The sequence below is a fragment of the Juglans regia genome, chromosome 6 (assembly GCF_001411555.2).
Source record: "Juglans regia cultivar Chandler chromosome 6, Walnut 2.0, whole genome shotgun sequence".
Taxonomy (NCBI): Eukaryota; Viridiplantae; Streptophyta; class Magnoliopsida; order Fagales; family Juglandaceae; genus Juglans; species Juglans regia.
The window spans coordinates 29,013,936-29,076,088 of record NC_049906.1 but is presented as its reverse complement, the minus strand read 5'-3'; the positions used below and the strand labels follow the sequence as shown (position 1 = coordinate 29,076,088).

The 62,153-nt window shown below is 37.0% G+C and overlaps 3 protein-coding genes and 1 non-coding gene across 6 annotated transcripts in view; 3 read left to right on the top strand and 1 right to left on the bottom strand.

Moving 5' to 3' along the window:
* Nucleotides 1-9,147, top strand: part of LOC109010742 (protein CASP) — a 12,791-nt gene extending 3,644 nt beyond the window's left edge. The window contains exons 4-19 of one of the 2 annotated variants that reach the window (XM_035691119.1): nucleotides 340-489; nucleotides 690-778; nucleotides 914-1,023; nucleotides 1,186-1,280; nucleotides 2,327-2,382; nucleotides 3,052-3,217; nucleotides 3,479-3,571; nucleotides 4,871-4,999; nucleotides 5,252-5,371; nucleotides 5,778-5,858; nucleotides 6,133-6,240; nucleotides 6,350-6,493; nucleotides 6,594-6,695; nucleotides 7,160-7,239; nucleotides 8,647-8,739; nucleotides 8,820-9,147. In XM_035691119.1, coding sequence (XP_035547012.1) covers nucleotides 340-489; nucleotides 690-778; nucleotides 914-1,023; nucleotides 1,186-1,280; nucleotides 2,327-2,382; nucleotides 3,052-3,217; nucleotides 3,479-3,571; nucleotides 4,871-4,999; nucleotides 5,252-5,371; nucleotides 5,778-5,858; nucleotides 6,133-6,240; nucleotides 6,350-6,493; nucleotides 6,594-6,695; nucleotides 7,160-7,239; nucleotides 8,647-8,739; nucleotides 8,820-8,880 — 1,677 coding nt within the window. In that variant the 3' untranslated portion in view covers nucleotides 8,881-9,147. Of the gene's footprint in view, nucleotides 1-339; nucleotides 490-689; nucleotides 779-913; nucleotides 1,024-1,185; nucleotides 1,281-2,326; nucleotides 2,383-3,051; nucleotides 3,218-3,478; nucleotides 3,572-4,870; nucleotides 5,000-5,251; nucleotides 5,372-5,777; nucleotides 5,859-6,132; nucleotides 6,241-6,349; nucleotides 6,494-6,593; nucleotides 6,696-7,157; nucleotides 7,240-8,646; nucleotides 8,740-8,819 lie in introns of those variants that run through there. The other variant, XM_035691120.1, reaches the window with a different exon arrangement.
* Nucleotides 9,148-19,860: 10,713 nt separating this feature from the next.
* On the top strand, nucleotides 19,861-25,606 carry LOC109010743 (peptidyl-tRNA hydrolase, mitochondrial-like). Of its 2 annotated transcripts, none has more exons than XR_001999244.2 (9): nucleotides 19,861-20,373; nucleotides 21,049-21,133; nucleotides 21,666-21,733; nucleotides 21,832-21,882; nucleotides 22,670-22,743; nucleotides 24,711-24,769; nucleotides 24,847-24,923; nucleotides 25,024-25,193; nucleotides 25,300-25,606. XR_001999244.2 is itself a non-coding variant. In XM_018991654.2 (9 exons), the coding sequence occupies exons 1-8, from the start codon at nucleotides 20,107-20,109 to the stop codon at nucleotides 25,135-25,137; spliced, it is 795 nt and encodes a 264-aa protein (XP_018847199.1). In that variant the 5' UTR covers nucleotides 19,861-20,106; the 3' UTR covers nucleotides 25,138-25,176; nucleotides 25,300-25,606. The 2 variants fall into 2 exon arrangements, 1 of the variants encoding a protein (XP_018847199.1); XM_018991654.2 differs by having other exon boundaries at nucleotides 25,024-25,176.
* Nucleotides 25,607-26,871: 1,265 nt separating this feature from the next.
* Nucleotides 26,872-26,943, top strand: TRNAP-UGG. Its single transcript has one exon. It is a non-coding gene; the product is annotated as a tRNA-Pro (tRNA).
* A 14,343-nt stretch (nucleotides 26,944-41,286) lies between these two features.
* LOC109005620 (protein ASPARTIC PROTEASE IN GUARD CELL 1-like) lies at nucleotides 41,287-43,053 on the bottom strand. The gene has a single exon (XM_018984632.2). The coding sequence runs from the start codon at nucleotides 42,990-42,992 to the stop codon at nucleotides 41,499-41,501; it is 1,494 nt and encodes a 497-aa protein (XP_018840177.1). The 5' UTR covers nucleotides 42,993-43,053; the 3' UTR covers nucleotides 41,287-41,498.
* Nucleotides 43,054-62,153: the final 19,100 nt, after the last annotated feature.

Genomic DNA, 62,153 nt, shown 5'->3' with positions numbered 1-62,153 from the left:
GATCCGTGTGATGCGGACATGTTATACGGGTCCAGGTTTGATTGGATAAAAGGCATGCCACGTCTGCATGGTCTTTGGGTTTCCTCATCATTAGAAAAAAAAAAAACAGAGAGTTTTTGCTGGGTAATGGTGGATGTGAATTGGTTTGAAAAGCAGTACAAAACCTAGGCCTCTGGGCTCTGATATAAAAGCTTAGCACCTGGTCTAGCTGTTTCCTTTCAAGCCATGGCTCTCTTTGTTGTCTCTATATGTGATACAAGCTTCTTGTGTGCATTATACTTACACTTTGTGTATGCATGCCAGTTGTTTTTTTCTAAATTCATATTTCTTTCCATACAGGAGCAAGATCTAAAATTGTCTGATCTAGAATCTGAGAATCGGAAAATGAAACTCGAGCTTGAGGAATTTCGGACAGAAGCCACCCACTTAAAGAATCAGCAGGCAACAATACGAAGACTTGAAGAGCGCACACGCCAGTTAGAGCAACAGGTGGGTAATGTTTACAATACTATAGTTATGCCAGTAACACTCAAAAAGAAAAACAAAAACAAAATGTCAAGTAAGCTTTAATTGTCAAGTAAACAAAATGTTGCAAGAATGATATAATTCCCATTTAGTAGATAGTTTCGTGTACTTCAGTCCATGATGGTTTCTCCTCTTAATGTGTGAGGTTTCTAATATGTGTTCAGATGGAAGAAAAGGTGAAAGAAGTTGTGGAGATGAAGCAACGCAGTTTGGCAGAAGAGAACCAAAAAACGCTTGAAGTTTTAAAAGAAAGGTACAGTCCTATCTAGTGGCACTTAGCGTTAGGATATGTATCTGAGTCCATTTGGCATATATATTATTTATTCCTGGACAGTTCTGTGTTTGTATATATCCAACGTCCTGATTTATAATTCCTTCTTTCATACAGGGAGCAATTGCTGCAGGATCAATTACGTCAAGCTCAAGAAAGTGTTTCGAATATGCAGAAAATACACGAACTTGCACAAAGCCAGTTGTTTGAACTACGCGCGCAATCTGGTGATATGCTGATTTTAGAATTTGATTTATGTCATGTCTCATTGCTTAAGTCAATGGGCATGTTCTATTCTTATTATTGATGCTAGACACGCATGATGTCAACATTTATGCATCTTCTATCTGCCCAGCAAAGTGTCTTATCTGTTGTTATAACACTTTCAGATGAAGATAGGGCTGCAAAGCAGTCAGAGGTCAATCTTCTGATGGATGAAGTAGAACGGGCCCAAACACGGCTTCTTAGTCTTGAGAGGGAGAAGGTGCATTTTACAAATTCTTCAGGCCATAATTTGAAAAGGATCGAACTTGTCTTTGATCCCATCCAATGACAAATCTTTGTGTACAATGTTCTTTACTTAGCTGTTGGGTGCCTGTTCTTTTTTCATTATTAATCGTAATACAACTGGAATCTTCTACTTCACCTTCAGTTTATTTCTTTACTCTTGCAATTTTGACTTGGTGGTCTATCAGCATAGTGCATAAAGTCCCCTCTCAGAAATTCCATATTTTGTCTTCATTGCTTTCTGTTATTATTTATTTTTTTCCAAATTGAAAGGTTTCCCGTACATTAGAGTTGTATTCTTTTATAATGAATCACTAACCTATCAAAACATCCGGTCAGAGTTCTACAAAATGATGGGATGTAGAAAGATCAATGCTCTCACATCCAAATACAAATGCTTTATTTTTTTTAACATCAACTAACTTTTATTTAATAAAGCTAACCCATCAGAACTCAAAAAATCTATATTTTCTTGGGACAGTTCTTTCTTTTCTCCTTTTTATTTTCGTTTCATGAAGCAGCCAGGTTTTTGTTTGAAATTCTAGGGCTTTAATTTAGAGGCATACCTGTTTTAAGATCTATGACAAGCATTTGATATTTGGATTCTGGAGCTATCAACCATTCTTTCTTGTTTTCTGGCCATTGTTTTTCTACCTGCAAGCATGGGTGTTAGGATTTTAGGATGTAACTTAAAGAAGTTCAGTATGTCAAGTCTGTGGTTAGTGGTTGACCATTGCATGTCATTTATTTATACATATTTTTTTACAATCAATTGTGAACTTATATAAACATGCATGAATCTGTTTAGCTACTTGATGATATATATTTTTTTATAAGTTGATAGATATATATATCATGCTTTTTCCATCTACTAATCCAGAAGGGTATTTGGTTTCGAGCCTCTTTTATACATTATGTTATATGGTGGCGCATTTATTTTTATAATGGTCATGCTGCTGATATATTTGCATATCTTTTTACTGTTGTTTCGTGACATGATGAACTGCGTATTTTGAATTACAGGGACTTCTACGCTCTCAATTGCAAACGGCAAATGAAGACACTCGAAATAAGACTAGGTGAGCTACTTCAGTACCATATCTGTGTTCCTATCATCTTAAACCATGGCTTTGAGTTCAATAGCTCAGTGGATGGCATAGCTATAAAAATAGGGTCATTTAATGACATAAACTGTCTTCTTATGGGTAAATAGTCATGTTATTAATAAAGGCAAGGCATATCCCTAGTACATGGGTTGTATACAAGAGAAATGCCTAGCTAGAGTTATAAACTCATACATGGAAGTCATGGACATAGCCACCCCATGAACCTCTGTCCTCTGAAGGAAACCTGGGAGAATTTTTTGTAACTCAGTGTATTGTGCTCTTTTCTTTTCTTTTCTTTCTTTTTTTTTTTTTTAAATTTTTATATTTATCATTAAATAATAAGAATGCAGTTGCAACTTGCACCCTTCTCCCTACCTTGTTCCACCATTGGTCTCTAGATTCGATTCAATTTGAATTTGTTCAAACCTTTGAGAGCATAGCCACGCCATGAAATTTTGTGGCCATTATTTTTGCTCTCTACCATAAGGTTTTACCTGGCTTTCTGCCCAACACTATGGGCTAGTATAAGAATTTGTGTTGGATGTGCTTATTTGTCACTCGGACATTTCTGTGATTAAATACTCATCTTTGAGTTTTCCAATTTTCTAATTTTGGAATACGCTTTTAAACTATTGGTTGCAGTGATACTTTAGATTCAAATAGCATCCTTGAGAATTCATTAAGTTCGAAGGAGAAAATAATCTCTGAACTGAACCTGGAACTTCACAATGTTGAAACAACCTTATCGAATGAGCGAGAAGAGCACGTTAATGAGATTAAGAGATTGAATGCACTACTGAATGAAAAGGTATGCAACTCTTTTTTTCTTGCTTCTTCAATTTTAAGAGTTAATTATGTTTCAAAATAACAATTAATTTGATCTGGTTTTCACTTCATGGGAAATTCTGTTCCTAGGACTGAAAGATGCTGAAAGGGGCAATACTATCCGATCATCTGATGTTATGCACATTTCTTTAATTCTCTCTGCATCACTGTTAGTAATATTGTTTCGTTCCAGGCTTCTGCTGTAATATGACTTTTTCCTTTTACATTATCTTCATCAATTTAGGAAGTTGCTTTTGAAGAGATGAAGAAAGAGCTTCATGCAAGGCCAACAGAGAAATTGGTTGATGATTTGCGTAAAAAAGTGAAAATCTTGCAGGTAGTTTGATCCCTTCTCTGTTATCAAACACTATCTCACTCTAATTGGTTTCAGATTTCATGAAATGTTACACAAATCTTGAAAAAATGGGTTCAACTTCCTTGAAGTTTTATTGGCAATGCTGCATGGAAAAGTCCAAGTTCCAATAGCTTAGGGCATGTTTGGTTGGACAAACTTTTGAGGAGTTTTTAGAAACATAGAATAATATTTATGGTTTATCATAAATAATATTTGTGTAGAAACATAAAATAATATTTATGGTTTGTCATTAATAATATTTGTGTAGAAACTTATAATAATATTTATGGTTTATCATTAATAAAAAGAAAAATCCTTACAAATCGATATATGGCATTAACAGATATTATAATGTTAGAATTGCCAATCATTACCCCACCTAACCGATATCAACCATGTATGCTCCAATTTATTGATATAATAGTGTTGTCAATTTCTTTTTATTAAATAAATCAAATATAAAAAAACTATTAGATAACAGTATTGAGAGAGGTGTCTAAAATTTGATCTAAAAAATGACATAGCGCTTCAAGCGTTCTTTATTTTTTCCAATTTTTCCTTGTACTCTGCCCCACCCCCACATCAAATAAAAAAAGAGGACAGAGTAGCATGTTGGGGAGTAAAGAACAAATAAAGAGAGCTCTATGCAGACGTTAGGGGAGAGGAGGAGAAAAAACATGAGATAAGAGTTTGGTGTGAGAAGAACCGTGATCCTAGAGTTTTTTTTTCATGTAAAATCCAATGCATGTTGCGCCAGAAATATTAGGAACAGATACCAAGGGGCTTAAAAAAATTACCAACTTTTTTCTGCCTACAGTAGAAAATTTTGTATGTTTGATAAAAGATTTCCCAATTCACAAAACAGTTCTTGAGAATTTCATAAGCCAAAATGCCCTTAGTTTTCAGTTAAAGATATTATTTATTATTCAAGTGGCGTTATGTTGTTACAGCTCTAAAGGAGTTGTCTATACCAACTTCAATGGGGCGGGAGACGAAGGATCTCACCAACAAGATGCTTTTTAGATCCTACAAACATATTTCACTGTTACTTCTGCAATGAAAAAACTATCTCAATGACCCATTCCTGTGAGACAATATAATAATTCGGCCTCACTAGATGTAGCAAAAGACTAGTTGTTTATCAACAGCATGCTCTCTTGTTGAATATTTTTATGTGATTCATTTAAACCTGAGACTTCATATATTTTGCATCTTCCTATGGTACTTGTCATATATACGTTTCATTCTCGTGATCTGCCTTACACACTTTCATCTGTATAGGCAGTGGGTTATAATTCAATAGAGGCCGAAGATTGGGAAGTAGCTACCAGTGGGGAGGAGATGAGCAAAATGGAGTCTCTTCTTCTCGACAAGAACCGAAAAATGGAACACGAACTCACACAACTGAAGGTATGAATTGTCCTTGCTAGTTCTTTTGTTGGTAGAGTGGAGAAGAATATCTCAGACACATTCACCAGCATACCAAGGGAAAAGAAATCCACATGCTTGAGTGTATTATGAACTAGATATTGTGCAGAAGGAATAACGAGTAAACATCTAGACATAATTTCCATGTCTTGTCACATATTTTATCAATGGGCCTCTTATTGTTTTTACACCTTTCTACATATAAACAAAATGACACCTTTCTATCATTTTCAGGTCAAAATTAATGAGAAAACGTCTTTGCTGGATACAGCTGAAGGAAAGATAGCAGAACTGACAGCAAAGGTTAATGAACAGCAAAAACTGATACAGAAGTTGGAAGATGACATATTGAAGGTTCGGATCGATGGCTTGAGAAAGTGTCTGGATTTGACTCTAGTGATATCCAATGTTATTGATTACTGAGTGACAAAATATTTGCAGCACGTAGTTCAGTTAATATTCTGGATTGTGATGTTTAGTGTCCTGACATTATTAATTAGATTACATGAACATGCAAATAATTAAAAGTCTTTCTGTTCACTCCCAAGAATGATAATAGATTTAGATGGATGGCTTTACATGTACCTGCATACCTATGAAGTTATATTATTCATGCTTATGTTTGCAACTTATTTTCTTTATTCACTTAGCATATTGTACTTTAAAAAAAAAAAAAAAAACAAAGAAACCCTTACAGGTTTACTTTGCTGACATTTCTGTGTATCATCTTCTTGTGCTGATTTTTTCCCTTCTAATCCAGGGCTATAGTTCCAAAGATAGAAAAGCCAATCTATTTAATGACTGGGACCTTTCGGAAGCTGGGGGATCTGAGATATCTGAGGTAGCTCTCACCCTTTTGTTTCTACTCTGCAATTGAGAAGTTTGCTCCAAATAGATACCAACAACCCAGTCAGTATTTTCTTTGATTACGTGTGGACATTGAAATGTACAATAAGTCCTAGAAAGTTACAAGAAAAAGCTTAAAAGATGAAGAAAAACTGAATACAAGGATCACAACCTCTACTTTGCCATTAACATGATCCAGCCCCAATACTTCCTTCTAAATAATTGCTTTGAGATGCTGCTCTGTTTCATATTCACCTTTTCTGGATCAGAATATGGATCAAAAGCAAGTTTTCGCCGATCAAGATCAGAGTTCAATGCTTAAGGTGATTTGTAATCAGCGAGATCGATTTAGGGCACGCTTGAGAGAGACGGAAGAGGTATTCTGTCTTTTGAAAACTTTCACTATTAGTTTCCTATCTCTATATAATATTTTTATAAGGAGATGGTTAGATTATGTGTTGGAATTTGCTTTTCCAATTGTACTAGGAAATAAGACAACTGAAGGAGAAGATTGGGTTGCTGTCAGTGGAGCTGGAAAAGACAAAAGCTGATAATGTCAAACTATACGGAAAGATTCGTTATGTCCAGGATTACAATCATGAAAAAGTAGTCTCTAGAGGATCAAAGAAGGTGCTTCATTGTGATTCCCTCTCTTTTTTTAACCTTTTTCTAATTAGCATACCTTTAGTTTGTTATGGTTCATGTTTTTGCATTATATTGTCAATTTCAGCAAGCAGAGGATCTTGAAAGTGGTTTTACCTCAGATGTGGAATCTAAGTACAAGAAGATATATGAGGATGACATAAATCCTTTTGCGGCATTCTCAAAAAAGGTTGTTAACTTGTTATTCTTGAGCTTCTTTGATGAATATGTAAATTTTGATAATATTCCTATGCAGATTATTTAATTGAGGATTATATCAAATGTTTGCACTGCCATTCTTGCTTTTCTTTCCATGTTAAAGTTGAAATTATTGTAGTGAAGGTTTCTGCTACTCGACCCATGTGCTTTTTTACTTCTTTTAGTTGAATGTTATTTATGGTCTCCTGTTCTAAAATTCTGCAGCTTCTGAAGTCTTGAAAGATGATGATGATTTGAGATATTACATTCTCCGGTGAATGAAACTGAAATTGATAATCTGTAATTTTATATGGATTGCATTACAGTTAATAACGTGCATTCCCTGATTTCTTGTCTACATCGTATCAGTTGTTGTCCTCTTGTAAGCAGTAAATGTTTGTAACGCATTATTGGTTATAAATCACTTTCTAATTGAATTTGTTGACTTGTAATCAGGAAAGAGATCAAAGGTACAAAGAGTTGGGTTTCAGGGATAGAATCACACTTAGCAGTGGACGTTTTCTTCTTGGCAATAAGTATGTTTCTGTTCTGTATTCTGAGTTTCTGGAATCTATCCATTCTCTCCTTCTGAATTGTTTTTTTTTTTTTTTTTATCTCTCAATTTTTTCTCTCAACATGCGATGGGAATGAAATGACAAAATCCCCGTTGTACATCATTAAAAGAGTGTCCTGATTCTTTATTTTTATGGCTTGTTGGTGTCATCGGTGACCTAATTCTTCTCATTGAGGTTTGGCACCTCAAACTGTCCCTCCAGTCCAGCTTACCAACTGTTTATCTGTATAGATGATGCTTATGATATATGTCTAACATTTCCTAATCTTCTAGTTAGGTCTACCAGTTTATATTCTCTGCTCAAAGTATTGTTCAATCATGACTTTGAACCAAGCTGTCAAAAACTTCTTTCTCTGGGCACCACTTGTCTTATGAACATATTGCCTCTTGGTTCCTCAGCATCGGGCTCATTCTTGGATCATATATTTCTCTAGACAAAGTGCATGATGCTGCATTACAAAATACATTAAATATATGGCCCGGTTTGATAAACTTTCTAAATTTTCTGATTTGAGAAGTCCCTTTCAAGCATGCCCTTGTGTTTTGTTTTATTTTGCATGTTCTATTGTGTCTACAATTTGGTTTTGCTTTTACAAAACTAAGCAACTTTAACTTGTCAGACAAGAGTCGTGCTACTGCTCCCCATGCTATGCATTTCCAACTCATCTTTTACCTTTCAAACATGACGAAAAAGTGCACTCTTGTCATACTAGCTGTTTGTGTCTGTGATTTTTTTATTCCATGACTTTACATGCTGCTATTTTTGGTTACGCATTATCTATTTCGACCAATCTCTCTCCCCATTAGTGGGTGGGCATGCATTCATGAGGGCTAGTTTTTGTGCATATGTATCTAGTAGAGCACAGATATTTCCTCCACCCTTTTTTTTTTTTATTTGTAATAAGTGATGAGATATCATTAAAAGTCGCAAAAGGGCAATCCAAGAGAGAAATAAACAATGAAATCATGAAAGTTAAGCCGATTAAGGTCTATCGAGGCTGTCCAAAGGAAGAGACTGTTGAAGAAGATGGTTTTGAGTTCCTCTAGCATCCATTCATCATCCTAAAAGGTTCTGTCATTCCTTCCCCTCAATACACCATATAAGTGGAAGGTCCAATAGTTGTGCTCATGTTCAAGATCATTGGCTTATGACCTCTTCCTTTTACAATCTGAATCTTGCATGTTATAACTCTTACAAATGGGGACTAAAATCTATCTTTGTTGTTTCTTAACGTTTTCTCTGCCACCATGTGATCTTTGCCCTAGTATCTTATTTCCACCTTAAAATTGCACTCATGTTTCTTCCCATTCATGTGCTTCGAATATATTCCTCTGGAGTCGTCAATATAATAAAGAATTACTTCTGCAGATATGCTCGAACTTTTGCATTTTTCTACACCATCGGGCTGCATATCTTGGTGTTCACTTGTCTCTACCGGATGTCGGCTCTAAGCTATCTGAGGTAATTATCTGTCAAATGACTTGATTATAACTCGTATTATGTTTTAATTAATCTTCAACCAACTCATTCTGTTTCTACAGCAATGGCCCTGAGGAATATCTTGTTGGAGAGAAAACTTTGAACCTTCCACATGCGCTTTAGTCCCTCCAATACTCGTTTTCATTGGATTTTGCTAACGTCTGAACAGAACAAAGGATAATTGACATTATAAAGGAGATGTCCTATACTATGTATGTACAGCAAAGAAAAAATGATGCTATTTTCTAGTTTTTTACCAATTTGATTGTGCAATTAATATTTGTAAATTCCTTTCTCCGTTTCGAAATTGTGCCCAAAAAAAGATGCAAATGAATTTGTGCAATTCAAAAATTTGAGAGGTACCAGATGCATGATGCTGGTTAAGGCCTACATATATTCCTGAATTCCTGGTTGCCTTCTGAAAATATGATGTTAGTAGCCGGTCACAGTCCTCCAAACGAACCCTTAATATTAGCTGATTAGCTAGCTTACTCATGTAATGTGACAATTTCATTAACTTTTTCTTTAAGGGTATTTTACTAAATACAGTTATAGAATGTGCAATTCTCGCGTATTCTTTTTGAAAAAGATGTTTTCTCATGTGTCTTTAGATTTATAAACTTTTTTTTAAAGAAAATGTGAGACTTGCACACCACCCTAGTACTAAAGACGTCATTTATCTTCCGGCTGTATTTTTTTTTTTTTTTTGAAATCAAATTCTCATCTTCATTTCATTAAACCAAGGAAGAAATACATATTGGGATCTCCTCCGATGTTACAATATAGTCAGAAAATGAAAGAGAGTTTTTTGCTAACAAGTGAGCGATAGAATTACCATTTCTCCTAACATGAGAAACCTCCCACTTAGCAAACTTTTGAAGTAACACTTTAGTGTCATTCATGATCATACTAGCACTACTCCAGCCTTCCTTCTCATTCTTAAGAGCCCTTACAACTTGGAGAGAGTCCCCTTCGATTATGACCTGTGTAAAGCCAAGCTCGAGTCCAAAATTCATTGCTTGCAGCGCCCCAAAAGCCTCAGCCAGTAGAGGATCAGGAAAGAGGTGTTTGCTAGTTCTCAATGTAGAGATAATATGGCCAGCACTGTCCCTGGCCACCACGCCTACACCAATGAGACCTTGTGCCTTATCTGTTGCCCCATCCCAGTTCAGCTTGATCCAGTTCAAAGGGGGAGCCTGCCATGAGTTTGTAGAGGTGTATCCATGACAGGTTCTGAGATCTTTTCTTGGAGTTTCCTCATTTAGTAGCTCGAGAGTATGTCTAGTCTCCTTAATTATGGTCGAGGGATGTGTAAATGTTTCCTTGAAAATGAAGGAGTTTCTCCTCCACCATATTTGTCTTGCCACCCCTACAAATTCTTGAATCACTTGTGGCGGCATGCTTTTTGTAATGACCTCCAAAAGTTGTAGCATTGATTCCTGAGGTAAATAACATTTTTGTAACCTTTTTGAGCAAGCACTCCATACATCCTTAGCAGATTCACACCTCCAGACTGCATGCACTGTGTTTTCCACTTCTTGCTTGCAAATGGGACATAATGGATGCTGCACAATCTTTCTCTTGAAAAGGTTAAGTTGTGTGGGGAGGGATTCTAGACATGCTCTCCATAGAAAGACCTTATCTCCAGGTGAGACTTTAAGCTGCCACAATAGTATATTGTGTGGCTTCCTGCTGTATTTGAATGATGAGATGAGTTGACTTATGAATAGTAGTATATTATGAGTTCTATTGAGATGGGTTTAAATTTTTTAGATTGAGATGAATTTAACTTTTTATAGAAAATTGAAAAGTAGTGAGCCTCATCAATAATTGGTTTGATATAAGTTTTTTTTTTCTTTTTTTTTTTAAAATAAAAAGTTTAGGTCATCTGTCCAATAGTGACCACTTCTCAATTTTATTAAAAAATCATTACTTATGGTGGAGGAATGTCGTAATAACAATATAAAGGACTTGAGCTATTGCACAAAAAAGCAACACCCAAGTGCCAACAAGTCCCAGAAGAAGAAACACAACCACCATCACCTAATGTATGGAATGCCAAGCTTGTCCATGCGGATGAGCTCTCGAAAATTGATATGAGTTGAGTTGGATTCATCTTCCAAACACAGTTGAAAGAAACCCCACGAAATACATGCATGTATACATACATACATATGGATTAGAGTTATACATACATGTACATTAACTTCCCTCTGCTGCGAACAAAACAAAGAGAGTTTAATACTTCAATTGGATTGGACCACCTTGGTAACCCAGGAGTGAGTTGGGGTGGCGGGATAATTAGGGATGAAGGTTGAGGAGCTTCGGGCTTGCTTTGTTTCGATAAAACCATGTCTACCGAGAGGAATGTGTTTTTGCTTGGGAGCACCCAACAAGACCTATCTCTACAAGACCCATTTGTAGTATCGAATATAAAATAAAGAGGTACAAGCTTCAAATTTATAAATTTTGCAAAAGTCTTTTATAAAAATGTTGGTCTTGTTAAGAAAAAATGAGTTTTTTTTTTACACTTTTTTAAAATAGAGTCTAACTTTTTATAAAGGACTTGCACAAGACTTGTGTATTTAAAATTATATATATCATTTCTCTAAAATAAAAGACATAACATAGTCCGTTGAGCGAGATAAAAAAATTTTTTTAAAAAATGGAGGGCCTCCTGGACAACATTAAAGATTGAAAACAAGCACAAGATTTCACTAGTACGATTAGTTGAGCATGTTGGCCATGGGGTACGTTTGTTCTAGTCATTTGCCGATGAAAATTAGACTAACGCCCACTTTGGATAGCAAGAGTCTCCCATGGGCAGAACTGTATACAAGGTAGGGGCTACCACCCCCAATTTTTTTAAAAAAATTAGTGAAGTATATAAACAATTATAATTTTTCTTTATATAATTGAAATTGTCCTCCCGATACTCAGGCCTCCAAAACTTTTACTAAAATTGTCCCTCCCAATGCTCACGTAACCCTCATTCTAACTTTTCACTTCACCTGACACCCTTAAGTTTATAATACTCAAACACGGAAACACTCTCACTCTAACTCTAGACTTTAGCGATCTGACATGCTACTAAGTATTAACTGAACACAATTTTAATTTGAATAATTCTAACAATAAAAATTACACAGGCTATACAGCCTTTGGCATGAGATTATTCCAACAATTAAAATTTATAACGTTACTCAATCCATTACCGATACCTCTCTCTTTCTCTACTACACAACGTCTCTTTAAGTTTTCTTTTCATTCTTTACAACACTAACGCTAGAGCCAATGCACAGATGCACAGACCATAATTTTCAGTTGATTTTCTCCTAAAGCAGTCTCCACCAATAACACTAGATTTACAGTTTCAAGTATGTTAATCTAAGCATGTATAGTATACTGATGTACATTATTATTATTTGTTTGCAAGAACAACTCTATTTTATTTCCTTTCATCTTTGTTGTTAATGTTCTAATTCTATAGATCTAGAAGTTTATGAATCATGATGATTAGAATTTATCTTGAGCCTGATTTCCTGAGCCATTGATGAGCCACATTTTTTTTTATTATTTGTGATGACCCATTGATTATAATTTATATGTGAGAGACTCACATAGTCACATTTGTTTTTTGTTCACTTACTTTTGTGAAATTTATTTGTTATTCACATGTTTTTTTGTTCACTTAGTAATAAATACAAACCATACAAAAAAAATCTAACAACTTTATATCATTACTTCTTAGATACTTCTTAGATTTATTCTTGATCTATAAATTTTTCTAAGATTGTCATCAAGCTTAATTTGTAGAGAAAATTCTAAGTTGATATTTCATTTTCTTTTCTTTTTGTAATGGCCTCTAGCAAACTACGGATATCGAATTATCTTATAAGATGATTTATAAACATGTATTCTTTGTATACAATCTTATAACGTATGATTATTATTTTTTATATAGTCAAGTGCAAAAATCACATGTTACTTATACTCACATATACCGCACACTTTGTCAATCGCCCCCCCCCCCCTCCAAAACACCAAATCTAGTTCCACCCCTGTCTCCCATCCCATTCTATTTAATTTTATTTCATCTCATCTCATCTCACCTTAATATCCAAACAACACTAACACATTTTTCAATTTCAAATTTTTAACTTTTTCATCAAATCATTACAACTTTTCCAAACATCCAAACAAAACATAAAAAACAATTCAATTTTTCAAATCCTAAAATAAAAATAGGGTTAAGCTACACTCGACATCTCACACCACATATCATACATATTTTAAATTTTTTTATTTTTTTATTTTTTTCTGCTAAACTAATTGAGTTGATTTACTCATCACCCATACACCACATATTTGTTATGAAAAAAAGAAAAAAAAAATAAAAGAGGTGCAGTGTGTAGTGTGTGGGATGCTAAGTAGAATTATTCATAAAAATAATATTAAAAAACTTTATTATAACAATATTTTAATTTTATAATATTTCTATTTAACTTTTTCTCTCTTATTCTTCAAAACTCCATAAAATATCTTAAATCAAACCATTTCAATACTATCCACGAACCATTTTACTATTATTTATAGATCATCTCATCACATCTCACTATCCAAACGAGACCTAAAAATATATTTGATATGCAAAATGGATAGACACTCTATAGCGAAATAGATATTTTATGAGTAATTATACACCTACAATTTTTTTACAATTGCTTTAAAACCCATTTTATAATCAACTAATGCAATCAAGCCACTTTATTCAAAAAAAAAATCTCAATTTTATAAAACTACACTTAATTTTATGTAGAATTGTAAACTAAATGAAGGACAGTTGTAAGGAAAACATTTTCCAAATATTCCCTTAAGAATAGAAATGCCATTTCTTATCTTTTTCTTATTTATTGACAACACATTATGTTTAGTGTAGAAATAGACCAAAACTTCTAAAAATGTCAACCACTATGTTAATGTCGAAAAATCACACAACAGACCGGAAGGGAGAGAAATAATCATTTCAGGTCTGCTATGACGATTCGAGCCTTGATCAGTGTGGTTTGGAGCCCCCGACGACGGCCCAATACGACTGTGTGGTGTCCGTACGTACATATATGACAGTGAACAAGAAATAAATGCAAGAAAGATAAAAGAGACTGAGATATACTCAAAGTCTCTCATGGGGTGTCCGTACGTCCACGGGGGTTTGGGGAGGAGAGAATCCACTATAATATAATTTTTTTTATAGTCTCTCATGGTTTCTCATTCTCGTTGTACAATGAAGATCAAAGATCTATTTTTTTATAGAGATCTTATCTCTAGAGCTCTCGTTGCCAGGTTGAAAGGTGGTCAAGATGTTGTTACTGTCTGGGTGAGAGGTGCTCGCCACTCAATGGCCGAGATACTGGTTGCCGGGTAACCAGTGGCTGAGATTCTTATGGCCGAGAAGAGTGGCAGCTAAGCCAGGGGGATGGCTAAGGAAGGTCCATGGCCGAGGAACTCACTAGGTGGCCGAATTTGTCATCTTTAACCATGTGGTCATGGGGGGAAGGTTTCACTGGTGTTTTATGTCGCTGAGGACAACCAGCCGACGATAGAAAACGTCAGCGTGGTGGTGGCTATTGGGGCCTTTCAAGCACATTCATAGCTGGTGAGTTGTAATCCGCCAACCTCTAAGTGCTCGACAGCAAGGAACCTGCTGTGCACCGCTACCCGTGGCTTCATTTGGGCATTCGGCACAACGGTCGGGAGTGCGTCATGTGCTGTGCATGGCATTATGCATGCAATGCATAGCATGTGTGCACTGTGCACTTCCATAATTCTCAATTTGTCGTGTCCTTCGTGAACAGTGGGTGCCCATCCCGTATGCACATTGTAAGTGCACAGTGTGATTGGGCAGGCAATGAACCTGAATGCAAGGGCGAGATACAATTCCTTTCCCATTTTTTTGCAACAATATTGTTCATAAAAATAAAAGTTAGAGGGTCGAGAATACTTATTTGAGAAACTTTTGTCTATTCCTTCTGAGATTATTTAGCGAGTGAAAATTGTTATTCTTCCACTTCTGATGTAAAAAGTAACTCGGATCTCACAGACGATACCAACTATTAATGCCAAAAAATGGCTTAATAGGCCGAAATGGGAAAAAAAAAGTCATTCCCAGCCCACTATAATAATTTGGGTCTCAATCGATGTGGTTTGAAGCCCCCAACGATGGTATGATGCAGCATTCTAGTGTCCTTACATACATTCATGGTAGTAGACAATAAATAAATGCAAGGAAGATAAAAGAGATGGAGATACACAAATTTACATGGTTCGGAGGAGAGTTTGGGGAGGGGAGAATCACTATAATATGATTATTTTACAATCTCTCATCCTTGTTGTACAATTGAGATCATATATCTATTTTTTGGTGGAGATCTTCTCTCAGGAGCTCTCGTTGTCAAGTTAAAGAAGCTGAAGGAGAAGTCAAAGTTGCAGTCTAGAATAAGTCTCGAGGGAAAAGCCCCGCTGAAGTTGTGGTCCTTTTTTTTTTTTTTGAAAGGAAAACAATTTCATTGATGATAAACTTAAACCATACAAGCTAAATCGTCCATAACAAAATTTAAAACCTTAAGGGTACCATCCTCTAACCAGACTTTTTCACCAACACCACTCATTGCCAACTTAGCTGCTATGTGAGCAACTTTATTAGCAAACCTGTGAGCAAAAGATAATCGTCATGCTGGATTGTGGTTCATCAGTTGCTGAAAATCCTCTATCACTTGACCAAGCCAAGATTTATCTTTATTTCTAGAATTGACAGCATCTACAACAACCTTGGCATCCCCTTCGAAAAGAGTAGAGCTTTCTGCTTGAAAACCTGAGGACACATGCTCTTTAAATGCTGTCAAACAAGCTTGCAAACCACCTTCAAAGTCCCTGATGATAATTCTCATTCCCATTCTGCCACTAACTTTGTCAAAAGCTAAATCAAAATTCACTTTAAAATAAGGCCAATCAGGTGGCATCCATTTCTAAATAGATCCTCTCCCATGACACCATTCTGCATTATTGATGCTTTTCTGATTGACTTCTTTGAATAAAGAGAGATCAACTTGAGCCATTGCAACAACTGTAGCAGGTTTCTTAAAATGGTTTTGAAAGACAAAAGCATTCCTCCTACCCCATAAGCGATAAAAAAAATAAAAAATAAATAACTGAAAACAATTCAAGGCTTTCCTGATTCAATTTCATAATCATTTCTAACCATAACAATTGAAAATCAAGTAAAGGTCTTTTCCATTTACTGAAAATGCATGTCTCTCCACCCCAAACATCAACTGCTCCAGCACAATTCCATAACACATGCACTGATGTCTCCATCTCTCTTTCACATATTGGACAAACGTTGCTTTCTATAATATTCTTTCTGAAAAGATTATCTTTAGCAGGAAGGATATTATTGAGACATTTCCAGATTAGCTGTTTTACCTTTCCTGGGACTTCTACATGTCATAAGTCTTTCCACATTGCTTTTTTACCCCCACTTGTTGAAGCTTCACCTGAATTCCTTCTTAACATAATAAATTCCAAGAAATAAGCACTTTTGACAGTGAAGTTACCTCTTTCAGAGCCTGCCCAAATCAGTTTATTAGATGATCCTCTACTACTTATTGGTATAGAACATATGAGTTTTGCTTCTTCCTCATTGAAGATTGTTGCCACCAAGTCTTTTTTCCAAGATCTACCGCCTTCCTCAATCAAAGCATCCACTATGGTATCAAGATCTAAAGTATTGATAGGAGTTTGAATCTAGTAAGTCACTGGACTGGGTAACCCTTCCAGATTTTTATACTTTTTCCATTGCCAACCCTCCAAACAATCCCCTCATTTACCAGTCCCAAGCTAGACCATAAACTCCTCCAAATAAATGAAGAAGAACCTCTCAATTTAGCATCCATTAAATCATTGTTTTCAAAATACTTTTGTTTAAAAACTCGAGAAACCAGTGAATTAGGATCCCTTATCATTCTCCCACACTTGCTTGGCAAGAAGAGCTCTGCTGGAGCTACTAAGATCCCTAAAGCCTAAGCCACCTTGATTTTTAACCACACCCAATGACCTCCAAGATTTCCAATGAATACATTTTCCATCTCCTTTATGAATCCACCAAACTCTAGCCAAGAGTGTTTCAATTTCTCTAAGAAGCAGCACATGTAGTTTAAAAACACTCATCATGTAAGCTGGGATTACCTGCAAAACACTCTTTATAAGAATTTCCTTTTCCTGCTGAGGATAAGAGCTTTGTCTTCCAACTGTTGATCCTTTTCCAAATATTCTCCTTCAAACTTCTGAAAGTATTATACTTTGACCTCCCTACCACTGTTGGGAATTATGGCCTCACCTAGTACCTTATTAATGATAACAGATTAAGAAGTCCATTTCTTACCAAAACCAAGCTTGAGCATTAAGGCCTCTAAAAAGTCTCATTTTATCCTATCATAAGCTTTTGACATGTCTAACTTAATAGCTATAGAGTCTTCCCTTCCTTTCTGTTTTGATTGCATAGTATGAAGTAACTCATAGGCCACCATGATGTTAGTTATCAATCTGTTAGGGATAAAAGCACTTTGGTTTCAAGAAATCACCTTATCCAACACACCCTTCATTCTATTTGCCAAAACTTTAGAGATAACTTTGTAAACAACGTTACAAAGAGAGATAGGTCTATTTTCATGTACTGAATTAGGGGAATTTACCTTGGGAATTAAAGCGAGATGAGTATGGTTTAAGTCCCTTAGCAACTTCCCTTTTCTGAGAAAATCCAGTACAGCTCGGGATACATCTTGACCCACTATCTCCCAATGTTCTTGATAAAATCCTACAATAAAACCATCAGGTCCTAGAAACTTGAATGGAGACATTTGCTTAAGGGCCACTTCCACATCTTTCTCATTCACTATCAAGCAAAGATTTTGAATTGTTTGGGGGTTCCCAAGCCCCTTACAATTCCAACTTAAAATCTTCATAATGTCTGGAGGGGCTGACTGGCAGCCGCCGCCAATTCCAAAAGATGATCATTGTCATTCAACTTATCATCAGCATGAGTTTTCCTCAGTTTTTTTAAAGGAACAGAACTAACATTGTTTACCTCTGCAGTACACTTGTCACCAGGAAAAAGAGGAGACAGAAGGGGCGAAAGGTATCCCCTGAGCACGAGCACGACGTTTCCATCTATGACCTTCCCCCTGCCTCAAAAGAATTTGAGTAGAAATCGAATTCTCCACTACAGGTTCTAGTTTAGTAGCCTTTAGAGTATTAGAAACCAGGCCTTCAAAACCGATATGTTTAGAACACGGCCCTAGTAAACATTTGGGCCCATATCCTTCCCTAGCCCATCAGAATTAGGTGGCTCAACAGCATCTTCCCACCCATTAAAAGCAACCCTATCCCTCGTAACGGCCATATCACTTTGCTGATTGTTCTACAATAACTTCTCCCTTGAAACAGAATGAGGATTAGTATCAAACACAACCTCTCTTCCCTCTGAATCTACTAATATCTGCTCCATGAATCCAGCACCTGAATTGCCTCCCCTTTTTTTGCCCATCGGATTTTGTATATGAGAAAAAATAGGCCTAGACTGTCCCTTAACCGAATCCTTCTCCAACCACCCTTTTGCCATACTGCTTGCAGATGCCTCCACCTCCACCATACTCCTGTCATTCCCAAAATTCTTTCCCCACTCTCCTCTTCCATTGCTAGATGAGTAAAACCAACGCCTTGGAAGTACTTCAGCACAAAGCCAAGGCCCGAACTGTAACCTTGAGGCAACTCCACCTCCTTTACCAACTTGGATAGACTGACATCCCTATTCTCCATGAAGAATTCGACCACATTCGAAACAAATATTAGATAATTTTTCATAACAAAAATGAACACAATACTTCGATCCCTGAAAGTTGATGAATCGGCCCCTAGCAACGGCCTTACACAGTGATAACTCAACCTTTACGCGTAAGCACCTACCCCACCCAATTCCATCATCTTCAACATCCACTTCAATGACACGTCCCACAAAACCTCCATTTTGGTTGCCCCATTCCATCGTCATGCAGCCCATAGGTAGGTTATGGATTTGCATCTAAAAAACTTCACGATCAAATGGTATTCTTCTTGGTCGCATAACTCCGTCATAAGGCAAAAGCATAAACAAAGCGTTATAAAAAAACCATGGTTTGCCTTCAAGTATTCTGTGCATATCAGCATGAGTTTCAAAAGTAATAACAAAGCTGTTTTTGTTGACTTCTTATGAAGCGTTATCTTTTGCCCCTCATTCCTTTATATCACATTTCTTTTACTTTATGTCACATCTCATTTTTTTTCTCCTAACACCATTTTCCTTCTTCAGTATTTTATCCCCTCCTTCCTTCTCTCTTTTTTCCCTCCCGATGATACCCCCCCACCTTAGGTTGCACTTGAAAAATCACTTTGTGCTTATGATATTTTATCTTCTTCACATTAATTTTTTAAAAAAATTTAAAAGAAAAAAAGAACTTTCCAATCAATTTTTTTAAAAGATATATATAAAATAATTAAAAAAAAAATGACCAATCAAACAGCCATAGATGGTGGGTGTGCCACCTCCTATGGAAGTAATGACGACTGCCCAATGGTGGTGGTGTGGTCGGTACTCTCCAAAATCCAGACCATCTGCTAAGTGTTTATTTAGAGAAATGATACTTGCAGTCATGAGTATGCAAGTATCGTACAGTCACTTTGAAAAAAGTGAATAAATATGGGATCTACGTAAAAATAAATTAATTTTTTAATAATGGATTCCACTATTTTTCAAAGCAATTGCACGACGTTTGCACATTCTATAATTGTATGTAGTATTACTTTTTTATTTATTTGTTTTTTTAAGTAAAATCGCTTTTAAAAATAAAATATTATTGCTCATTTTTCTTTCAAATATCCTAGAAATATAATTATTCTTGATTTTGTTTTTAGAAAAATGGGAAATGTAGGGAGTCCGTTTTGTCAAGGCCATTAACGGGCTACCTAGCATTTCCAAAATAAATATATAATCCTAGCTGAACGTGATCGACGTCTAAACAAAACCGTTTTTTCTCGGCTACCAAACAAGCCCCTTGTTTTTTTTCTGGGCAAGATAGACCCATTTACAAAAGTAAAAACCCTTACCTCTCCATCCTCTTCCAAATTATAATCACTCTTTAGGGTTTCTATCTATCTCCATAAAGTATAAACCTTGAACCTTACCCAAATCGGTTTCTTCCATTGAGTCATTGAAGTCTTACAATTCTTAAGAGATAATAATAGCAATCAGAAAGAAGTATGAGTGTTGGTGCTTCTATCTCATCAATCGGAACCGCGCGTGTTGCTAATTGCCACCGTTGGAGGACCCTAATTCCGCTTCCTTCTTTGCCTTCCTCCAATTGGAGATTGATGTCGCCTCTGGCTTCAGCTCCATCAGCGTTCATGTCCATGAGCTCAGCTTCGACGACGGAACCGGTGGTCGTGGAGGCCCCGAAGCCCAAGCACCCCTGGCTCATTGTCGGCCTCGGTAACCCCGGCAAGAAGTACCAAGCCACCCGCCACAATGTTAGTACGACCCTTTCTGTTTTGGTAAAATTTTGAGTTCTAGACTGGAGTCTCGCTAAAGGCAAATATAATAACGTTTGATATGCATGCAATTGGATTTCAGAGTTCAACTTGGAACTAAAGTAATGTTTTATATATATAAATATTTTTATCAAAACATCTTATTTTGGTTATCTTAATAAACAATAATAAAAAAAGAAATTTCACAAAATTAAAGAAATATCTCACATATTTTCTATTGACATATTCATTTTAAATGTAAACAATCACTTTCTCAAATTGTAATAAAACATCTCTTAAAAACTTCTAACATCCAACATATCCAATGTTTTCACAAAATCTTGTAAAAATCCATCTTTATAGTTTTTTTTTTTTTAATTTAAAAAATTCTCAAGCAAATGTTACTTGCAAACATCCGGCCAAGATATTGGCCCTTGAATTTTTTATGCCATAAATTTTAAAATTAGGTAACGCTGCTTTCGGTCACTTGTAGGAATTTTGGACAGTGTCCAATGTGCTATTCGGAAGTTTTTATTATTATTTATTAACAGCATCATTATCAATATGATAACTTCATATTTGGTATCGAGCTTGTTTAATGAGTGTTAAGTGCGCTAGAGTTATGTGGGTTGGCCTTTGAACTTTGAAGTTATAATATGAGGGAATTCTATTCAGGTGGGCTTTGAGATGGTGGATGCTATAGCCGAAGCTGAAGGGATTTCTACTAGCAGCGTTTCCTTCAAAGCTCTGTTAGGAAAAGGTTTGCCCTTCATTGTGAAGTGTTCTCTCTTTTTTGGGATTGAGTAATTGCACATTTAAAATGCATTCAACAACCCAATGGTGAATTCGACTTTTTTTATTGGACCGGTTAATAGTCTGGGAATTATGCTTATGATGATAGTGGTTAAGTTGTCACTGTATCTCACCAGCTAGCCTAATAATAAAGTATCTGCGTGGTTACTTAAATCAAAACGTTAATTGCTCCTTAGTTTATATTGCTTTCTTCCTTGACAAGAAATTCATTATGTCATGTTACTACACCACAACCCAGCCTGAAATACCATGATATTCATTATGCTTGTGATGATATATGTAATAGCATTCTAACATCTACCGCTCAGGGGTATTACTGTATAACTTATGCTAACTGTCCATGTCCTGCAATGCTGCCCTAATCCTTACCAAATGATACGCTTGAAGTATATGCTTGTGATGTTTGATAAGGGAAATTAGTGGATCAAAACTAGTTATTTTCTTTATCTAGTCTTGGAATCATTTGAGCCAACTTGCAGGTTTTATTGGAGACGTTCCAGTTATGTTTGCTAAACCCCAAACTTTCATGAATGCAAGTGGTCAGTCTGTAAGTAAGCTATCTGGACAATTTCTCCTATTTATTAATTGATAGGTTTTCTCGTCTTGTTATTTTCCTATGGTTTTAATGAGGATTGGTTTGTGTAGGTTGGGGCTATCGTATCGTATTACAAGATTCCGCTAAAGCAAGTACTCGTGGTAAGATATCATTTTCTTTCTCATGTACTTTATTAGGGATGGCAATTTTTGCCTGCTGAGTGGGGATCATGCCCAGTCCTCCCTGTTAATGGGACAGGGCAGGGATGGGGTTTGCTATTGAACCCAAGGCAGGATCAGGGATTTCCCTGCCACTGCTATACACACTTAAATCCTAGAGTTTTTCCCCTCTTCAGTATTTCCTTCTCACTTGGCCAGCTGCCGTATTCTGCACAGAAGCTATTCTTGTCAGCCATATCTATCTCGCTCTCAGTAAAATTCCCTCCCTCAACATTCGTTTGCATCCTCCTTGAACCCCAATCTCCATAGCGAGCCTTGAAAGTACACCGCCCTTCCTCTCTCATTGACTTTAGATCCAATCACAACCTCCATGGAAAGGAGATGACATATCTGAGTAGGGTGAACACTAGGAACAATGAGTTGTTCAAGGGCACAACAAGGTGGTCCTCACAGTGGTTTTGCTCCATCCCTTTGTGTTCCACCCCTGGCTTCATCATCAACAAGTGCCACTGGGAATCAGCAATTTGAGTGGTTGTTTGGAGCCTTGATTTTTCCCCTTGATAATTGGTTGTTGTGGCTGTGATCATTGGTGTCTGTGTTTGCATTTTCAACAATGGGTGGGGTGGGGGCTACAGTAGGGATACCATATCTCTATACCATCCCAAACCTGCCCATCCCTACATTTGTTAACTTTGCATTCTTTTAGTGGGATCTTTTTTATTTCAGAGTCATTAGTTGTCAAATCTGAGCTTGTGGTTCTCTTCCACAGATTTTTGATGACTTAGATTTGCCATTTGCAAAGTTGCGGCTTTTGCCTAAAGGTGGCCATGGAGGACACAATGGGTAATTATTAGGCTTAATGCCCAATTTCTGTTAATATTTTAGCAGCTCTCATGGATTTAATTCAGGATCTTATGTAAAAGACAAGATAATGTTCCTGAATATATTTTTCAAATTTATATACTCATTTTATGCAGTTTTCTATTGCACCATATCCCTGGCTTTTAGTTAAAACTTAAAAGATGACTTTATGTATCCTTTAAAACCCAAGTTATATGCGCCTAATTACAAGGTTCTATGTCTCCTGTCACAACCATGATCCTCTCCTATGCAAGAAATCAATTTGTGGCAGACAATGAATGATGAGTGAGATTTCTGCTGCATCTAATTTTTTCAAATGGAAAAGAACTCATGGTGGAGAGAGGCAGGGGGTTCGAATTTCCTTGCATGGATCAACATATCTTAGAAAGTTTTACATGGGACCCAATTCCAGGAAGGCCAGTAGGCATTACTTAAATGGTTTTTGAAATACATGCACATAAAGAGGTTTTGGGTCCAAAAAATGAACGTCTGCTAGTGTTAAGATATCTTTACTACAAGTAATTTGCAATTATTATGTCATGTGTGAGATGTTTTTGTTGAACTGCTATGTGACTGTTAGGATTCCTAGAAAATAAGGCTCTTGTCACTCAAGTAAGTCAACATTGAAAAAATTCTCCTATTCCATACTTTGAAGTCACTAACAAAAGGAATGTGGATTGGGTCAGACACAAGGGTGTCGAAAACAACAATTCCTAGTTTTTGGGGCTCAGAGACAGTTGTAAATGTGTCTAAGAATTTGGATAATAAAACTGGTCTATTTTATCTGTGTTCCAAGTGTTTGTTTCGTTAATGATGATATATATATATATATATGAAAACAAAAATCGTGAAAATTTTGATGTTTATCTGCTTCTTGACAAAACTCAATCCTCCACCATTATAATTCTGCACACTTTGAGGTAAATAATGGTGGATTCCTTGTCTCTCTGAATGTCTGTCAAAACGAGTGTACATTAGGGTCATGTTCCAGATTTTCCAAGGTGTCATTCAATAGGAGAAATCTCCGACAGATAACGGTTTTTAATTCATGAATAGCTTCTTCAAAGGATTGTTTCGCAATCCAGTACAACCACCCTTTTCTCTCTTATCCTTTCCATGGCCCAAGAAAAGTGACTTTTAGAATAATTGTTGGGGGAGGGGGTTGTGAGAGCCATGCACATGGGATTGTGGGAAGATATTTGGAATGGTTGGAGGGGTTTTGCATGCCAGTTCAGATTTTTGGTTGGATAGGGATCCAGGGTCAGGTTTTGGCATGGCATTTGGTGTGGTGATCCAGGGTCAGAACCACATTTCTTTTCCTTGGAAATGTGTATGGAGGAGCAAGGTGCCTTTCGAGGTTGCTTTCTTTGTTTGGACTGCTTATCTTGGGAAAATCCTGACCATGGACAACTTGAGAAAGTGTGGGCTTATTGTTATGGATTTGTGCTACATGTGTAAAAAAAAGTGGTGAATCAATTATCACTTATTACTTTATTGAGGTTGCCAGGGTCATATGGGATGAGAATTTTAGCAGGACTGGATTTGCATGGGTAATGTCCTAAAGGTCGGTGGATTTTCTTGCTAGTTGGAGAGGCCTCCAGAGTAGCCTTCAAATTGCTGCAGTGTGGAATACGAGTCTTTATCTTATGTGGTGTATTTGGTCCGACAGGAATGGCCAGAGCTTTGAGGATAGGGAACACTTATTGGATGATCTTATATGCTTCTTTTTCCGTACTTCATTCTTGTGCACTGCTGTTATTGTTCTCAATGGAGCTAGTTTCATGATTTTCTTGGATCCATTCTACCTCCCAAGTTGTAGTTAGGTGTTCCCTTTGTATACTTCTTGTGTGCTCAATCTTCGCCTATGTACTTGATTCAATAAAATTTTATTTTACCCCTAAAAAAGGTGACTTTTAGGCATAATTCTTATTACTTGTTTTCCCTTGCAGAATGAGGAGCATCATCGATCACTTCAAAGGGAACCGTGATTTTCCTCGTTTAAGAATTGGTACTTTCCTAGAAGCACTAAACTTATTGCTATCATACTCCATTATTTATTTGTCTTAAGTTGGTAAAATTTACTAGGCATTGGAAGGCCTCCTGGGAAAATGGATCCAGTCAACTTTGTTCTTCGCCCATTCAATAAACAAGAACGTGAAGAGGTATGAAATTTCTTTTCATCAATCTATGGTGGAGCAAGTCATTGGTAGATAGATTCGATAACTAAAATAATGTCATTGTGCAATAATATTATTTTTGCAGTTGAACTTCACATTTCAACATGGCATTGAAGCAGTACGGATTCTTTTGCTGGAGGGGTTTAATAACAGTGCCACATTTGCTAACAGTGCCAAAACCCTGGAACAACTTGGTTAACTTCGGGCGCAAATTATAATTACTGGCGATCACGGACAGGTGGATATATTATTCATGTATGAGATTAGTGCATCACAGTTAATGATCATTGCTTTTATTAACTTTTGGCTGAATTTATTTCCAAGCTGATCATGGTGAACTTATTGTCTCTATGCTTTATAGGCAATTTGAAGTTGTGATTGTGAAAGCTATTAGTGGCTGGCCTTGAATGCATGCTTTGACGCCAGATGATTCATTGTGTGCTTTGCCCTTTTGCTCTTTTTTTATTATTCCTTTGGAAAAGGCCATATTGGTCTTCCCCGACGGTGCTTTCTTTCTGGAGCCCAACTATTTCTTCCTACAGGTATAGAATTTTGAGACTGTAAAATTGTAGACTTAAGGACTCATTTGGTTATTGAGTATGAGATGAAATGAGATGTTTTGTTGAAAGTTGAATAAAATATTGTTATAATATACTTTTTTAATATTATTTTTGCTTTGTAATTTGAAAAGTTGAAATTGTTTATTATATTTTTTATGAGAGTTTGGAAAAGTTGTAATGATTATATAAGAAGAGATTAATATTCAAAAAAAGATTATATAAGATGAGATGAGATTAGATAGTTTGGTTTTGTATAACCAAATCAGCGCATACCTTTGCAAGGGTCACCCGAATGTCTTGCTACACCAATATGTGTGTGTGTACACACGTTCAACATTGATCCCACTATGCCAGATGGTAGTTCTTATCAACCATTAGATCAATTCTTGTTTTCAAAATGATTCAAGGGTTGATATATACATCATCATGATAACAGTGGGATGAGGCTAAGTATTAGAACTTTTCTATACATTATATTCTAAAGACGCTTGTGGTGGTATATGATTGAGAGAAAATAACATGTTTTTGGTCACTTCTATCACTTATCTGAGTTCCCCACCATCTGGTCTGGTGACAGGCATTTCCGCTGTTAACTAGGCTATGCATCAGGACTCGAGAAGGCAACCAACCTTCCCGAGCCATTTCTGTCAAAATAGACAACACAGTGTGTTGTAAAAATATGTTGAGGGTAAAAGGATTATTACTACTCATTTACTACTCATAGTTTATTTCAAATTTTTTATTTTTTTATTATTTTCTTTTAAGTATTTTTTTAACATCTTTAACCATTAAGAAAAAAATAAAAATATATATATAATTTTACTAATAGTCACCTCCTTAACCATTAAGTAAAATTAAAAATTAAAAAAATAAATAAATATAAAATGAGTAGTAAATGAGTAGTAGGAGAGTAGTAATCCTATCAATGTTTTTGGGTCTTGGGAACGGATAATGATATCTCTACACATCTTTTACTACTATTTTACTATCCAGTTTTTTTTCTTTCTCTTTTTGCTATTTGAATCTGAATTAAAAATCCTACAACATGACCTTTTTGCATAATTTAGAATAAAATAAATTCAATCAATCAACGCAATCATGTAATTTAATTAAAAATAAATTTAGTTTTATAAAAATTGACTCAAAAGGTAAAAGAATGTCGAATTTTATAAAATTAAATTTATATTTAATTAAATTACATTATTACGTTGGTAGATTGAATTTATTTTTTTCTAAATTATGCAAGAGAGTCATGTTCAAAGATTTTTAATTCAAATTCAAAGAGTAAAAAGGAAAAAAATAGTTGAGTAGTAAAACAGGACTTGAAGTTGTTTGTTCAGTTATCAACTTTATTGAATCCTATGTTGCCAAGTGGGCATTTGGTCTAGTGGTATGATTCTCGCTTTGGGTGCGAGAGGTCCCGAGTTCGATTCTCGGAATGCCCCAATCTTTTTATTTTGGAAGTTGACCTTTTTCCTTGCGGCTTCTACTAAATGAGATCGGTAGAAACTGAAGTTCAAATTTTCCATTTAGGTGGAAAAGGACATTCATAAAGATAACAAAAGTCCCAAAGTCATAATGTTGATGGTTATCTCTGTAGACCGATCGGTATAATGGAAAATAGCATGGAACTTTAGACTAACTATTTGTTTGAACCTTGTACTTGACTTTGAGGCTATACCATATTGAAGTGATGGAAGGATCGATAAACTTTAAACAATCCCAATCAAGATATTCATAATCGGGTCATTAATATAGTAAGAATTGCGTTATATATTATATTTATATCTCATTATCTTGATGTCGGATTGCCCATTAGTCTCTAAGAATCATTTTCCAATATACAGCTCTTGACCATTGTGTGTTTTATGAAAATTGATAGCTATCACTATGATTATAAGCAGGTAAAGAAAGAAAGAGAGAGAAAATAGACCCAAGATTTCTGCCATGATTAGAGGCGTGACATGCGAAATTGTGGTCTATTTGGATTAAAGTTTAGTTTGGGCACAGAGAATACCATTCTCAAAATACCTCAAGTATCAGGTATTCTCATAATACCTCACTACTATTAATTATTTTATTATTACTTTTTATCTATTTTTCATTACTATTCACTATTATTCAATATTCTATCATTACTTTTTCATTATTATTCACAGAATACCTGAGAATATCTTACTGCTCAAACGCAACCTAATATTCTTTGGCAGTAATTTATTGAGGTTGACTTGTATTTTCAAGCCCAAACAAACATGCAAGAAAGTGCTTCTTTTTGCCAAAATCTCCTTCAATATATGTGTCCAAAGACAAGTCCAACCCCACTTGGGTTTCCTGCACATGAAAGGGATTGTTGTCATGCAAAAAACTTGATTTTTCTTTTAAAGATTCTGTTAGAAAAATTAGATCAGAATGCACAGCAGAAGCGATATTACCTCACAGGAAATATCTCAAATCTAGTGCGGTTGTTCCACGAATTCTCTAGCGTCGTTCTTTATCCATGATCTTCACATCGATGGTGGAGTGTGCTACGTGGTAATACCAGAGCAACACTCACACGTTCTACAGCCTAGATGTCGTGACTAAAGAGAACCATTTGAGAGAGAAAGCTTATTTATCCAAGTGTATCATCCAAAGAGAGGGAGAGACTATGTAAATAGCCTCTCTAGTGTAACCCCCTGGTTAGCCATTAAGGGCCAGCCATCAAGCCTCATGAAGTGCCTAAAGAGCCACTTCATAACCCCCAAGAGAAGGTGAAGGGGTGCCCACCATGGGTGCCCCTTTCTTACATCTCCCACTCACACATAGTGGGCAAGACCCCAGGTCTGCATCTCTCAATATGTTCTCAATCTTGCTCATCCTAGCAAATAGGTCGTGCGACCATCAAGCACAGCTGTAAAAGAAAAATGGGAGCATTATACCAAATCTCTTCGAGAGAAGACCAGCATAGCAACATTCTTAAAATTGTCTTGTTTTGCCTCGACTCATTTGGTCACATCAAACTAAGCATCCCTAATCTCTCTCGAGTCCAAATGACTCAGAGCAATGCTCAATCTCTATAAAACATGATGTACTCACAGCTATATTGCAACTCCCAAGAAGCAACATAACTTGCCGGCAATGAGTACTCATCATTATCTTTGTGTTATCAAATAGTCTTCCCTTTGCATTCATACCATTTAGGGCAGGTTTGGGGGGTGAGATGAGAATTTTGTGTTTTATTTTTAAGTTTAAAATATTATGTTTTAATATTATTATTGTTTTGAGATTTGAAAAATGTGTATTGAGATTTGAAAAAATTGAATTGTTTATTATATTTTGTATGGAGATTTGAAAAACGTGTAATGATGAGATGAAATGAGAATTTTGTGTTTTGTTTTGGTTATCAAACCTGCCCATAGTTTCAGTCCAGTTGATTTCCCAGGAATGCATCTTTAGACCACATCATGCATGGCCATAGATAACATGCCAAAGTAGTAGATACTAAAACATCAACCTCGTGACATAGTCAAAGGTCTTCTAAGGGCATAAATAAATTAAGGTCATCAATTATAACCTACAGGACTCACACGATGAGAAAGCAGGGAACCATTCACTCACCTCTATTGTTGGTTGCAAAAGCACATGTAGTATGAAATACATGCTACGGTGGAGTTCTCTTTCCAAAGAAAGAGTGTATATCTATTCTCAATTCACCGTACAGATCTTAGTCTAGTCGCTATCTCAGCGCCTAACCTGAGTCCCTCCATTTGCTCGCTATCCAAAGCGCCAAAGAGGGTGGTCTCGCATCTGGCTTAAACCACAGGCTACATTGGTTGTGGGTAACCATGCATGGTCCTTAGACCTCATCTTAGCTCCCACTAAGGTGACATATCTTTTGTGTCTTCCAACTTATCCCTCTCCGAACAAGTACCAAGTGACACATTGTCTCATCTTTGCTCGCTACCTCTTTGTAGCGCCAAAAGCGATCGCTCGTGTGAGTGCGCCGATCTAAGCCTATCAATATACATTTTTCACCATAACTCCCAAATTTATGGTGACTGTGTGTTTTTACCAAAAAATGCTTACAGCCATGCCACATTATCATAGAATACATCAGTGTCATGTGCACAACGAGCAAAACCATGACGGAGAGAAATTACATGGTCAACAACAAATTATTAAACCACAACTCTTAAGTGGTGTTTGATGACCATTTCTCTCCATGCGCATTCTAATGTGTAGTAACTTTCCAAAACATGCTCCTATCAAGAGACTCTACTTTTACATATAAAAGTCTTTTGCACAGACATGAAGTCAGTGACGACTCATCGCGAATCTTATTTAGGTCAAACTCACAATATAAACTTTAGATTCTAGTCAGCAAGTCCAACTGCGATTTTTAAAAATCTACAAGATGACCACAAATATCATTTAGCAAACTTAATTTGCGACTTCAAGGTTTCATATAAATCTCTTGTACTCAACAAAAGCATGTGAGATAACCATAATTTATTTTTCATTAAGGGTAAAGTGATTAGGATATTTGCCCCCAAAGACAATCATAATAGTCTAGTTATTACTTTTAATGACAATCGCATCACAAACTCACTTAGTCAAGTAAGTCATATTTACCCTCTAACAAAATCTTAATCTCTAACTCCCATGAGCAAACCATAATGGAAACACCAAATAGTATAGACAAATCTAGATTCTTTAGTATTGTTCATCTCATTAATTGTCTATGAATTTTAAACAAGAGCTCCTAGAAACTATTTTTCGTAAACACAGTCTTAAAAGATGTGAAGTCTTAGCTACTTTTCATAAACTCATGTTCATCACCTCGTAAAATGGAAAACCTCTTATTAGACGACAATTAATTATCTAAGACAACCAGTTCGCAATATCTCTTAGGATAACACTTTTCTAAGACTGTTAATAGCATTCAAAGAACCTCATTTTATTCAATAGGTCGTTAATAAAAAAAAAAGACCAAGTACATTGGATATCTTTGAATAGATAGTTTGTTTAGGCCGCATGTAAACAGCACCAGAAGCATTCATTTGCTTTTTGTACCAAAATAGTACTAGCAATAATCATGCGCTCAAAGCACTTCATGCCTAAACATCATAAAAGCTAACCATCTAATTCTCCTATGAGAATCAGCTATTTAACTCTCTCAAGAAAAGTTCCAATAAATATGCGATCAATGGTTATCTAAATGCAACTCAATTTGTGCCAAGAGATATAGATCTATACCTCTATCAACTCCACTTTTTCTCTGTCAATTAGATCAACAACCCGAAGTTGGATCATATAAGTGAAGCAAATCTAAGATTATACATTGGGATTCCTACTATGTGAATCGAACTCGATTAAACTTGAATCGAACTCGATTCGTGAAAGAAAAACTCATCCATGAAAGTAAATACCCGCTCGATTAGTAAATGACACATACCCGACAAAACTAGACTAGACTTAGCTAAGACTCGTTAAGGCCCGCTCATTTATACTCTAGTCGACTCGTTAGCTCGACTCGATTAAAACTCATTCATATATTGATAAATATATGAGAAATGCTAGGGAGCCCATTTTGGGCTCCCATATTTTTTTCCCATTTGCTTTTTTTTTTTTTTTTAGTTTTGTTTTTTACTTAGTGATTAAGAAAATATTGTTTAATAATATTGTGAATTTTTTTCTTTTTTTAAAAATATTTAAAAGTGTTAAGAAAATGATGTAAAGACTTTTTTTTTACATCATTTTCTTAACACTTTTAAATATTTTTTAAAAAAGAAAAAAATTCACAATATTATTAAACAATATTTTCTTAATCACTAAGTAAAAAAAAAAAGAATCGGGAAAAAAAAGTGGAGCCCAAAACGGGCTCCCTAACATTTTCCTAAATATATACATACACTTATATGTATATACATATATATATGTATTAGCTAATAATAAAAGTATAACACTTTTATAATTAAATATATAATATGTAACCTAATTACTTATATCTATATATTGAATATATTGCATAGTTATATTTTATAATTTGTACAAAGTCAATAAGATTTAATAATTTTATATACTAGTATGAAAGAACCATATATGAAATAAATATATGCTATCATATTATGTGTATCTATTAATAATATATGTAGGCACATAATATATTGTTATATAAATAAATATCAACTAGTTAGATAGTAATTATTTATAAATTTTTAAAATCTTATAATTCAATAGAAGTTCTACTTGTTAGTTGTACAAATTTAATATTAGATTTTTTATTTACATAATTTATTAATTATTAAATTTTATTCAAAATATAAAAAAATAAATAATTCAAACTTATTTGTAAGACCAGTTCGAGTTGAAAATTTAATTTACTAAGCCGAATTTAAGAAAAAATAATAAAATTTTCAAATTCAGACTCAAACTTAGGGGTGTAAACTCAAACCGGAAAACCGGTCCAGACCGGACCGGTTTTATCGGTTTTGAACCGGTCCGGTCCAGAACCGATTTTTAAAATATAAAAACCGGCCGGTTCCGGTCCGGTTCCGGTTCCGGGATTTTTTGGACCGAACCGGACAGGACCAGACCGGTTGATTAAAAAAAATAAAAAATAATATTTTTATATATAAGTTTTATATAAAATATTTTTTATATATATTAAATATTAATATATATAAGTTTATATATAATGTATAATTATAAATTTTTATGTGAAATTTTTATATATAATATATATAATTATATATATTCATATATGAAATAATTTCTTAATATAATTTATAAATTATTACATAAAATGTTAATACTAAATCACTAAAAGTTTATAACTAATACTAATATATAACTTATAATTATACCAATAGTCTAATATTAATACTATTATATAGTCTAATATATTAATAAAAGTATAAAACAGTTTTTTTTTTATAAATAAATTTTTAATGACAAATTGTAAAACTTACATTTTAAAAAAATCGAAAAATCGGACTGTTTCGGACTGGACCAGAAACCAGTAAAACTAGAAGTACTGGTTTAGAAGGGTAACCAGTGCGTGATCGATTTTGAAAAATATAAAATTAGTACATATTAGTTTGATCTTAGATTTTATTTAAAATCAAATCGAACCAGATCGATTACATCCCTACTTAAACTCGAATATTTTGAATGGAGTCGAACTCAACGAGCCAAAAACTCGCTCGACTCAGTAAATCCCTACCGTGAATGAAACGCGAACGCATAAAATAATGAAGCTAAACCCCAATCGTTGTCATTGTCAAGAAAAAAACAGTTGTAAATGGGAATAGTAGGAATACAGCTCAGTATGGGTCCCGGCAGCTCAAAGGCCACGTGTCGAGTAATGAAAGGAAAGTAGAAAAATATCAAGCAATCCCCATTAAGCACAACGACAATCACGAAATCAATTCAGTTCGATTTTGTAGATAATCAAAGGTTGTCTTCCAATCACAATTCCAAAAATTGGGCACCACAATTCACGTGATCTCTTCTTCATCCCTAAAAGCGACCCAACAAAATTCACACCACAATTTTTTTTTTTGTTTTTTTAATAAAGATAACTTGGATTATTGCATTGTGTTTGTCTTTTCTTGACTCATTCTTATACATATAAAATGAGATAAGATTAAATAAAATGAAAATTTTATAAATAATAATTAAATAATTTATAAATAATAATAAAATAGTTTAATTTAAGATATTTTATGAGATTTTAAAAATATGAGAGAAAAATTAAATAAAAATATTATAAACTTAAAATATAACTTTTTAATATTATTTAAAATTTGAAAAAATTGAATTTTTTTTTTTAAATTATAAAAATTAGATGAAAAAGTTGAAAAAATAGAAAAAGCAGTTGGGAATGGGAATTGTAGGGATACAGCTCAGTATGGGTCCCAGCAGCTCAAAGGCCACGTGTCGAGTAATGAAAGGAAAGTAGAAAAATATCAAGCAATCCATTAAGCACAACGACAATCACGGAATCAATTCAGTCCCACTATGTGTAACAGTTCGTTTTTGTAGATAATCAAAGCTTGTCTTCCAATCCCAATTCCAAAAACTGGCCACCACAATTCACTTGATCTCTCTTCATCATCCCTGAAAGCCAAAACCCACCACAATTTTTTTTTAATTATTTTTTATATAAAGAAAACTTGGATGATTGTATTGTGTTTGATCTTTTATGAAGTCTCGATTAGTAATACAAATGAGATGAGAAGATAAATTTATAAATAATATTAAAATAATTTATGAATAGTAGTAAAATAATTTGATTTAAGATATTTTATGAAATTTTAGAAAATATGAGAAAAAAATTAAATTAAAATATTATTAAAATATAACTTTTTAATATTATTTGAGATTAGAAAAAATTGATTTTTTTTTTTAAGTTTAGAAAAATTGTAATGATTAGATAAAAATTTTAAAATTGAAAAGTGTTTATGTTCAAATATTGTTTGAATGTTGATATAATAAGATAAGATGGGTTGAGACCATTTTTTAAACTAAACGGGGTTAGAGTTTTTAACAAATCTTCAGGTGAGAAAAAGTGATATATGCAATGAAACTTTATAATATTTATTATTATTGGAATAAATCTCTTTGGTGGCATTAAAGTTTTAAAAGAAATGATATTTGCAGTCATAGAATGAGTAAGCACCGCACACTCCTTTAAAAAAATGAGTAAGTATAGGGTTAACGTAAAAAATATTTTTTTTTTAATGGTGAACCCACTCTTTTTCAAAGTAAGTGTGCGACGCGTGTACAATTCATGATTGTATCTAACATTACTCAATTTTTAAATATATATGATATTTTATATTCGTATTTTATTCTTATATATGAGGAAAATATTTTTATTCTTATTTTATCTAGCATTCGTATTTTATATATTTATTCTTATTTTATATATATGGTATAATTCTTATTTTGGTATGGTCTCGAAGTGTAGTTTCTTTTGACCGGACTATACCAAAATCGACCAAATCACTTAATATAAAATTTTTAAACATATAATATATTATTTTATATAGTAGTATTACCATTGATCATATAAAATGTAAAATAATATATATTATCAATTAACTAATATATTATACGATAAATCATATGATAATATATGTTATTATATGTAGATACATCGTACATACTCTACTAAAGTATTAAGTTAATAACTATTAACATCATAAATATAATTATAATTAATTATTTTTTAGTGGGTTAGTTACATAATCTACATTAAAGAGCACATTTAAATTTGATTTTATTAATTTAATTAATTTTTATATTAATTTATCAACCAAAAGAAGAAAAGAGTAAAAAAAATATTCCTAGCTCATATACACGGACCACGGTATTAGACCAATAGTAGTGAATAATAGTGATATCAATCCAAACCGGCTAATTTATAAAAAGTAATGCTAGAGTGCAATCTATATACATCCCTTTAAAAATAAATAGAATTTACTATTAAAAAAATAATTTTTTTCTATATAAATCTCTTGCAAGTCCTACACACTTTTTTAAATATATAAATATAAAATTCACCTAAAAAAATATCAAGCAATCCCCATTATTTTTTAAAAATTATTTTCTAAGAAAATGCATTAAACTTACACATTTTAAAACTTAAATCTAACAGTACTCTCTCTCTCCGAACACACAGTACACGAAACTTGAACTCACAGTCACTCTAACTTAATGGCCCCTAACACTCGACTAAATTTCTTCACTGCCACTAAACCAACCAGATCATGACAATAATAATATTACATTTATGAGAATAATAATTATGAGTCACACCAAGCCAAAGCCAACCTCTCTTTGGAATTTATTTAGAGCTTGTTTAAAAAAAAATTTTAAAGAAAATTTTGACATGTTTGCTAAATTTATAAAAAGTACAGGTTTAGAGAGTGTGGTGAGATACAAAATTCTTATTTCATCTAATTTTATCATTATATATTTTTTAAATCCTTATATTTTCTTAGAAGATTTGAGAAAAAACTCTTTTTCTCTCTCCTAAATATTTTCTCTCCTTACAATCTCTTTTTTTTCTACTTTCTGTTTGCTCTTTCGATTTTTTCCTGATGTTGGTGGTGATTTGTCAATGGTTTTTGCTCCTTTATGAAGATTAACGTATCATTGTAGCATTGGGTTATAGTTGTGGGTTGCTATAGATAGGGCGATACAATGAGTTATGTATTGACCAGAAGTTGTTTGAGTTCAGGAAGGAGAATGATAGGTGGTGGAAAATCATAGAAAGTAGTCATCGTTTTGTGAAATACATAGCTTTAGATAATGAAGCTATGGGGTGGCTGGGTTCTATGGTGAGGGAATGTGCAGTGTCTAGGGGTGTTCATGAGTTCTTGAGAACTCGTAGAAAAGGAGATTCGGTACTGATGGTGAGAAAGGGTCATAATTACAATGGAAACTTCATTTCTCTATCTGAGTTTGGTCGTGATAAGAGGAGAGGGTTGATTGTTGTGCCGGAAGGGAGGAAGGGGGAGGGATGGAAATATTTTGGTGATACTTTAATGGAACTCCATGCATCCTCTGCATCGGGTAAAAAAACCAGAGTAATTTCTGTTGTTCAAGCAGGTTATGGTGGTGTTGTTCCATCGTTGAAGGCAGGAAGTGGAAGAACGTACAGTGAGGTGCTGAAGGCAGTGCCTCGTGCCGTTAGTGCTTGGGTGTCAGACGCGTATATCGCAGAGGAATTACAGAGATATGAGGAAGTTGGCAGTGGGCTGGTGGGGTTGAATGAGGAAACCATTCTGAGGATGTTGGTTGGTCTAGAGGAAAAGGTGGGTGCAGTGTTAGAAGAAATCAGTTATTTGAAACACTGCGTCAAAGGAAAGGGAGAGATGAAGTCTGAATTGGGTCGGGTAACGGGTCACAAGCATGGGCCGAATGTATCGGGTTCAGGGGGCCCAAGTCTGGGTAGGGCCAAGGGTCTCAACAAGGCCTGGAGGAAGGTATCTCGGTCCACCGAGATATCGGGCCAGGATCCGAAACAGGCTCCGGGGGACCCGATACACAGTGTGTCGGCGTCATCGCTGGCACAGAAAAGTTCGCCGGCCACCGTCGACCACTTTGGTGTGCCGGTTGAGATATTTCAAGGGGCGGGGTTGGAGGATGGAGAGATCACGATTGACGCGGTTCCTCATCCGTGCGAGGTCGTTTCCTCGCTGGCTCTTGAAGCGGGGTGGGGGAGTGTACAGACGGTGCCGTGTGTGGAGGTAGTAGCTCCAGTTGCTGTGCAGGTGCAGGTTGTCTCGTCTGTTCTTGGTTGTGCGAATATGGAGAATCCGGTAGTGGTGGGGAGCTCGGAACACTCACTGTCTCTTGATGTGGGGCTAGGGAGTGTACAAATTGAGCCTTGTGTGGAGGTAGTAGATCAAGATGCTGTGTCGGTGCAGGTTGTTTCGTAGGTTTTGGGTCTTCGAGTATGGAGGATCCGGTAGAGGCGGGGGAAGACTTTTTCTCTGGAAATGAGGGGGGTTCGGAACTGTCTTTGCTTCCTAAGGACAATGTAGGTGAGGAGGGGGCAGCTACTCCACTTTGTACTCTTCCTCCTAGTAATCATGGGACTTGCTCGTCTAATTGGATTTTTAAGAAGGTAGAGGAGCTTCAAGATATTTTTGGGGTTTCTTTTGGAGGCTTTGAAGAGCAATTTATGGCGCTGGTTGTGGCTATTGAAGCTAGCCGTTCGAAATCCGCCACAAAACAGGATAGGGAACTCAAACGTTTAACGTGTTCCATCAATTATAACGTGAAGGAAGGAAGTAGTGGAAGGGACAGAACGAAAGGGAGGGGCAACTTAAGTTTCTTATGAAACCCAAGATTTTATCTTGGAATATACGGGGACTTAATGATAGTAATAAACGTCTTCGTATCAAAACTTTGTTGAGAATGTGGAAGGGTGATGTGGTATGCCTACAAGAAACAAAGCTGAGTTTAATAGATAGAAATATGGTGCGTAGTTTATGGGGATGTTCGCACGTGGGTTGGTCTTATTTGGCATCACTGGGAGCCTCAGGTGGTGTTCTATTAATGTGGGATAAAAGAGTGGTTGAGGCGATTGAGGAGTGTGTTGGCGAGTTCTCTGTTTCGACTTTATTCAAAAATGTGTGCGATGGATGGGAATGGGCTTTTGTAGGGTGTTATGGTCCAAACAGGGACTGTGATAGGCGAAGATTGTGGGAGGAATTGGCGGGAATATACTCATTATGGGATGTGCCGTGGTGTATGGGAGGTGATTTCAACATTACCCGTTTTCCTAGTGAATGTTCAGGGCATCGTCGGCATTCCAGGGCCATGGAGGAATTTTCTGAGTTCATTTTTTATCTGGATCTTATGGACCTGCCTTTGGTGGGGGGGAATACACATGGTCTAACGGTAGGGTTTGGTCGAAGTTGGATAGATTCCTTGTCTCTCCGGCATGGGAAGCTCATTATCCAGAAGTAAGTCAAAAAAGATTAGCCCGAGTCAGTTCAGACCATTTTCCCATTATTCTTGATTGTGGGGGCATACATAGGGGTCGACGGTATTTCAAGTTTGAGAACATGTGGCTAACATCGAATGGGTTTGTAGACACGGTGCGTGCTTGGTGGATATCGTATCAGTTTAGTGGCACGCCAAGTTTCATTTTAGCAGCCAAGCTTAAGGCTCTAAAACAAGATCTGAAAAAATGGAATTTGGAAGTTTTTGGGCACACAGACAATCAGAAGTCTTCTTTGTTGGAGGAATTGCAGGAGTTAGAGGGTAGAGAATTATCGGGAGATGCATCGGAGGAGGTATTAGTGAGGAAGGGCATGGTGGTGGTAGAGTTGGAGAGAGTTTTATTGTCATAAGAGATATCATGGCGTCAAAAATCTAGGGCTCTTTGGTTGAAAGAAGGTGATAGGTGTACAAAGTTCTTTCACAAAGTGGCTAATTCACATCGCCGAAACAATAACATTGAGGCGTTTACTTCTGGTACTCAGGTGTTATCCTCTTCCCCAGAATTAGAAATTCATATTGTACAGTATTATGAGAATTTACTTACCGAAACGGCAAATTGGAGGCCGAAGCTCGATGCTTTGCATTTTGAGACTTTTGATCCGCAATATGTGAGTGTTATGGAGAGATCGTTTGTTGAGGAAGAGATCTTCAAAGTCATCACTGGTATGGCTAAGGATAAAGCACCAGGACCGGATGGTTTCTCAATGGGTTTCTTCCAAACTTGTTGGGATGTTGTGAAAGGGGATGTTATGCAGGTATTCAGTGAATTCCATACTTACCAGAAGTTTGAAAAATCTCTTAATGCGACCTTTATTGCCCTCATTCCTAAGAAACACGGGGCTTCTCTCATTGAGGACTTTCGTCCAATAAGTTTGGTTAGCAGTGTTTACAAGATTATTTCAAAGGTGCTTGCTAACCGGCTTAGTCCAGTGCTGGAAAATATTATATCCAAGCCACAGAATGCTTTTATTCGTGGTAGACATATTCTTGATTCGGTGCTCATAGCAAATGAGAGCCTAGATGCTAGATTGCAAGAGGGAAGTCCAGGTATTCTATGCAAGCTGGATATGGAGAAGGCTTATGATCATGTGAATTGGGATTTTCTCTTATACCTGCTTGAGAGGTGTGGATTTGGAAATAGGTGGATTTCATGGATGAGGTACTGTATTTCAACTGCCCGATTCTCAGTTTTAGTTAATGGCACTCCCGCTGGTTTTTTTGATAGCTCGAGGGGTTTGAGACAGGGAGATCCGTTATCCCCTTTATTATTTGTCATCGTTATGGAGGCGTTGAGTGGGATGATACAGGCGACTGTTGATGGGGGTTTTTTATCTGGTTTTAAGGTGGGAAATGGCTTGGGTGGCCCTTTTATTATCTCACATCTTCTTTTTGCAGATGACACTTTAGTATTTTGTGAAGCGGAGAGTAGTCAGGTCCAAACTCTAAGAGCATTGCTACTTTGCTTCGAAGCAGTGTCAGGGCTTAAGGTGAACCTTAGCAAATCTGAGATGGTACCGGTGGGGGAGGTTCATAATATAAGCAATCTTGCCAGTCTTTTGGATTGCAGGGTGTCCTCTTTTCCTATGAAATATTTGGGCCTCCCGCTAGGAGCATCGTTCAAGAATAGAGCTATTTGGGATGGGATGGTGGAAAAGATAGAAAAAAGGCTGGCGGGTTGGAAAAGGGTGAATTTATCAAAAGGGGGGCGTCTTACTCTTATTAAGAGCACCCTTTCTAACATACCTACATATTTTTTATCTCTTTTTCCTATGCCTGCAGGGGTGGCAAATAAGATTGAGAAAATCTTTAGGGCATTCTTATGGGGAGGATTAGGGGAGGAGAAGAAATTCCACCTAGTTAGTTGGAAGACGGTTTGTGCCCCAATTGTGCATGGTGGTTTGGGTGTTTGCAACTTGCGAACATTTAATAAAGCACTATTGAGGAAATGGCTTTGGAGATATCATAGGGAGGGGGGAGCACTGTGGAAGGAAACTGTAGACGCAAGATATGGTGTTGCATGGGGTGGATGGATTTCAAACGAAGTGAGGGGGGGTATGGAGTGGGGTTATGGAAGTATATAAGGAAGGGGTGGAAATGTTTTAAACAACATATTCGCTTTAAAGTCGGTGAGGGTAACCGAATCCGCTTCTGGCAGGATGTGTGGTGTGGAGATCAGACTTTGGAAAGGGTTTTTTCGGCTTTATATCGTATTGCAGCTAATAGGGAGGTTGCAGTGGCTGATGTGCAGTTATTTTCTCATGGTTCGCATCAGTGGAACATTATATTTTATAGGGATTTTCATGATTGGGAATTAGACATGGTTACTGAATTTTTCAGCTTATTACATTCCTCGGGAACTTCTAGGGTTCAACATGATTGTTTGAAGTGGAGGTCTAAGGATCATAAGTTTTGTACTGTTAAGGCGTATTACAACCTTTTGATCACGAATGACCTTACTCCATTCCCTTGGAAGAACATCTGGAGATCTCGTGTGCCTTTCAAAGTTGCTTTCTTTGTTTGGAATGCCGCACTAGAGAAGATCTTGACTATCGACAACTTGAGGAAAAGAGGATGTGTGGTGATGGATTGGTGTTACATGTGCAAAAAGAATGGAGAATCGGTTGATCATCTCTTACTACACTATGAGGTAACAAGGGTGTTGTGGGATGAGATCTTTCGGAGGGTTGACGTCGCATGGGTAATGCCTTCGAGGGTTGTGGAATTGATGGGCTGTTGGAGAAATTTGCAGGGTTGTCGTCAAGTGGCAGCAGTATGGAAGATGATTCCGCTGTGTATCATGTGGTGCACTTGGATGGAAAGGAATGCGCGATGTTTTGAAGATAAAGAACGTACAGTGGTGGAGCTGAAGAATTTCTTTTTTAATACTTTATTGCTTTGGTTTTCTGCTATTGTTTTAGTTGGGGACAATATTCAAAACTTCTTGTCTTTAGTTTATCGCTCTTAGAATGTATACTACCTGTGTACATGGCTTTGGCCTTTTTCATTAATAAAATTTATCTCTTACATATCAAAAAAAAAAAAAATCCTTATATAAAATATAATAAACAATTCAACTTTTTTAAATTTCAATTCTACTTTTTCAAATCACAAAACAATAATAATACTAAAATATAATATTTTAAACACTAAAACAAAATCTAATATTCTCATCTCACTCCAAACCAACCGTACAAATAGAAAAATTTATGTTTTTTTTTATCTAAAAACTCCAACAGATAACTGTATAAAATTAAAAACAAAATAATATAAACTAATTTCAAAAGTACTTTAAATACATATTTATTTAAATAACTTTTAAAGTATACAATTTATTATTTAAGTTATAAATTATAACCCCTAAAGCTCTAAGTTATATCCCTAATCACAATCCCAAATATTCATAAATGGGCCCACTTTCTCGTGCATTACCTGTCCTGTAAATTACCTAGTTTATTGGGGATATAAGGGTAAATTATGTGCCCTCTTACGGAAGGCTCTAACATTTATTGGGTGAGAACGCCAGCCGCGAGTTTGCCAAATCGTAGCTGACGCGTATCCCCTGTTGCTGTACGTTCCCAATAATCGACGGAGATGATGATGTAGGCGCAAAGGCCAGACAGTAGGTTCCTGACGAGTCCATGGGAATAAGATAGTTCTTCGCCGGTAGCGACAGCAACTTCCCGCCGGAGAACCGGAACGACACCGTTGGAACTTGCACGGAGGTCTGGGATGACAGATCGTAGCACGTGTCGAACAAAGATACGCCGCTTGTCGATTTCAGGTTCCGAGTTAACTTCACGAACGCGTCGCGGAGCGCGTTGTAGGCCTGGGTCGGCAATCGGGTTATAGTCGTACCCGAGTCCACGATGATTCCGCCGTTTCCTGCCGCGTCCATTTGAAATACCGAGGCCGGGATCGAGAGGGGCATACCTCCGACACTCAGTCCGTCGAGTCCAATGTAGTAGAACGTGTCGAGCTTTTTATTTTTAAGTATAGTGGTAGTGACCGAGTCAGCGGGTGGAGCCGAGTTGAACTCGAGAGTCGAGGACTTGCTCGAGTCACGGTCCACGAGGCAGTATGAGAACGACGACGCTTTGATCTGGTAGGGAAACGAGAGCGAACCCCCACCGAGTCCGAGTATTCCGGCTACCCCAACGAACAGACCCTTGTTGTCGTGGCCGCAGCCCAAAGCGATATTGTTCACTGCGCCAGAGCTCCCGAACGACACTGTCTCCGTCACCATGTTGCCAGTGGTCTTCGACCCGTCGCCATAGGAGACCCCATAGAGACACTTTCCTGCACTACAACCTTGAACCCGGAGGGCCTGGCATTGCGGGGAAGCGCAGGAAAGGGGCTTGTAGGAAGAGGATGAAGTTGGGTCGAATATAGGATCGGATTGCTTGTAGCAGTTCGCACAGGGCTTACATTGGAGCCAGTTGATGTCGCTGCCAGTGTCGAGCACCATGTAGAAAGGCTTGGCGGGGGTTCCCACACCAATGCGCGAGACGTACTCACCGATGCCCAGGAGGCTCTTTCCGGACAAGATCGGAGTGGACAGATCCTCGGGGAGAAGCTCCTTCTCCACAGGTTTAAGATCCGACTTCTTCCCACCCTCAAGGGCGAGCTGGAGCTTGGTGGTGAGAGCTTCGACCCGGGCCGAGTCGCGCTCGAGTCGAGCAAGAACAAGGCTCTTGTAGTCTTCATACGAGGACTTATAAAGTGACTCTCGTGGGTGAACCTGAACCGAGAAAGAAGAGGAATTACCGACCTGAGCTTGTAGCAGGGGCTCTTTTTGTTGAACCAAGGGCTTAACGGTTTCAGGGTCGAAGTTGAGGACTGCACGGGCTTGTTCGAGCGAGGCCGAGACGTCAAGGAATGTATGAGTAATCTCGGGTAAGTCTCGAGAGAAAGCCAAAGGAAACAGGGAAATCACAGAAAAAGAAACTAAAATGGTGGAGAAGAAGAAACGGAGGTACGAGTTTGGAGCCATTATTGAGGTCTGCTGCAAAGAGCAGAGAAGAAAGGCAGAGAGTACGAAGTGAGAAGTTGGCCTTTTATAAATTTTTTTCTCTCTCTCCGAATGTTGGGACGATAAAGACAAGGCCAAAATCGCAGCATTCTGGCTTTTGCCAAATGAGAAAATTATTTAAAATTTAGATAATTTGTATAAAAAAATTTTATATTAGATTAGTTATTTTTAAAATAATTTATATTTTTATTACAGTTATTGGTCAAATATTGAGAATCATAATTAGTTCTCTAAATATTAAAATATTAATTTCTCACTCCAAACAAACAAATTAAATTAATTAGAATATAATTATCATTTAACATTTAAAATATAATTATTATTAACATTTGATAATATTTTTTTAATATTAATTTAATTAGAATATAATTATTATTAACATTTAATAATATTTTTTTAATATTAATTTAATTAAAATATAATTATTATTAACATTTAATAAAACTTTTTTGATATTAATTTAATTAAAATATAATTATTATTAACATTTAATAAAATTTTTTTTAATATTAATTTAACTAGAATATAATTATTATTAACATTTAATAAAAAAAAATTTAATATTAATTTAATTAGAATATAATTATTATTAACATTTAATTGATAGAATTATAAAATATGATAAAAATAAATTTAATTAATTAATTATTAAAATAATAATATTTTAGTATTATATAGAATTTGAATAGCTAATCCAATGTGAGGATTGAATTTAAATGAAATAGATAAATGTAAAAATGTATGATATTGACTAAATTTTGAAGATGCATTTAACCACCAATAAGAATGCTCTTAATGGGAAAAGGGTAACTTCAGAGTCAACCGAATGCGGCATCCAGCGGTACGTACGGAACATACGGTAGTGGCAATCAATTTTTCTCAGCTTTTGTAAGATTGGGATCTCATCTCATCTAAAATAAAAATAATCCAAAATATTAAAAATTAAAAATACATTAAAATTTATATATATCTGGATATACTCTTCATATTATTCCAACGCTTCTCATTATTTTTTAGATAAAATTATTTTTTAGATAAAATAAGATAAGAAAAATTAAAATTAAATTTTAAAATTAAATAAAATATTTTTATAAAATATTTTTTTAATATTATTATAATTTAAAATTTTTTAAAAAGTTGAATTATTTATTTTATTTATGTAAAAATTTAAAAAATTTATAATAATAAAATAAAATGAGATATGTTGCGAAAGCAAACGAGCACTTACAAAAAGATGGAAAAACTAAAATATATATATATTTTTATAACCAAACATTCATTCATAAAGCATTCAATACAAACTATTTTGATCAATCCAAAGAGATTGAGCAACAAATATAGGAACATCGTCCCACCACATGTCAATATTATCAATATTCCAAACATAACAGGCTAGTCTACGAGCCAACTCATTCCCCATATTACCATTTGCAAAAAAGGAATCTTGATCTTCTTTCATTTCTTTGATCATCTACAAACAATCACTTTCAATAACAATTTTAGAGAAACCCAAATAGACACAAAGTTGTAAGCCCCGTAGTAAAGCCAGCAATTTAATAGTATCAGGAATCTCTATCTCATTTTCCATCTTACTAGCAACCATTAACAGCTTTCTTTTGTCATCTCTAAGAACAACACCCACATCAGCTCTTCTCAAGTAAAAGAAATGGCTCTATCAACATTCAACTTGAAAAAATCCACTGGAGGTGGCTTCCAACAGCACATACTCTTTGTCATATCTCCTAATGAATTCATGAGATCCTTATGTGTTTTCTGTAAAGTCAAAGCATGATTAATAACTTGACTGGGCTCAATTAAGACTTTATCCATCTGCATTTTGTTTCCCTTGAACCACAGTCTCCAAGTTATAAGAAAGAACATAGACAAGTCTGAATTGGTTCTTTTTTCCAGTACATATGTTGAAAATTGAAATACATGCTCATATATAGTTAGCTAATAACTAATTCAGGTCCCGTTTGGTTACACAGATGATATGAGATAAAAAATTTATAAATAATAATGAGATAATTTGTTAATAACAGTGAAATTTTTTGAATTAAGCTTTTTATGGATTTTTAAAAAATGAGAGAGAAAAAATTGAATAAAAAAATTATAAAGTTAAAAAGAAAGTTAGAATATAATTTTTTAATAAAATTATTATTTTAGAATTTGAAAATTTTGAATTTCTTTTTTGTATTTTGTTTTGAAGTTTGAGAAAGTTGTAATAATTAGGTATTGATTTGATGAAAATGTTAAAATTTGAAAATTTAAAATTAATATTTAGATGATGAGATGAGATAAGATGACTTCAAAAATTTGTGAAACCAAACTAGACCTTCAAATGCATATCTTTTTCTTAGAAATAGTTTGGTTCTAATTTGTAGAAACTTCGTAATGGTGCATTTACTTTTTATTGCATTAAGCATATTCAAAAGTAATTTGTTAATTAAACAAAATTAATTATAAAAAACTAATATGTGCATTTGTGTTATTGTAATATTACATTATTATAAATATTTTTTTTATATTATATAATACTATATATAATATTCCTTGAGTAATGATACATGCAAAACCCTTTCTACAATCATTTATATAACTATATTTTAAAGTGAGGAAATTTTATAGAAAGTAGTATTACTTTTATAAGTTATTTTACAAAAATATCACTTATTTAAAACATAGTTATACAAATGATTGTAAAAAAGTTTGTATGTATATCATTTTCCACATTTGTAAAGAAAAATAATATTTACAGTCATAGAGTATGTAAGCATACCGCACTCTTTTTTCAAAAAGTGAGTAAATATAATACCTACATGAAAAAATTAATATTTTAATGATAGATCTCACTCTTTTTTCAAAAGGAGTGCGCAGCGCTTGCATAATTCATAATTGTTTCTAGCATTGCATAGGACCCTGAGGTCGCACAGAGGGTTCTGAAGAATGTGAGTTTTCATCCCGCTCTAAGCTGTTATTATAACCGAGGCGCCACGCATCATCGCGAACACCACGGACAAATAACAACCCCTCCCGTAGATTGTAGATGGTAGCTTCATGTGCTTCTAGAACCCACATGGTTTCTTCTTGGGGGGTCTTTGCTTCTCTCCTTCGCTTCCTTTCCCTCTCCAGGGTTTTCCTTTTCTTCTTCAAAGACTCGTTGGCATCTTCAACTCGCTTAGTCAGCCACTTGTTCGTCCGGCTGTTAGAGTCCCGCTATTGGCGCAACTCTCGGTTCTCGGCCTACAACTGCTCAAGCTCCAGCTGGCAGTTGTCGAGAGACTATTGCAACACCTTCCTCGCCTCGGAAGCAACTAAGGCCTCAATGCGAAGAGCGCCAACTTCGTCTTGTGATCTTATCAAGTCAGCAAGGGCCTCCTCGGCTTCTTCCTTCTGCTTCTGCTCCTTCGCCGCACAGTCTAAAGTAAATTGTGCAAGCGAACAAAGTGTCCGGTTCTCACTCATCACCTCCTCTTGGCTGTCCATGATGAAGGCCACCAGACGCTCCAACACCTGTCATGCAAGTCAAAATCAAGATCAACAAAGGAAACAAACAAAGAGTTTGAGGAGTTTATAAGCGAAGGCTTTACCCTTGTGAATAGTCTCTTGAGGCCACTCTCCATCTAGCAGATTCGGTCGACGTGGCCCGCCAAAGTTGTTGTCCGTAGATCTGTCAAAACTTCTTCAAAGATCTCCTTGCCTTCCCTCTCGTCAAGAACCCCGAGTGTCATCGCCTCCTTGACTAACACAGTCCCCGCTACTTTGACATCATCGAAGGAAACAATCTCAACCATAGGAGCAGTTGTAGTAACAACGCCTTGGACTGGCGACACGACAAGGATTCGCTATCGTCGCCATAACTCCACGTGTCTCCCAAGGTACCAAAATCCCTCGACTGTCGCGACTTCCACATAGTGTATCTATTGAAACGAAGTGCGAAATAAATGACAGCCTGACACGAGATCATGATGAAAGAATCGAAGCAACGCCATTCAATACGAAGCATAATCGCCACAATACATCCACACAAATGGAAGACAAAGCGTTGCTCGGCTCAGAACAAAAAAGGCTAGGTAGTCTTGCTGAGCAAAGGTTAAAGGAATGAAGAAAAAATTATCCTCAGACTTTGCAAGGTAACCATAAGGGGATCTTCCCCACTTCACAAATCCCACTAGGCCTCGACCTAATGCCCAGCCCAAGGGTCACCAGGACCATATATGGAGCAAGGTATCTACCAAGAAAATGAGTCAAGCAATCGATAGGACAGGTCAACCTGACATTTCATGGCCACGTTCTGAACTTGGGAACTTGCATAAGATACAGCGAAAAATGTGGAAGACCCTCGATCTATTGACATTAGAAAGAGAAAAAGCAAGGCCTAAAAATCATGCCGCATTAATGGCGCTACTACCGAGCTACACGCCACATTAAAGGACTCTGATAGCAGAAACAGTAGAAATGGCGCGAATTTTGTGGAGACAAACACAATCTGCACCTCCCCCAACCCACGGTATAAATAGCGAGCTCGAGGTACGAGAAAACTTTCTAATTTCTGGACTCTTTCACTTATTTACAAACTTCCAAGAAAATTTAATAACTTTGGCATCAGAGACTCCTCAGCTCCAAGGCCTTCCTCCTCTCTTAGTTGTCTTCCCTCATATCTTTTGTGGACCCATTTCTGAAGATATGAGTTGTCGGAGCTTGGGTCAAAGGTGTGCGAAATACGACGTTAACAATAATGATAGGCTCACTACTTTCTACCGTCTATTTACTATTTTTTTTATTTTTTATTTTTACTTAATAGTTAAGGAAGTGGCTACTAGTGAAGTTTTATATTTTTTTTTAGTTTTTTCGTAATGATTAAGGATGTTAAAAAAAATACTTAAAATAAAATAATAAAAAAATAAAAATTCAAATACACTACAGAGTAATAAAAGGGTGGTAGGATGGTTGTAAACTTATCATTATCCAAGAAGGATGGATATTTTGATAAAATAATTTATAAAAATAATATTATTTTTATAAAAATATTCTCGTTTTTAAATATAATTATAGAAAAAATTCTCATTTTTAAATATAATTATATAAAAAATTGTAAAAAAAATATATTATATATCATTACTCCTTAAAGTAAGTGATTGCCAAAATCAAAATAAATTTATATTATGTTTTCTTTCACTTTTTATTACAAGACAAGATAAGACAGCACTAAATGAATTAAATTTAGAACATTTGTATTATATGGGTGCAATTGCGTCTGGATTTGGATTTCAAATTAATATAATTTTAAATTCAAGAATTTAATTCTTTTTAATATATGTTCGAAAACCAGAAAATTTGGACAAAGATTGAAATAATTTTCTTGAAATATTGGCATCCAAACATTTTTTTTTTCTTTTTATAGAATTATAGCTTCCAATCAGTGGGGACATGGGGATTGGAAGATTGATCTCTTTTCTCTGTACCAATTTAGAAAGCAAGAGTTCTTTTATGTGTGTAAACACAAGACACGCTCGAGGAACCCAAAAGTCAAAAAGACAATTATGTTGCCCTCTTTTTTCACAACTTGGTTCTCTCAATCAGCAGTCACTTGACAAGAGTTTTGGCTCATATTCTTGTAAAAATTTAGGGTTATGTGAAAGTTGTTTTTGCATTTTATTTTTTTATGCACTTTATTGATATAATTAATTAAAATAGTTATTTTATATTAAAAAAATATTACAATTAATCATATTAATGAAGTACGTAAAAGTGACTGTATATAAAATTTTTTAAATTTTATTATATAAGTTTAAAGTGAATAGATAGACTTAAAAAATTGATAGAAAAATAACTTATTTTTTCACTTGAAACAATCTATTTTTTAAATAGGATGTATCCGATTAAATTTAACATGAACGTGGTTAAAAGGGTTACATAGCTACATTAATCTGTCAAAAGAAACCGATGTGATCAATAGACAATTGACTTGACATCATCGCAATTATTCAGAAAAATCATATAACGACAGACTAGAAAATATCCTCGTTTGTAAGGAAAATCAAGATATTCAAAAGTATTGTGGTTGCGAACAACGTTGTATCTAACAACATTACATATGCATCTTCAGAGTTTGGACAAGTATAAATGAAAGTTGCAGAATTTAAGTAGTTTTGCGCATTCTTTGGCATGCTTAGCCTTGTATTTGTATAGCAACCATTACCAAATGAGTCAGAAAAAATCGATCTAACAGAAATCTTTATTACTGGACATTTTTCAACAAAAAGTTCAAAAAAGAAACATTTGAGGTGCTGGGACTGATCTTTTGCCCTCTGTTCCTATATAGTTGCCTTAAAAGGGCGGTGAATTTGCATGCCCAGATAATGTAGTGATTAGGACCAATGTTTTGAATACCGTACCAGACGTCGTACCGGTCAAGGCACCAGATCGAAATATTTTGATATCGGTACCGTTTTATGTACCGTTTTGAAATAGATGCCGGTAGTTTGACCGGTACGAAATGTATATAGTACCTGTACCGGCCTAACGGCCGGTACGGCAAATATCAATCGTACCGGCCGGTACAATACGAGATAAAAAACAGTGATTAGGACCATGTAAATTGGCACTTATTTCAACTATAATTTTAGAAAAAAATATTATTTATCATCATGGTATTAAATACTTAAAAAATAAGCAAAGAAAAATACATAATTTATCAATATTTGATACCATTTTAAAAGATGATATTAAGGTCTCGTCTGATACAAAAATCATCTTATTTCATCATTATAATTTTTTTAAATTTTTTACAAAATATAATAAACAATTCAACTTTTCTAAATTATAAATCATTTAAAATTATCTTATTTTATTTCATCTTTCAATCAAACGAATACTAAAAGACATAAATAGTATTTTGTACCATGGGAGGATAGACATCTACTCTTCCTCAAGTACAGCAATTATTAAATAAAATAAAAGAAAAGATAGGAAAGGAGGTGAGATAGCTTTTATACGTATAATCTTGAAAGAGGGAGAGAGTTTGGGTAGTGGTGGGGCAAGCTGTGTTATCAACTACAGCATCAAGTTTTGTACAATTTCTTTCCTTAACGAATGCAAATATTATGTATTTAATAAGAAATTTTGTACAAAAGGGCGAGGATCAATTTGCCCAAGTACTTTTCCTATTCAAGGATTTATTCTTTTTAACTAATCAAAATGTTGAAAATTGAAATACATGCTCATATATAGTTAGCTAATAACTAATTTAGGTCTCGTTTAGTTATACAGATGAGATGAGACAAAAAAAAAACTTTTGAATAATAATGAGATAATTTGTTAAAAGCAGTGAAATTTTTTGAGTTAAAATTTTTATGAAGTTTTGAAAAATGAGAGAGAAAAAGTTGAATAAAAAAATTATAAAGTTAAAAGAATGTTAGAATATAATTTTTTAATTTAATTATTATTTTGAAATTTAAAAATTTTGAATTTCTTTTTTTGTGTTTTGTTTTGAAATTTGAGAAAGTTATAATAATTACGTATTGATTTGATGAAAAAGTTAAAATTTGAAATTTTAAAATTAGTATTTGGATGATGAGTTGAGATTGAGATGACTTCATAGATTTGTGAAACCAAACCAAACTTTAAAATGCATATTTTTTCTTAGCAATAGTGTGGTTCTAATTTGTAGAAACTTCATATTTGTGCATTTACTTTTTATTGCATTAAGCATATTCAAAAGTAATTTGTTAATTAAACAAAATTAATTATAAAAAAATAATATGTGCATTTGTTTTATTGTAATATTATTTTCCATATTCGTAAAGAAAAATTATATTTGCAGTCATAGAGTATGTAAGCACGCCACACTCTTATTGAAAAAAATGAAAAAATATAATACCTAAATGAAAAAATTAATATTTTAATGATATATCTTACTCTTTTTTCAAAAGCAACACTTGCACAATCCATGATTGTTTCTCACATTGCATATGACCCTGAGGTCGCACAGAGGGTTTTGAAGAATGTGAGTTTTCATCTGCTCTAAGCCGTCGTTATAACCCAAGCGCCACGCGTCATCGCGAACACCACAGACAAATGAAAACTCTTCCCACAGACTACAGATGATAGCTTCATGAGCTTCTAGAACACACTTGGTTTCTTCCTAGGCGGTCTCCGCTTCTCACCTTCGCTTCCTTTCCCCCTCCAGGGTTTTCCTTTTCTTCGTCAGAGACTCGTTGGCATCTTCAACTAGCTTCGTCAACCACTTGTTCGTCCGACTGTCAGAGTCCCGTTGTTGGCGCAACTCTCGGTTCTCGACTTGCCGCCGCTCAAGCTCCTGCTGACAGTTGTCAAGAGACTGTTGCAACACCTCCCTCACCTCGGAAGCAAGTAAGGCCTCAATGTGAAGAGCGCCAACTTCACCCTGGGATCTTATCAAGTCAGCATGGGACTCCTCGGCTTCTTCCTTCTACTTCTGCTCTTTCGCTGCAAAGTCTAAGGCAAACTACGCAAGCGAACAAAGTGCCCGGTTCTCACTCATCACCTCCTCTTGGCCGTCCACGATGAAGGCTATCAGACACTCCAACCCATGTCATGCAAGTCAAAATCAAGATCAAGAAAGGAAACAAACAAAGTGTCTGAGGAGTTTGTAAGCTAAGGCTTTACCCTTGTGAATAGTCTCTTGAGGCCACTCTCCATCTCGCAGATTCAGTCAGCATGGCCCGCCAAAGCCGTTGTTCGTAGATCTGTCAAAACTTCTTCAAAGATCCCTTTGCCTTCCATCTCGTTAGGAACCCCAGGTGTCATTGCCTCCTCGACCAACACAACAATCCCCGCTACTTTGACATCATCGGAGGAAACAACCTCGACCACAGGAGCAGCTATGGTAACAATGCCTTGGACCGATGACACAACGCGAGGAGGATTCGCTACCGTCGCCATCTTCTTGGGCGCCGACAGTTCAGGCCGAATAACAAGCACCATAACAGACGAACCACTGGGGGGAATGGGAACATTGTCAGAATCAAATCTGACGAGAGAGATCCTTTGGGGCTTCTTTCATTTCCCCTCTACCGGCGGGCTAGGAGAGCAACTGGGGGCACGTGACGTGACCAAATTTACTGGGAAGCCCAAGTCGAAACGCAAGTTAGCTAGGGGGGCCAGATATCGATGAAGGTTATCCTTGGTCAATAGAGCCTCCGTAGAAACGTCCGGATGCGCCTCCACCCAGGCTCGAATGACCCTGAGCCTAAATGCCTCCTCCAGGATAGGTTTAAGGCAATGGCTCGTGTCCTTGTCAATGGTGCCCCATATAGCGTATACAAGAAATCGGCGCTTTAAGGCCTACCCGACTGGGAACACCCATCCATTGCCCGAAAAGAAGAAGAATCAGCGGTTGTACCCCTTCACGACAGTGTGCCAAAGCCTCCAACCAAACCAACTTCTGGACCGACTGGAAGCCGTAGAGATGTCGGTCCTTCCTCAGAATGTTGTGGGTAATGAAGAACTCGCGTGCTGTGTGGTCCGAGAAGTTTGACCTGGCCTCCTCCAACGTATGGCGCCAGATGATGCAGCACGAAACAAGAATCCTCCACGAGCTGGGAGGAAGCTAGGCAGGTGCCAACTCGAAAAAGGCCAGGACTTCTCGAACTGGACGAGAAAAGGACAGCCTATGGCCATAGGAGAACATGGCGGGGTACACCGCGACCTTGGTGCCAAAGCCCTCGGAGTCCACTGCCCCTTCGATGGAGGAAGACACCATGAACTCCACTTTTGAATGGACCCTATAGGTCCCCTTCAACGACTCCAGTTTGGCAGGAGTCACCACCGATCACCACGTAAATCCGACAAATTCCTCTGGGGTGGCACCATCGTGGCCAACGCTAGCCCGAGCATTGCCAGAGAACCCAACCTGTCCAGAAGGGTGTGAAGATTTCTTCGGAGCCATGAGAGATCAGGTGGAAAGTAAATGAATTTTGAGAGTAAACTGAAAGAAAATAAAGGGACGAAGGACTCAAGCGGCAAGAAAGGAACGCAGAAAGCAAAACAAAAGAAAGAATGAGTGAAATGAACTTTCGCAAGGGATGGAGGGTCCTTATATAGGCGAGATTGACGTTTGAACTCTCGAGGCAACATAACTCCACGTGTCTCCCAAGGTACCAAAATCAGTCGACTATCGCCACTTCCATAGAGTGTATCTACTAAAACGACATGAGAAATAAATGACTGCTTGACGCGAGGTCAAGATGAAAGAATCGAAGGGACGCCATTCAATATGAAGTGTAACCGACGCAATACAACCACATAATTGGAAGACAAATCGTTGCTCGGCTCAGAACAAAAAAGGTCGGATAGTCTTGCAGAACAAAGGTTAATGGAATGAAGAAAGAATTCCCCTCAAACTTGGCGAGGTAACTGTAAAGGGATCTTCCCCACTTCACAAAGCCCACTGGGCCTCGGCCTAATGCCCGGCCCTAGGGTCACCAGGACCATATAGGAAGCAAGATGTCTACCAAGGAAATGAGTCGAGTAATCGATATGACAGGTCAGCCTGACATCTCACGGCCGCGCTCTGAACTTGGGAACTTGCTTAGGACACAGCAGAAAATGTGGAAGACTCTCGATCCATTGACATCAGAAAGAGATAAAAGCAAGGCCTGAAAACCATCATTTCGTTGACTCAAAGACCAAAAAAATGTCAATTTTTATAAAATTGAATTTATATTTAATTAAATTACATTATTAAGTTGGTTGATTGAATTTATTTTCTTTTAGATTATGCAAGAGTGTCATGTTCTGAGATTTTTAATCCAAATTCAAAGAGTAAAAAGGAGAAAATTAGTTGAATAGTAAAATAATAGTTAAAGAGGATCATGATCGTTTGTTTAGTGACCAATTTTATTCAATCCTAGGTTGCGAAGTGGGCATTTGGTCTAGTGGTATGATTCTCGCTTTGGGTGCGAGAGGTCCCGAGTTCGATTTTTGGAATGCCCCCATTTTTTTTTTTTTTTTTGGAAGTTGACCTATTTCTTTGTGTCTTCTACTAAATGAGATCTGTAGAAACTGAAGTTGAAATTTTCCATTTAGGTGGAAAAGGGCATTCATGATGATAACAAAAGTCCCAAAGTCATAATGTTGATGGTTATCTCTGTAGACCGATCGGTATGATGGAAAATAGCATGGAACTTTAGACTGATTAATTTGTTTGAACCTTGTACTTGACTTTGAGGCTATACCATATTGAAGTGATGGAAGGATCGAAGAACTTTAAACAACCCCAATCAAGATCTTGATAATCGGGTCATTAATATTGTATGAATTGTGTTATATATTATATTTATATCTCATTATCTTGACGTAGGATTACCCATAAATCAAGTTTTTAGAAAAAAATAAATAAAAATGAGAGAGTTGATCTAAAGGTTATGAGTAATGTGACATAAACACAATAAGATAAAAGTAATACCAAAACGTAATGTAGAGAATAATTGATATCGAATATATGAATAATGTAACGTCAGCATAATGAGATAAAATGTTACGATTAAGAGCCCATTTAGATATAGATTATTTCACCTCATCTCATCTAATGTAATTTCAACTAATAATTTTATTATTATTTATAAGACATCTTAACTCATTTTATCTCAGTATCTAAATAAATCTTAAGTCATGTATGTGATGATCATGTGACTTAGGCCGACTAAAAATGGCTGAAGACAATATACATAAAATTTTGAAAAGTTTTGGTCCCATTAGTTCTAAGAATCATTTTCCAATATACAGCTCTCGACCATTGTGTGTTTCAAAAATGATAGCTAGCCTTATGATTATAAGCAGGTAAAAAAGGAAGAGAGAGAAAATTGACCCAAGATTTCTGCCGTGATTAGAGGCTTGACGTGCGAAACTGTGGTCTGTTTGCATTAACTTTCTTTGGCAGTAATTTATGGAGGTCGACTTGTATTTTCAAGCCCAAACAAACACGCAAGAAAGTGCTGCTTTTTGCCAAAATCTGCTTCAAAATATGTGTCCAGGTTTGTCGTCATGCAAAAAACTTGATGTATTTTTCAAGAAAAAATATTCGTATCAGCCAGAAGTCAGGGCACATTTAATACAATGAGTAAAAAAAAAAATATATATATATATATATATATATATGTATCAGTGAGGTGTGCTGCGACTTCTGACTGATGCGCAGCATACCTCTTTTTTCAAACTCTTTTTTTTTTTTAATTCAAATTCTTAATATTTTAAATCTGTTTGTGCATGCCAAGGATAAATTTCAAATTCTAAAGATAAAAGATAGTTCTCCCTTTATCTCATCCCATGAAATTTTAATACAAAGTTTTGGAACTCTATATTCTCGAACGGAGAATTCCATTTAAAGTTTATATATTACAAATCAAATTTTATCATATAAATAATGTAGATAGTATATTCTATATACCGACTTACAAATAAAACAACTATTATAGAACTAACATTCTCTAAAATGTTTGGAATGCTCTATATAGATGGATTTCTTCAAATCCCAACTGTAAGAGGATTTTCCCCCTTAGTCCCAGTGGGCCTGAGAATGGCAACCAAGGGAACAAGAGCCAAAGACCCAATCCAGAACAAGTCAAGTCTCCAATCCGGCCCATGAGTAAGCTCATCTAGTTGCAACCTGCATGAGGGAACGTGTTGTAGGGGATATGACTCGTCGACCTGGAAACCCCTCGGATAGTGTCTAACTCTTGAGTGCTTGTCCGTGTAGTGGGCGTAATGTACAGGAGGCCCTCGACCCTCTGACAGGAGAGGCATCAACGGGCCACCAAAGACGCTAGTGGGATGAGGGAAATCGGAAGATCATGCCGCATTAATGGCACCACTACTCAACTTACACGCCATATTAATGACGTCGTCGCAGAACCACGCCGCATTAAAGAACTCTGATAAAAGGAAGAGTATGAAGGAAACGGACTCCATGGGGGCAGACACGATTTGTCCCCCCCACCCCCAGGCTCCTAGTATAAGTAACAACTCCCAGATATGAGAAACTCTCTCTGATCCCTAGACTCTTCCACTTATTTACAAACTTTCAAGAGAATTTACTAACTTTAACATCAGAGACTCACAGGCCCCAAGGCCGCCCTTTACTAATTGCTTCATTTTTCATCTTTTGCAGGCCCAAGTTCTGAAGACCTGAATTGGCGGAACCTGACCCAAAGGCATGTGAAACACAACGTTAATAGTGACGTCGTCTGTGGGATTCTTATATATCTTACGTGTATTTCACATGCCTACAACAACTTGTTCCGGACAATTCAGAAGAGACACAGAGGAAGTCATGGAAGTAAGGCTAAAAACCATGAGGGAGTGGGTGACGAAGTTGACCGACGAGGTGCGAACGCTTCTCAAAGAAAACAAGGAACTCAAAAAACCTCAACAGGTGCAGGATGAGAAAGCAGAGCCCAGCGATAGTGAGTACATGGGATCTCAAAACACACAAGCTGGACCGAATAGGTAGGAGGAGTAAAAGAACATGCAAGATGAGCTCCGTAGTCTCAAAGGAAAATATGAGGAGATCACAAGGAATGTGGGTACGTCGTCATCGGTGGACCAACTGCTCACAAGCACTAGCCTACCTTACATGGAGGAGGTGATGGTTGTGCCCTTACCACCAAAGTTCAAGGTCCCAGCCATGGAAATGTACGACGGAGGAACGAACCATCTTGAGCACATTGAAAATTTCAAGGCTCACATGACGCTGCATGGCTTCCCGAGCGAGGTGACATGCAGAAAATTCCCGCTGACCCTGAAGGGGCCAGCACGAGTATGGTTTGGGTCTCTAGTGCCCGGACCTGTAGACAGTTTTGGCGAGCTAGCCATACTATTTGTTACTCAGTTCATAGTGAGTCAGAGGAGGCAGAACCCAGCAACGTACCTCCTCACCATCAAACAGGGGGAGGATTAGAGCCTAAAGTCCTACCTGACTCGGTTCAATAAGGAGCGCATGACCACTGACGACCAAGACGAGAAAATAATCTTGGCCGCGATTCTAATTTATGGTTGAGCTGGCAAGGAGGACTCTCGTGGCGTTGCAGGAGTTCATGAATGAGGCCGACAACTTCATCAACACCAAGAACACTCTTCAGGTCTTGATGAAGTTGAGGAAGAAGGAGCTGGAGCGAGCAGAGAGGAAGGTGAAGGCCTCGGCTAAGGTTAAAATTCACGAGAAGTCGGAGAAGAGTTCACAAGACAAGAGGAGGGAGGAAGCCCCGATGAGCGGACCGAAGACCCGAAGACGAAGGCTTACCTTTCTTGCGAGCGTCAACAGGTGGGTGGGGGTCTAGTCTCAAACTGTCTAAACAACATAACTCCCGCGGGAACAATTGGGAGAACTAGGCCGAAGGTTGTTCTACCCCTCCCACGATGGAGAGCAAGTTATGCCACCCGGCGGCTTAAACAACATACCCCGACCTCTGCCGCAACAAAAAGTGGGATTAATGCCAGCCTGACAAAACTCACATTCCCTGCGATATCAACTAGCGAGAACGGGTTCAATCTCAAATTGCCTGAACATCATACCTCTCACAGGACCAAAGGGAAGAACTAAGCTAAAGGTCTTCCTACCCCTCCCGCGATGGAAAGCAAGTCCTGCCCCCCGGTGGTCCGAACAACTTACCCCGACTCCTATCGCAGCAAAGATCAAACCAACTATATCGCTATCTAAACTTACCTCCATTGTAGGATACCATATAGAAAGATAGGTCTAAAAGTTGTCTTATCCCTCCTGTGGCGGAGTGCGGGTCAGTCCTTAGCTGTCCGAAAACAAAAGATTTTACCTTCCTCGTAAGCATCAACAGGCGGGAGCCAGGCCCAAATCCTACCTTTCCTTGCAATGTCAATGAGCGGTAGTAGGTTCAGTTTCATACTGTCCGAACAAATTACCTCCCCATGGAGTAATAGGGGCGAGTCGAACCAGAAGCCGCTCGGACCCTCCCACAGAGGATAGCGGGTTCAGCCTTTAGGCGACCCGAATACTTACCCCGACTCCTATCGTGGCGAAAGAGAGGACTAGTCCCATGGTCGTCCGAAGAAGTTACCTCCTTGGGGAATCAAATGGGCGAGTTTGACTTGAGGCATCCCGACCTCTCCTTAATGGAGTGCGGACCTAGTATTTCGACTACCCGATGTGAACGAAATATTCAAAGTGGAAAAGTCAGAGCAAAAGGCTACACAGTGTCAACGAGCCGGAGCGGGTTCAAACTCAAACTACCCGAACAAATTACCTCCCTGCGAGGTAACAGGGACGAGTTGAGCCAGAAGCTGCTTGGACCCTCCCGCTAAGGAGAGTGGGTCTAGCCTTTAGGTTGCCCGAATACTTACCCTGCTCCCATCGAAAACCTGGCCCACGGCTGCCTAGAAAAATTACCTCCTCAAGGGTTAAAGGGGCAGGTCGGCCTAAGGCGTCCTAACCTCTCCCCTACAGAGAGCTGGCTAGGTCATTCGACTACCTGAATACTGCACCAAAAAATACGGACATCAGTGGCATGACAAGAAATAACGAGCACATCGAGACATAGGCCAAGAGGCCCAAGTTTGCGAAATTAACTCTTGCCCTCAAAGACAAAGTGGTGATAGCATCCTTGTTTTCCAATCAGGGATAAAATATGAAATGTCAACAGAGAAGGACGGGTATAGTTCCAGACTGTCCTGATAGCTTACCTCCCCACAGGCCAAGGAGACAGGCTGAGCCAAAGGCTGCCTTGTCTCTCCATGGTGGAGAGCGGGATCAGCCCCAGAGCTACCCGAAGACTTGTCCTCAGCCATCAATGCGGCAAAAAGTAGCCCGACCTACTTATCCAACTACAAGGGAAGGGCACAGAGACGACTGCATGCCTTGGGTAAAGCATGGCGACGCAAAATGGAAGAATAAAAGAAATGTGGCTAAGGGGAGGCAGAGAACCCCTTAGGCTCCCCTTGAAAAGAAGGACTTCGGAAAAGACTCTACTGGAGTTCTTCTGCACCCATTCTTGAACAATTGCAATGCGTCGCGACTCAGCAATGGCAGTCGTCTGGCGCACTGCCTTGTCTTTCGAAACCCTTCCCCAGTTGGTCCAGATGGGGAACTCACGACAACTCACCTGACCCACCGGGAACTCCCACACACGGCCAAACAAAAGAATAACTTCATAAACTAGTCCTTCACCTTACGATACCTCGGTTCCACGTTAACAAGGGCATGTATCACCCTGAAGTTGTAGATGTTCCCCTTTTGCCGCAGCAACTTGTGAGTGAGAGGAACTCACGACCAATGAGGTCGGCGTCGTCTGGGTTTCAATTCTAGCAAAGCATGTCGCCAGACAATGTTGCAACAAATTAGAAGCCTCCAAGCATTCGGATGCAGTTCATAGGGGGCTAGACCAAAGCGATCCAGTAAGTCACGAATAGGGCGAGGGAAAGGGAGCCTCAAGCCACATGAAAACATCAAAGGAAATAGGGTCCCTCGAGTAGAGCGACCCTCAACGTCGACGACACCCTCGTGTGGACCAGGGACCTCGAAGAGCACTGATTCTAGCACCTGGAAAGTGAGGGCCAGTGAAGCCAGCATTGCCGCATGAGTATTGGAATGCCAACTGCTACCCCGAAAGAAGGCCCAATGTCAGCATCTCCCCCACCGGAAGCCATGGATCAAGTAGATTTCTCTGAAGTCATCGACACAGAAGTAGAATGTAATGAAGGAAAGGGAGTAAGCAAAGAGAGAAGAAGTTGGAAGAACACAGATGACAAGAGAGCTTCAATGCGATGAAAGAGAATGGAACTCTAATCCAAACTATATTTATATAGGGGAAAGGCAACGGTTGATCTCCCACACCACGGGGCAAAAGGGAGAAGTATGTGATGTTTTGAATCCCAAGAAATGCGCTCCACGAAGCGATGCGAAGGCGAAGAGCCGCCTGACGCCCTCAACATTGATATAACTAAAATGATGCCATTAGAATTATCGAAAGACGAGCCAACAAGAATGGAAGGGAAACGTTACCAAAGAAGCCAAACGACGAGAACCTCCCTACACTTTGATGTCATGTGCACGTCAGCAAAGAGATCCCAGCCTCAACAACAAGGTGGGTTCAAGAAAAAATAACTCCCACTATACTCATCCTGTGAGAATTAGCTGGATAACTATAAGGAGATTTTTTCCCCTTCAGTCCCAGCGGGCTTGAGAATGGCAACCAAGGGAACAAGAACCGTAGGCCTAGCCCACAACAAGTAAAGTCCCTAACCTAGCCCATGGGTAGGCTCCTCTGGATGCAACCTACATAAGGGAACATTTTTTTTAAAAAAAAAAAAAAAAAAAGAGGCGAAGGTCACCTGTCCATGAGTGACCCCCTCCCAAATTTTATTAAAAGCCCTCACTTATGGCGGAGGAAAACCGTGGTAACAAGATGGACAATTGGGATTTACAAAAAATAAAGAAAAAAAACATCCCAAATCTCAAAAACAAACGACCAAAAAACAATGCTACCATAAACAAGCTAAACAAGCCTAAGTAAATTGCCCACAAAACCACTTAATATATAACATGGGGCAAACCCTCCTTATCCAACTGAAGCATGCCTTTCACCTTACGAGGCAACGAAATAAAATCATAAAAAATGTTATTAAAACCTTCCTCGCCCCGTCTAGCAAGAAAATCTGCTACATTATTACCCTAGCGAAATTGATGACCAATGGAGAAATTAATGTCTCTTAATAACATCAAAAGTTCATCCCAATAATCCCATAAATACCAAGCCGTGCACTGGCGACTACTCAGCCAAGAGACAATCAAACTAGAGTCGCTTTCAATAATAATTTCAATAAAACCCAATTCTTTACATAAAGCAAGTCCAGAAATTAGAGCTCTCAATTTAGTCTCATTATTCGTACCATGACCAAAACAAGAAGAGAAAGCACCTTTGAAAATACCTCTCTCATCACGAATGACTCCTCCTCCACCACAGCTGCCCGGGTTGCCACGACAACACCCGTCTATATTCAATTTAATCCACCCAATATTCAGTTTCCTCCAGTAAACCAGTTTCGGAATAGGCTTTGCCTGATCAACGTAATGCACATCAAGCGTGCGAAGAATAGCTTCATCCCTAGCCAAGATAGTCCAATGTTTCACCATCAGAGACGAAATCTTTTGAATCCAAACTTTCACTGCCAAACAGACATCTGATGCTGATTCAAAAGAATTTTCCATTCTGGCCTTACAGCGTCGCATCCAAAGCCTCCAGGTTATAACAGACGGTATGATACCTATAAGAATCCCTCTATGAGACGACTTCTTCGCAACAGAGAACCACTGCATAACCGTCGTCCACCAAGGCATACCATCCACATGATGAATACCCAGCATAATGGCTGCCCACCTCCAAACTGCCGAAGCAATGCTACCGTTACAGAGCACATGATTTAAACTTTCTGTATGACATTTTGAACAACAGTTACACCGAGAAGCCAACGGAATACCTAGTGTTTGCACTCGAGAATCTAACGCCAGACCATTAAATCTAGCTTTCCACATGCACACAGAAATCTTCTTCGGGAGGAGGTGATGCTAAATCCAATCCATGCCCAGATATTCAGTTCCTTTTACACGGATTAGGTCCCAAGCTGAAGCCGACGTAAATTCTCCCTTAACTACAGGTTTCCAAATGGTGATATCACTGTCCCCCTTACCAGCCACAATATCATTCATAATTTCCTCTGATTTCTCTAAACCAACCAGTTTTAACAAATAATTCTCATCCCATGAACCATCAACCCAAACATCTTTAATTCTGATTTCAGAATGCCCGAAATTCCTACTGGCACATAAAGGCCCACTTGCTAGCCAACGATCAAACCAAAAGGAGGACCTGCCCTACATGAGGGAACATGATGCAGGGGATGTGACTCGTTGATCTGGAAACCCCTTGAATAGTGTCTAGCTTTTGAGTGCTTGATCGTGTAGTGGGCGTAATATACGGGAGACCCTCGATCCTCTGACAAGAAGGACATCAACGGACCACAAAGGATGCTAGCGGGGTGAGGGAAATTGGAAAACTATGCTGCATTAATGGCATCACAACCCAAGTTACACGCCTCATTAATAACAGTGCCGAA

What these genes read in the sequence shown, in the direction of transcription:
- LOC109010743 (XM_018991654.2), top strand. Translation starts at nt 20,107, where the DNA reads ATGAGTGTTGGTGCTTCTATCTCATCAATCGGAACCGCGCGTGTTGCT. An exon ending in TTTTCCTCGTTTAAGAATTG is followed by an intron (nt 24,770 to 24,846) that starts GTACTTTCCTAG and finishes AAAATTTACTAG; the next exon opens with GCATTGGAAGGCCTCCTGGG. An exon ending in ATAAACAAGAACGTGAAGAG is followed by an intron (nt 24,924 to 25,023) that starts GTATGAAATTTC and finishes TTATTTTTGCAG; the next exon opens with TTGAACTTCACATTTCAACA.
- LOC109005620 (XM_018984632.2), bottom strand. Translation starts at nt 42,992, where the DNA reads ATGGCTCCAAACTCGTACCTCCGTTTCTTCTTCTCCACCATTTTAGTT.